This window comes from Triticum urartu, chromosome 6 (genome assembly GCF_003073215.2).
Source record: "Triticum urartu cultivar G1812 chromosome 6, Tu2.1, whole genome shotgun sequence".
NCBI lineage: Eukaryota > Viridiplantae > Streptophyta > Magnoliopsida > Poales > Poaceae > Triticum > Triticum urartu.
Window position 1 is genome coordinate 223,111,914 of NC_053027.1, and position 72,089 is coordinate 223,184,002.

Consider the following 72,089-nt stretch of genomic DNA (forward strand, 5'->3'; position numbering starts at 1 on the left):
CGGAAACTAGGGCGGCAAGAGTGGAACAAAACACCAGGCATAAGGCCGAGCCTTCCACCCTTTACCAAGTATATAGATGCATTAAGTAAATAATATATATTGTGATATCCCAACAAATATCCATGTTCCAACATGGAACAAACTCCAATCTTCACCTGCAACTAAAAACGCTATAAGAAGGACTGAGCAAAGCGGTAACATAGCCAAAACAAGGGTTTGCTAGGACAAGGTGGGTTAGAGGCTTGGCTTAGCAATATGGGAGGCATGATATAGCAAGTGGTAGGTATCGCATCATAGGCATAGCAAAAGAGCGAGCAACTAGCAAGCAAAGATAGAAGTGATTTCGAGGGTATGGTCATCTTGCCTGCATAGTTCTCCGAGAAGTTGAAAGCTTGATCCTTGAAAACTAACTCAACGGGTCCTCAAACACGAACTCGTCTCCCAGCTCTACCCAAGACAAGAACACAAGCAAAAGGACCAACAATCAATCACGGTGCAATGCACACGCAACATGATGCAAAACATGGCATGATATGCGGGATGTGATATGCAATGCATATGCATGCTTTGGAAGGGAAAGATTGAACCAGGCCTCAACTTGGAAAACCAAGAGTGCCGCTGGGAAGATGAGTTGATTTCGGTCGAAATCGATATAAAGATCACCGGAATCGGATGCACGGTTTGCAAATGGCAAGCAAATCAAATATGGCACAAGGTTGCGATTAATAGCACGAGGCCATCTAAATGCATCAAGAATAACAAGCTACTGCACTCTAACATAACAACAAATCCCATGGCAGGGATCCACTCAAGATGCTTGACAAAAGATGAACACTGAGCTACGGCTAATTCACACAATAGCAGGTTCAAACAAGCATGGCAAAAGTGCAAAAGATAACATGTTACAGACTTAGTGAAAATAACAACATGGCAGGAATTTAACATCAGGAAGCAATGTTTAGAGCAAGATAACAACATGCTACAGGCACGTATCATGGCAAGGCAAAGCATGGCATGGAGCTACACAAAACATACAACAAAAGTCCCTTACTGGCCATAAGCCAAAAGGGATCAGAAGATACAATGGCAACCATGTGAACATAGCAAGTTACGTTAACAGATTCAGACTTAGCAGAAAAACTGGAACATTGCAAAACAGATTCACGTAGGCATGTTTACGAGCTCGATGCACTCACCACAAGGCATTGCATGACAAACTAAGCATACACCCAGCAAGTAGACATGGCATAAAAGCTAAACATGGCAAGAACAACCTCATAGCATGCACGGAACAACTACAACAACCTTGGCAAAAATGCTTAACACGTAAACATTCTGCCAGGAACATTTTATAGCAAAAGTACAGCTCGATTGAGTCAAGCTAAGGTGCTCCATAATTTCAAACAAAGACATGGATGGAAAGAGCATAACAATATCTCAAAATCACCCTTACTGAACATGCTCAAAAGAGGCATGGATCACTCTGAAGCAACATGAATACATGGCATAAAAATATAATCAGGGAAATGACTTAGAAGAATTCTAAGTCCCTGAAATCAGCAACATTACGAGAGCTACTTTGCATGCTTGTGCTAGTCACCACAAAGATCACAAAAATACATGGCATACACCCATGTAGAGATGGCATGTCATACTTCAAAACACATGTAGGGCTCAAGTTCATAGGAGGCACACATCAATCATGGTAAAAATGACAAATGTCCAATCTCTGCTAAGAAACTGAAACTAATATTGCATAGCACTCTTGCAACAGCATTTAGGGAATCAAGATGAACTCAAATGAACATGGTGCAATGGAATGAAATGAAGTGCTCGTCGAGACGAACAATTTGATATGCTACACGTCCAAAATGGAGCCACGGGTGCAAAGTTATGATGCGATGAAGAAAACTAAAAATACTGGGGACTTAGAAGAAAAATAGACCTATCAGGAAAGTCAACGGGACGGAGGGATTCGGGACGACGAGATCTGGGACGCGGAGGCACGTTTGGTTCGTGGAGCGGGTGGATCTGATCCACTCTCTCCGGATCCGAGGCGGGGCGGCGCCGACGAGGGATGACGGCGGCGGGGCAACTCCGGCGACGGCGCAGGCAACGGCGGCGGAGGGCGCTGCAGGTGGCGAGGTGGCACGCCGGTGAGGGAGGAGGACGCGGTGCGACGGCGAGCTCCTCCACGGGCGGCGCGCGCGCGAGGATCCGGCGGCCGACTCGGGCGCGCGAGTCCGGGCGGCGGGCGCGCTCGCCGGCGGCGGAGTCGGGCGGCGTAGGCGGCGGGGAGCTCGGGCGCCACGACGGCGAACGGGCGCGGGGCGCGGTCGGGCCCGGCGCGGGCCGACCTTGGGATCCGCGGGCCGGCGGCGGCTGCGGAGGTGGGAGGAGGCGTGGGGGACACGTGTCACTTCCCGGTTGGACGCGGATGGCAGCGCGGACATGTCCGGGCGGTGGAGAAGTGTCCGGCGGCGCGAGGAGGACAAAGTTAGGGTTTCATCCGCGAATTTTTGGAGGGGATCACATATTTATAGGTAGAGGGAGCTAGGAGAGTCCAAATGAGGTGCGGTTTTCGGACACGCAATCATGATCGAACGACTGAGAGGATGGAGGAGGTTTAGGTGGGTTTTGGGCCACTTTGGAGAGGTGTTGGGCTGCAACACATACGAGGCCTTTACGGTTCCTCGGTTAACCGTTGAAGTATCAAACGAAGTCTAAATGGCACGAAACTTGACAGGCGGTCTACCGGTAGCATACCAAGGCCGCTTGGCAAATCTCGGTCCAATCCGAGAACGTTCAACACCCGCACACGAAAAGAGGCAAAAGGGGACACCGGAGGACATAGGAGCGCCGAAATGCAAAACGGACAACGGGGAAAATGCTCGGATGCATGAGACGAACACGTATGCAAATGCGATGCACATGATGACATGATATGAAATGCATGACACGCAAGCAAATGACAAGGCAACAACATCGAATAACTGGAAGACACCTGGCACATCGGTCTCGGGGCGTTACAGTTTGAGAAGTAATCATCCGTGAACTGCTTTGGAAAGGCCTGAAAACAAGGATGTGCATAAATATCTTATCTATATTGGAAATGGGGCATAGGAATAAAAAAGGCAAGATAGAATAGTTAGTACCATCCTGTAGTGAACTGATGTCTTCTTCATTGTGCAGACAAAGATCTTGTTATTTTTTGTCGCTAATTTCTTTATCCTAACAATCTTTCTGAGTTTCTTGACCTGACTGATATTCATGGACAACTCATTTCCCCATATGCAAAAAGGGTCGATCGGTGGGTGAAAACCTCTGACAGCAGGACCTACATGTGAAGACCAAATTGTTAAAAACCTAAATATTAGAATGATTCCTACAATTGCCCAATAATGTGCTATTAGACAACGGACCATGCACGTACTAACCTCGATTGTAAACCTCAGTGCTTCTCATTGTTTCCCTGCAACACATATAAGGTAATTAGTCATCAGGTTAAGTAAGAGTTCGCATGCTATCAGTAAAATATGTTGATGAAAAATAAGCACATTGCAGATTCATCAGACTAATTCAAGCCACAATTAGTCCCACCTCGCTCCTTTGCAACCAATCCCATCAACTTTTATATGTTAGCAGACTTTCTGCATCAGAAGTCAACGAGCAGATGACGGAAACAAAACAAAGGAATTAATCGTGTAAGTGGGGGAAGAGGGAGTAAATTGGCTCGGCTGCATATTTTTGGTGAAGAAATCATGAAGAAAGCAGAGATGGGATAAATAATGAACGCAAATAGGAGTTCCGGTCGCCGTCATCGTGCCTGCCCGTCGGAGCAACGTCTCGGCCATTGTCGTAGCAGATGCCTCCGGTGAGGGGTGGGTTGTCCACACAGCGGTCCATGCGTGCGTAGTGCGCCCCACGCGAGCGAGGCGAGAGACACCTTGGGACGGTCGATGGTAGCCCGAATCTGATCTGGACCCGAGAGAGAGCTTGCGGGGAGGCCTCTTAATCAATCACAGGGGCAGCCGTTGAGAGGGGCGCATGGTAGTTCCCCCCGCTAGACATCGAGAAGGGGGGAGAAGATAGGAAGGGAATCGAGAGTGTGGGGGAGAGACGGGATGCGGCGGCTGAGAAGATGAGGTTGGAGGGAGGAAAAATCAGCGGTGCCTGTGGGGCCAGTCAGACGACACATCGCCCGTGCGAGATGGCTGTCTACAGCCAGATATTTGTCTTGCAACAAGCGCTCGAGCATGTTGAACACGCGGAACACTCACCAAACAGAATAAGGATTGGATTGATTAGCTAGATAAGTAGGCAGATTAAAGAAAAAAGAATTAACTAAGAGGGGACACACTCACCAATCAAATTGCTTGCGCCGTGCACACAATTGCCGGGTTTGGCATTTTTCCTAATTTGGATTTGCATATGTTTGTGTTTTTTACATACTCATATTGATGACTACATAGACCAGGACACACACGGCGTAAACATATATGTCTGGATAACCAATGAAGTAAGTACATAAATTATCTCCAGATGCCACTCATTCCAGTTCATACGAGTGCATAATAAACTATCGGCACCAAAACATAGGCATACACATGTCATGGCCACAAAGTCTTTAATTGTTCTCAATAAAGATGTTGTTCCAGATCATGAAGAAAATGACATGCTTGATGTCCTTCAAGATGGTCATGTTGAAGGTGGTACGGAGGAACGAGGCAACCACCTTATACATCCTTTTGACCCAAACATTGATGTTATGAAAACAAGAACAATTGCATCCTTATAAAATTACTTTGGAAGTGTTGCATATACGACATTTTTACTCTCTGATGTCAGTCCAATTGTTAATCAGCCGGTGCAGTTTGCTTTGTCATTAGGCATCTACAGACTAATCTACAACGTTGCAGTGAAGTCATATGAAAAAACCACCAAAAAAGGTCACACAAAAAACATGGTGTATATAGCAATGATACTCTAGCATGCAAACAACACATATATTCTGATGCTGATGTCGAGCGTAATTATATTTATTTATAAATTCTGCATATGCCATATTTATTTATGCAAATTTCATATTAGTTTTTTAATCAACAACAGATTCTATAGTATATAAAACTTTCTTGCAGACAAGCAATTTGAATGGCAATCTCGAGTCATGGATGGCAAGGAATAAAGAAGGAAAAGAGATAGAGAGCGGTATGTATGAATGACCAATGATGAAAAAAAAGCTAAAACCGTTGTGAAGCCTATCAACTAAACAAAATAACTAAATATTTGACCCAGCTGCAGAAAAATACACACAAGAAATATAGAAAAATGCAAACATGAAGCAAACACAAAAGATAAAAAAGCACCATAAGAAAGGCATAAAGACGAAAATATGCAACCATAGTAAAAGAAAGCTTGAATAGAGAAAATTACAGCTAACCATGAATTAAGATGCAACACAACAAGAAAAGTTTCAATTGCAATGGAAAATCCTGGATATATCACGACACAACATGAAGTTATACATCTACGTATATGACAAGGACTTCACGGTTAACACACACAACATGCTTAGACGCTAGGCGAAGTATACGATAATTTTATTGTGTGATATCAATAACTCAACAACATAAGTGTTGCATGTATTTTTTTATCATCATTGCGATGGTTAAAATACTGGTGAGATATGTGTTGTCACTATATATTGACAGTCTAATACAACGTCTTATTAAAATGAGACGAAAAACATCATGTATGCTCTAAATTTAAAAATCCTTTGAATTAGCAACTACTCTTGAAGAATGTGCTTCAAAGTTGAGAAAAAATACATTCGGCGAAAGTCCTCCATGCATCACCCTTTCTTCAATCACTCCCTTCACCCCGTAGCAATGCACGGGCATGTTTCTTAGTTGTTTTTTAAGCAATTATGTCCGATTGGACGATCGATGTTAGTTGTCGTGTGCTCAAGTTTGTGAGAACTGGAACCAGAAGATCCAGCAGAGATATACCTGCTGCTGTTCCATAGTATCTACTTCGTGTCATGCGGAAAAGAATTCTATGATACCAGGTCTCACGCGAGACTCATTCTGATGAATGACACGTGGCATTCACAAATCACAAAACATTTACCCCATCCCTCACTTGAAATCAGGAGGGAGAGATTAGATGCTTTAAGATTTGTGAATGACACTTGTCATTCATCAGTGCGGGTCTCACCTGCTAACCGTGAGACCTGCTCTCAAATAATTTTTTTCCGTGTCGTGCTGTTTCAATCAATCCGGAGACTCGGATCAAATTCTATTACCCGCCGCAGATATACCGTGGCATATACGTACTAATATTGCACGCTCCCTTCCTCCGCTCGACGGACCGCCCTCCTTCCCTCTCTCTTCCTCACCCACGCGTTCGCCAATGGCGACGACCCTGGTGAGACGTGTGGAGTCGTGGGTGCGGGACCAGGGGGCGCGGCTGCCACCCTGGGTGCCACCAATCGCCGTGCCGCGGTGGCCCTGGCCCCCGCTGTCGGCGCCCGCGTGGCCGGGCGACCGCCGGCGCCAGAGGGAGCGCATGTTCCGCGAGGAGTTTGAGCGCCGCCGCATCCAGCTTCGCGAGCTCTGCCGCGCCGTTCGCGTCGACACCATCGCCGAGCTGCAGGAGCTGCTCTGCGCCATGGTCCTCGCCGAGTGCGTCTACAAGGTTCCCTAACCTCCCACCTTCCCTAGTCGCCTTGCGTTTGTGTGATAAGGTTCCGGTGTTTAGATAGATCCGGAACGCTGGTACGTACGAATGATGTGGTGCAAGTGGGAAGATGAAACCAATTATTTTTCAACAAACGTTAGAAGTTTGAATGTTTTGGTCCAGTTTTCGCAAAAAGAGAGAACCTTTTGGCCCAGTAATGGGCTATGGAACTAGTAGCCTCTTGTGCTCGGGAAAGGTGAATCAGAGTTGGCAAGTGTCTATAACTCTATGTGTATCAACCAAAGTATAAACTTTCCAACTCGGGAAAATCATGTGCAGTTGATGTAACTCACATCTTGTGCTATCCCGCACGAAAAGACATCTTTCCAGTAGTTGCTTGATATGGTTAAGTCTGCATCAACTCTTTCTTGGCTTAGTATAACCTATCCGTGTACAATTTCTGAATTTTATGATAATTTCATTTGTACCTGTACATAAGTCGATTATCTGTCTGTTCCTCAGAAATTTTATCCTATTCCTGTATATATGGTATAAACACGGAGAAAGAAAAGAGAATGCCTAGACTAAGAGGAACTTCTGTGATGTTCCACAGTTTTGTCTGAGTCAGTCTGGCATCTTTGCTCCAAGGGGTCATTGTTGTCCTAGTTTAGTTGAGTGTGTTTGTGTGTGTGCGTGCGCGCGCGTGTTTTTGCATTGGTCACAAGTGCTGATATGACAATGAGTATTATATATTAATATATGTAAAACAATGCACAAAAGGATCCACAAAATCCCAGTAAGGAGGCCACACGCCTTATGAAAATTATTGCAACCAAGTCGACATTAGCATTTTCCTCTTCTTTTCTTTGAGGCCCTATGATAATTTATTGAATGCGCCCTTTGGAAATATCAATGTCAGTGACCAGAAGCTTCCTGCATCTGTATTTATTTTTGGGAACTCTGTCAAAAAATACATACGTTCATGTTATGTGGGGAACCACATATGGTTCGAGGGCCCCAGCCCTGGCCGCACCACCCCTGATCCAGCCAAAGTGCTGCAGCCCCAAGCTTATTGGTGTGTGCGTGTGGTCCAAATTTTTTGGCGCACAAGTGCTTAAAGAGATCCCAAGATGGACGGCCCTTTGCTTTAGCATACTTGTGATACCACAAGTGAGCATCTCCAGCAGATGGAACGATGCCAACCAAGCCTGATTTGCATCTGGAGTGCACTGGTGTAAGAGGATTAGAGAGTAGGGAGGAGAGAATTGGTGGAACCGCTTGTTGTTTTGCTGAGCCTCGAGGGCTAGTATATATAGATTACAAAGACTTGGAGGGCAAGAAGCCTCTTCTAGAGATAAGGCAGGAAACATATAGGAGAGAAATCAATCTTAACAAATCCTGACCTACCGTAACCTATACTCTAACATCCCACTCTCAGTCACAACGGTAGCACAACGGTAGCAGAGCATACAGTGAGACTGGATAAGAAGCCGAAGGTCAGTCAGAATGATCGATGCGTCGCGGATGTTGTGGCTGGAGTGAAAACCGTTGCTCAAGCAATGTGGTGTAGCCGTTGTCAAGGTAGCTGTTCGAGGGACGTCGTGGTCGATGTCGAGGTCCGGGTTGACGCAGCGCGCGACGCGTGTCCTGTCGTCTCTCCCAACCTTATCCCCTCGCCCTGCGAAAAAAAAACCTTATCCCCTCGCGATGCCCATCCAGATTTCTTCCGAGTCTTCGTCTTCCCTCGCCTCTCTCCATCTCACATCTCGCTGCTGCCCCGCCCACCATCTTCTCCCTGCCCACCATCTTCTCTCATCTCTCGCGGCAAGTGGCTTCCGGCGAACCTCGCGTTGCCTGCTGCCAGGTCGGCGGCAGAGCTGCGTTGCAGCAGGGCGAAGCACGAGGACGCCGCTGCCGTGCCGGCGGCGGAGCTGCGTTGCAGCAGGGCTAAGCACGAGGAAGCTGCTGCCGCGCCGGCGGCGGAGCTGCGTTGCAGCAGGGCGAAGCACGAGGACGCCGCTGCCGCGCCGGTGGCAGAGCTGCGCTGCAGCAGGGCTAAGCACGAGGAAGCTGCTGCCGCGCCGGCGGCGGAGCTGCGTTGCAGCAGGGCGAAGCACGAGGACGCCGGTGCCGCGCCGGCGGCGGAGCTGCGTTGCAGCAGGGATAAGCACGAGGAAGCTGCTGCTGTGCCGGCGGCGGAGCTGCGTTGCAGCAGGGCGAAGCACGAGGACACTGCTGCGTCACTGGCGGCGGAGCTGCATTGCAGCAGGAGAAATGCTGCTGCCATGCCGGTGACGGAGCTGCGTTGCAGCAGAAGAAGCATGGGGCGCTGCTGCCACATATGGCGGTGGAGCTGCGTTCCGGCAGGAGAACCACTGGAACGTTGCTGCCACGCCCACCGGTGGTGCTGTAACGGCCATGGAGGACACCGTTGCCATGTCCGACAGCGGAGCTGCATTGCAGCAGGTCACCAGTTGCAGATGCACTGCCACAATCCAGCAGCGAGGCATTCAGTGCGTCTCGCTGGAGCTCGTCGCCCTACCCAGCACTCCCTGTGTGAGTGGAAGAGGAGAATAGAGCGTGGGGGAATTTTTTTGTTGTTATGCGGGAGCAGGACGAAGCTGTGGCAGCGTTTGCGTGAGAAAGATGCAAGTATAAATCCAATGGGTGCGGGGGCCTAGATCGGACGGCTGGCGAGCCGACTGATTTCCCCCTGAAATCAGCCGGCTTACTGTCACGTCCTTGCCTTGGGGCGAACCCTAGGATTTGGGACTGGTGGGGTAGGCAGCGACTTGAGGAAGAAGAAGGTCAGAAGAGGCAAAGAAAGGCAGAGCACAGAGGAGATTGAGGAGAGTACTATCTCATTTCATATGATTGTCGATGCCGGATGGCTTACAGGCTGGAGAGCATTTATACAGCCTCTCTCTCTCACACACACACGCTACCCTATTACACGGCCCACAGCCCGCACAGAGGGTTTCGGCCCAACACTAGAATTCTATCTTAGCCACTATTGCTTGCCACAGGCCCAGGTGCTTGCTTGCACTGATCTGCATCGCCAGATTGAATAGGGGCGATGACAGTGCCCTCCCCTTGAGATGCAGCTTGTCCCCAAGCTTCCGCCTGAGGAAATCTTTTCTGCAGTGAAGTGTAGTCTTCCCAAGTAGCAAAGTCAGCTGAGAGCTCGCCCCAGCGCACCAGCACTTGTAACAGAGCTGCGTTACCTTTCTTGACCAGCCGTCGATCCAAAATTTCTGACGGCGCCAAATCTTCAGTGTCCAGGGAAGGTAATTTGGGTAGGGACTGAAATACTGGTGTGTGGTCTGGTACCTGTTGTTTGAGTTGGGAAACATGAAACACCGGGTGGATTTGAGCATCGGATGGCAAATCCAATTTATATGCTGCAGGGCCAATCTTTTCCAGAATTTGGAAAGGTCCAAAGTACTTAAATGCTAGTTTGGGGCAGGGTCTGTTGACCAAAGAAAGTTGTCCATAGGGCTGGAGTTTCAAAAATACTGACTCCCCCACTGCAAACTCTCGGGGAGACCTGTTTCTATCTGCATCTGCTTTGAACTTTTGCTGAGCTCGTTGTAGGTGTTATTTCAAGTGCTCGGAATAAGCCTGTCTTTCCTTTAACCATTGTTGCACATCAGGGGAGCATCTTCCGGAGGTCTTAGGAACTGTCCCATGTGTGGTTCCTGCCCATAGAAAGCCAGAAAGGGAGTGCAATCCAGAGAAGAATGATAAAGTGGTATTATACCACAGCTCAGCCAAAGGCAGCCAGTTATGCCACTTAGTAGGAGAATCGTGCACAGCACATCTGAGACACATCTCCAAGCATTGGTTCACTCTCTCTGTCTGCCCATCTGTCTGAGGGTGCCTGGCAGTAGACATTTGCAACTTAGGTCCCCAGATAGCAAGTAGTTCTTTCCAGAAGTTGCTGGTGAATATTGTGTCTCTGTCTGAGGTTATAGTAAGAGGCATGCTGTGCAATTTCACCACATTTTGCATGAACATTTGAGCCACAGTTGCAGCTGTGTAAGGATGTTTGAGGGGCATGAAGTGGCTGTACTTGGAATATCTGTCCACCACCACCAAGATAACACTGAATCCATTTGATTTAGGCAACCCTTCTATGAAATCCATAGTTACATCTTCCCAAGCTCTGTCTGGTATTGGTAAGGGATTGAGCAGGCCTGGATATTTACAATGTTCATGCTTTGCTTGTTGACACACCTGGCACTGTTGCACAAAGTTCTGCACATCCTGTTTAATGCCAGTCCAATGAAATAGTTTCTTGACCCGCTGATATGTAGCTTGCATCCCACTGTGTCCACCAATAGGAGATGCATGAAAAGCTTCAATGAGTCTGGTATGTAGTCCTGCATTGGAACCCACCCAGATTTTCCCATGGAACCTCAACAGTCCTTGTGTCAGAGAAAATCCAGGTTCTGCATCCGGTACCAATGCTAATTTGGTGAGTAATTCTTGGGCCGTAGTGTCCACTGCATATGAATTCACCACTTCTTGGACCCAGACTGGTTGTGCAGTAGAGATTGCTTGTACTGCAAATGCATGCCCCACTCTGGAGAGAGCATCAGCTGCTCGGTTCTCACTCCCTTTCTTATACTGAAATTTGAATTGTAGTCCTGCTAATTTGGCCATTGCCTTCTTTTGCAAGTCAGTGTGTAGCACTTGTTCCTCCAAGTTGCAGAGACTTGTGGTCTGTTCTTATGACAAATGGTCCTCTGCTGAGATAAGCTCTCCATTTGTCCACAGCCATCATTACTGCCATAAATTCTTTTTCATAAGCGGGTAGTTGCTGATTTTGCACTCCCAGGGCTTTACTGAAATAAGCTACTGGGTGACCTTGCTGGCATAACACAGCACCAATACCAGTGTCGCATGCATCAGTTTCTATTGTGAAGGGCTTGGAGAAATCAGGTAGTGCTAACACAGGAGTTGATGACATAGCAATTTTCATTTTCTGAAAAGCTAGCTGAGCTGTATCTGTCCATTGGAAGGTTTTAAGCTGGAGCAGTGAAGTAAGTGGTTTTGCCAAAGTGCCATAGTGAGGAACAAACTTTCTATAATACCCAGTCAGCCCTAGGAATCCTCTCAACTCAGTGAAGGAAGTTGGTTGAGGCCACTGTTCCATTGCTTTTGTTTTCTCAGGATCTGTTGATACCCCTTTGTCAGAAATGACATGGCCCAGATAGTTCAGTTGTTGTGTAACAAAGCAGCATTTGCTCATCTTTGCATACAGCTCATTTTCTCTTAAGGTCTGCAACACCTGTTTCAGATGTTCTTCTAAGGTTCCACTAAACACTAGAATATCATCCATAAAGACCAGGACAAATTTTCTAGCATACTTTTTGAAAATAATGTTCATTAAGCACTGGAAGGTGGCAGGTGCATTGGTCAGCCCAAAGGGCATAACCCTGAACTGATATTGCCCATTATGTGTCTCGAAAGCAGTTTTCTCCTCATCAGCCTCAACCATTCTGATTTGATGATATCCAGACCTTAAGTCTAACTTAGAGAACCACTTAGCTCCAGCAATCTCATCCAACAACTCTTCCACTACAGGCATGGGAAATTTATTCTTGACTGTCAAGTGTTCAATCTTCTGTAATCTATACAGAACCTCCAAGTGCCATCTTTTTTTCTGACTAGAAGCACTGGTGATGCAAATGGAGACATGCTGGGTTTAATTAATCCTGAAGCGAGCATTTCATTAACCTGTCTCTCAATTTCATCCTTCTGTTGAGGATTATATCTGTAAGGCCTCACATTCACCGGTGCACTATTAGGCTGCAAAGATATGGCATGATCGGACACCCTATGTGGAGGCAAGTGCTTTGGATCTGCAAAAACATCAGCAAAATCTGCAAGTGTTTTGGATATGCACTCTGGCACTGCATGGTTTTCAGTTTCTAGAGAAGGAGACAACACAGCAGTGGCCCAGATGTCATTCCCTTTCTGCCACTTAAGCATCTGGTCCATTGTGATGGCTTGAATTTCTGTCTGTTGCTTCTCCACAATCCCTTGCAATTTCACTTGCTGTCCTTGTTTTACAAACTGTAGCCATTTTTCCTCCCAGTGACAAGTCATAGCTCCCCATTGAGATAACCAGTCCATACCAAGGATTGCATCATAGCCCCCTAGATCAATCACCTTCATATCTGAAGTAAAAGTGTGCCCACTAATCCACCACTTCAAGCCTGATAACTCAGTATTACATTGCAGTTGCTCTCCATTGGCTACTTTCACCTTCATAGTTTGCTTTAACGCTGTAGCTTTATGAGTGAGTTTGTCAGCTAACTGTTTGTCAATGAAAGTATGGGAGCTGCCCGAGTCCACCAGGAGCAGCATGACCTTGTTTTCCACTAGAGCTCTGAGTCTGATGGTCTTGCTGTCAGCCGATCCTGCTATGGCATTGACAGATAAGTAGGCTGCTACTTCCTCTACTGCTTCCTCAGCCGCAATAGCATTTAGTATCTCATCAGAAAGTTTCCCTTCAATTTCTTGTGCTTCCAGTGCTTTCAGCTGCATTGGTGGTTTGTTAGCACACACATGGCCCTGGCTATACTTTTCTCCACAACTATAACAAAGACCATTGGCTCTTCGAAACTCCTTGAGCTGTTTGGCACGCCAGAGATCACCAGCAGCAAACTGTGGCTGAGAGGAGCTTTCTTGTCGAGGTGCTATAAACTTGGTCTGATTGGTCTGTTTCTGAAATTTTGGAGCCTGCACTTTCTGACGCTCTAACATAGCCTCCTGTACCAAGGCGTATTCAGCTGCCAGCACCACCGACGAGGGCAACTGAATTTCAACAGCCGACCGGATCTCCTCCTTCAATCCCAGAACAAATTGAGTGACCAACATAGTTTCACTGATTGCTGTATCGTACAATCGCACCTGATAGACCAATTGATTAAACATGTTGCGATACTGCTGCACTGACTCGTCCTGTTTCAGCAGCAGTAATTCTCTCAGACAGTTGCGGTGTACATTTACATCAAATTCCTGCAGAATAGCTGTTCTAAACCGAGGCCAATCTGCACATGCATCTGTATGCTTACAAGCTTGATACCAATGGGTAGCATTTCCTTGTAAATGCAGGGACGCAGACATGAGTTTAAATCCTTCAGGGATTTGATACAGCTGAAAGTAAACCTCACAGTTATCCAACCACATGCGCACTCCTTCGCCATCGAATCGGGGAAACTCCATCTTAGGCATCCATGGCCGCTTGGAGCTCTGCTCGTCAGGAGGGCGTGGAGATTGTGGCACTCGTCCAGGATCGAAAGGTCGACGGAGCGGGGGAGGTACCTGGGCAGCGGACGCTGCCTGCGCGGCGGTCGGGGACGCCGCAAAACAGCGGGGCTGCACGAGCCGATCCAGATCCGCGTCCTGGGTACCGTGGGACTCCTTAATCACGCGTGCCACATGAACCTGTTCCTGGTGGATCTCCCCGATGGACGTGACCGAGAGATCAACCTTGGCTTGCACTTGGTCCAGGCGCTGCACCTGCTCAGAGAACTTCGCATCGAGGCCATCGAGCCGCGTGCTGATCCCGTCGATGCGTGCGACTTGTTCACCGATCCCCTTGAGGGCGGCCAACTCCTTCCAACACGCGCTCCTCAAACGTCGCCATAACATCCACCAGATGCCGGGTCTGAGCTCTTGGCTTGAACAGAGCCGTCGTCACCCTCTTTAAACCGGACCAACGCCGATCTCGGATTTACAGGCGACTACCGAAGCAACCACACAACCGATCGGTCGATGTTACAGTCCGATCTCGAGGAAGCGGGGAACAACGGATCGACGAGGCTATCTGATACCAACTGTCACGTCCTTGCCTTGGGGCGAACCCTAGGATTTGGGACTGGTGGGGTGGGCAGCGACTTGAGGAAGAAGAAGGTCAGAAGAGGCAAAGAAAGGCAGAGCACAGAGGAGATTGAGGAGAGTACTATCTCATTTCATATGATTGTCGATGCCGGATGGCTTACAGGCTGGAGAGCATTTATACAGCCTCTCTCTCTCACACACACACGCTACCCTATTATACGGCCCACAGCCCGCACAGAGGGTTTCGGCCCAACACTAGAATTCTATCTTAGCCACTATTGCTTGCCACAGGCCCAGGTGCTCGCTTGCACTGATCTGCATCGCCAGACTGAATAGGGGCGATGACACTTACGCCTAGCAGCGGCCTTTCCATTGATTATATTGCCTCCCTCTAGCTTACAAGAGTCCTTTACACAGGACACGACTAGTACTACTTTGACATACCCTGGACTCTAATTGGAATCTGACTCAAACTAGACTACCTTACCATAACCTGGAGACTACCAAAACAGGGGCATCCTTCCGTACATCAAACTGCTCTTGTCTAGCCACAACCTAACCTGCCCCTGCTGCCTTGCGCCTAAGGAATTCCCCACATAACACCCCCACCACCCGCATGCAATGGGCAAAGCATTATTATGATGGCAAGCACCGTGAGCTGGCATTTGACGTCGGAGATTGGCATGGCTTCGCTTTCACCATCGTGCAGCCGCATCGTTACCAGGCTACAAGCATGGCAAGTTGTCTCCTTGCTTCTATGGCGTGGCAAGCATGCAGTGGGCAAGTTGTCCCCACAGAAGTCATTGGATCCGTTGCATATAGACTCGCGCTGCCTGCTGGTACTCGGCTCCATGATACGTTCAGTGTCAGTCTACTCAAAAAGTTTGATGGTGACCTGCTGCCCACTCCTGCTGTACTGCCCGCCATTGAGAATGTCGTTCGGTGCATGCACCAGCCAAGGTTCTTCAGTCCAGCCTTCGCCATGGAGTGAAGCATATCTTTGTGCAGTGGGTTGGGGCTTCTGAAGATGATGCAACATGGGAGCCTTTGGATGAGTTCATTGCACGTTTTCCCTCATTTCAGCTCAAGGACGAGCTGTTTGTGGAGGGAGGGAGAGATGTTATGTGGGAAACCACATATGGTCGGAGGGTCCCAGCCCTGGCCAAATCACCTCCCTGATCCAGCCCAAAGTGGCCAGGATTCCCTTGCTGCTACAAGTTATTTCTTTAGGTTCAGAGTCGTACTAGAGGATGACGCGCGCTTTGCCGCACCGTCCTTCTATGGTGTGTTAAGCCTCTCGTTTTCTTACACGGGTTATTATTGTCAGTTGGTTCGTTGTGTATTTCATTTAAGCTATGAGGTAGCTGTTTGTGTGAGAGACAGCTGGATGTGCGAAGCTCAATACAATGCCAGGACAAAAAAAAATTCATACAACGCATGTGCTATTCCGTTTGCTACTTAACATTTTGGTAAGTATATGGGAACACACATGGGATATGGGAACATACATAGGCAATACGTTAGCATTAGCTAGTCCCAAAATGGTAATTATCCATCATCTTTCCACTGGCCTGCTCTTAGCTAGTCCCAAAATTTAAATCAAAACAATTAAAGTTTGGGCCAATCTTGTTGGCACCACATTGTATGATGTGTTGCACATGTACAACAGCATCGATTTCACAGGAGTCTGGCATGGTATTGATGTCAAGAAACCCACATCGTATGACTCAATTTTGTTCATCCGGAGGATACTTGAATACATCATAGTTGTTGCCTACTCAAACATTTGCATTTTTGTCTCTGAATGTCCCTTTTCAAGTCCACACATCCAAGTATCCCTCCAGTAACTGAGTAAATTATAAACTTGGATAACTGTCTAAAACATGGCTACATTCTATATAGTGATTGAGGCGGGGACAGAGACAGGGGCAATGAAACATACCTTTCGCTTAATGTAAGAGAAACAAACTATAGTAACTGCGAAAATGGCTAATTATAACGCCATGCCCATAGTAGAACAAATTGGTAGCTTGTATATTTGCACATACCACTCACATCTAGCAACGCATCTTAAATACATGTAAAAGAATGGTTGGTTGCAAAAACATTCAGAAAGTTAAAAGGAAAATGAAGCAGCAACCTTTCTTAATGGTAGCATCATCTCGTCATTAGCAATAGAAATAAGGACCTACCAATTCTTTGTCCTTAGGGATGCAGAGCGGCACCTGGTCCGTCCTGCTCTATAGGCAAAACAGGTCAGGTTAGTTATAGCAGTTTTTTAGTGATGTAGTTCAGTTTGAATTAACACCGTGCTTTTGGAGGCTTATGCGGAATGATGCCCTACACCCCTATCTGTACTTAACCAAAGAGCTAAAAAGATTGTTGGAGAGCAGTTGGAGACTACTTGTTATGCTCAATAAGGAGAGCTAAAACAGTTGTTTGTAGGAACCATTCATTGTGCTTAACCTGAAAAATAAAAGAAAGTACTGGTAGCCTGAAATCACTGAATCCCCAATAATACATGGCTGAAATAGGAACACTAAGTTAGCAATGACGACAGGTTAATCTTTAGAAACAAAAGTAAGAGTTCATGCCATTACAGAAAAGTAGTCACAGAACAAAAAGATAAGAAAACCAAAAGATATTAGCAGCCCATAATGCAAAGTGTAAATAGACTTAGCATTGACGATGGCGACAATGACACTATAATTCAGCGTCCATAAATATTTCCATGTGTCTTGAACTACTTCTCTCAACTGAACATAGTACTATTTGCCCATGGATTTTCAGGAGTACACCAAAATCCTACTGAAAGAAAACAATTGATTGTGGACAGCCTTAGATTAAGTGGGTGACATGTAGAAACAATTTAAAGCACAAAACAGAAAAAAGAGCAAGATAAGAAAGAAAAATACCTAAATGACACAGTGGGGACTACAATAATCTCATAGCCTCCTAACTGAAAATGATAAGAAACAGATTGGATCCTAAATATCCCTGCTGCACCAACTGCTAGCGAATAAATATGAATCAGAAGGGAGCAGTTAATCGGACGCCCTACTTGTTTGTGCATAAACAGTATAAAGCTTTGTCGTCACCCATATTCTTTGTGCATCATTATGAAGTATTGGAAGTAAATGAAAAAATATTACATTATCAAAGTATATATTTAATGAGAAATTGAGAATAGTCAAAGCTCTTAAGTTGTATCACTTTAATCAAACATTTACTTCACCTTAAAGTAGTAAAGTCACTATCAGAAACAATGTAAAGTCCTCTCCACACAAAATTAATCAAGTGTGTGCTCTTATACATGCATTACTGAAATTCTAAAAGTATAAAGAATTTCAGTTTTCAGAAGCATTTGAGCATAACCCAAACAAGTTTTCCACCTCCCAACAGAAGCACTTGAGTATAAGCCAAATAAGCCCCCCCTACCAATAGTTTTTTCTGTACAAAAAAACTGTCGAACCATGTATGCTCACCTTCAGCTGCTTATACCATAGAAATACACCTAGTATGCTTTGTCCTACAACTCTACCAATTCAGTTAGACTACCCAATAGTTCAATCTAAGTTATGCTTATACATCGTATTTACTTCAAAATTTCCATGACAGTATATACGTACAAAGGGAAATGCAGAATGAAAATTTCAGACCAAAACATGAAGGAAAAAAATCATGATTGAAGTAAAGCTTCAGCTGCCCTTTGTGCCACTCGTGAAGCTTCTGTTTTCAAGTGCAGCTTCCCATCATTGTTAGCACTTATCATGGATAAACACTTTGTGCAAGTAAAAAACTTCGGTGTTATTTACGAATATCAAAGAAAAACATAGGCTACATACTTCAAAACATATTTCTTACATGAATGCCCCAGGCATAAAAAAGAGTCTTCAGAATGTCCGATTTCCCATCTCTAGCAGATAAACATGGTTCAGCCTTTGTGGAGGTCGGTAAAGCTGAAGATCATTTGCCTCGCAGCTTGTCATATCTAGATCCCTGATATTCACATCTTCAGAAACATGCTTGTCATTGTCTTGCAAATAGGAGATGCTCGTAACCATTGGAAACAGTAACTTGCATGTGCCCTTGCTAAGGCTCCAAGATTCAAGGTTGCCTACATCATGTATGTGAAAAATAATTTTAAACCACAAAGTTGAAGAAATAATGCATTCGAACATCCTGATAAAATCAATCTGCACATCCATGTGAATTTCAACTAATTGGTAAGATTTACATATCTGCAGTTAGCGAAGGAAGCAAATCTGGATTGGACAATCTTCTCTTTGATATGCATCTGCTCCATCTCATAAGATTGGAACTCTGCTACTTGCCCCTTTTGGACCAGAGACAAAAAAAATACTCCTAAGCAAAACAGAGTTGCAATGAAGAGCAGCAATATGAAAAAGGAAAAGACAGTGGTACCTCTAGATGATCTCCTAGTCAGGATCTGCAAAATAATAATTATCGGACCATCAAGGACAGAGAAACCTTGGAACCTGACGGAAGGAGCAGGCGAATGGAAGACAGAGACGCCACCGTAACACGGGTCGGTGTTCTAGGTTAATAAAGCGTCATATAACATCATTGTTCTTCCACCTCGACTCAAACACATATGAGCACCGGGCTAGAAGATTGAACCTAGTTCGCCTGCACAGGTTCTCCTCCCCCCATCCCTGAAGCGAGCTGATGTTCCACAGAGGGAGGGAGGGAGGGAGGGAGGGAGGGAGGGAGTGGGTCGGGGAAGGGAACATGCGCGGTTAAGCAAGGTGTTGGATTGGGGGAGGCGATGGATGCGTCGATAGCTTCTCTACCCTTGGAACCGCCTCCCCTCTCTAGGCGCAAAAAAAAAAGGAACCGCCTCCCCTTCTTTTTTTTTTTCAGGAAAACGCAGAGGACTTGCGTTTCATTGCATTGGTAAGATAGAGAGTTATTTACAATCCTCCTAAGAGGCAAAGTTCATGCCGGAGCAGAAGAAACTAGTGTACATCCCAGGTGGTGGGTAAGATGACCCGTAAGCCACGAGCACCAGCTCGTGCCCATTGCTCGGCCTCGTCCTTGATCCTAGAGGCCAGGACTGGGACAAGAGGTTGGGCATTGTCGAAGATGCATTCGTTGCGCTGCTTCCAAATCATCCACGGCGTCAGGAGGGCAATGGAGGCGAGACCCTTGCGCATCGGTGTAGGCGTGTTTTGCTTGGCGTGGAGCCACCAGTCCATGAGTCTCCTCCTGATTTGGCCCTGCGATTGTCATCCTTAGCCAAGCTAGGATCTCATGCCCCTGGCGAGCAGGCGAAGCGAGCCACGGAAGGCCACGAAGACCGCAATGCCCCCACACAATTGACACGCGGAACACCAAGTTTGAAACCGGCACGCCTTCCCCTGCGTCCTCCCAATGACCAGCGGGGTCCACCGCGCTATCAAAGCCTGGAGCGCCCACAGCTTCCTATTTCTCGGGAGCTTAGAGTTTGTAGTGATTAGGTGCAGAGTCCAGATTAGAATTCGTTTCAGAGTCAGATTGTTTTTCCTTTGAGTCGGCTTGTCAGCCAAGCTATCCCTCGTATATATTGTGCTTCTAATAAAGCATCAGAATTCAGAGTAGTACTTTCTATTAGGCCTAGGGTAATTAGAGTTTGTTCCAGTTCCATTGAATCAAACATGATAGCAGCTCAAAGTTAACGATCCTTGAAAGATTATGTGTATTACACTATTATGTAGCCTAGCTTTTAGCAAATTCCAACGTGTGATTTTTTTTCCAGTAACATGCCCCATATGAGACCAAGAAAGCTCCAAGCCTGTATCAACTTTGACTAAAGAGCTGCCAAATAACAAGTGCTGTTAATCATCTAAATGACCTGAGTGACAAAGGGCTCATAGTTAAGATTCCGCGAAGTGCTTCCTCATTATAAGTTTCACGTTGAGTTATCATGCAACGTAATTCATGGAAATGAAATGCTTAAGTGTGCAGTTCATCCATATCCATATGCATGAGGACATTCTCCCTTTCCAAAAAGGAAATGCCAATTCTCCTCAGAATCTGATAAAATATTATACACTTGGTCCGTTGGAATTCAGGCGATTACCAAATTTATGTGAAGTTATCTTTACTCTAAATACTTTATTCCAGACACCTTACCATCTAATTCTTGAAACTGATCCAAGCCAATCTAGACAAAGGAAGCAAGAATGCACTTTCCATTTCCAGCAAGTTTAAATATCTGTATACTTTGATGTGTTTTGGAGTTGCCCATTGGAGTTCCCTTCCAAAGGTCTGACTAAACAATAATAGAAGAGTCATCGCCAAAGTTTGGACCTGCAATACCTCTAAAAAGATCTAATTGCCTAAGTACATCTATGATCTGTCCACCAATACATACCTTTACTACTCTAGCAGCATGAGGAACATACATTTATAATATTTCTTCATAGAAAATCTACCGCAGGAATATCTTGTTTGTTGTAGAACTTGTGAGGTTAAGCATAAGTACCTGATTTGGCCTTCTTAAATTGGTTATTGCTTGACGAGCTGCTAAGAACTGAAGACTCCACTTCCGGAGGAAAGCTCTTCTAGTTAGTCTCACCCATAAAGTACACAACTTGCTATTCTCTATGGCCTTAATGCCTTATGTAATTCTGTAGAGCATGTGCTCTGGATATTCTCAGTGTCTCTGCAGAAATAGTTAGGTGAGGTGAAAAAAGACCTGCATTGGATGACAGAGCATTAGTCCTGGGCCGCCTGGCACATTTGCCCATCATGATTATGTTAATCCCCTCACCTCTTTTTTCTTAGAAAATGGAAGCTTTATTACCCCCGGCCTCTGCATCCTTAGATGCATATAGCCTACCTTATTACATTGTTTATTACAAAGAAAAGAAACTTGATCTCACCAAAAGAGGGCAAAGTCAAAAACATGAACCAACTATGACGATTCATGCCAAAGTCAAAAAATCTTCTCCCATTTGACATCTTCAATTCTTCTACTTGTAAAAGCTGACGAAGGGGTCGATGTTGCCCAGCTCAGCAGTAGCATCAATAACTGTTCCTTTTTTTTTATAAAGTTCAGTTCATTTTCTTATGTTACTCTGTCACCTTTTTGTGCATGGCAGAGGCCTGTTTCTGAGATGATGAGATATATCAATAAGTTCAAATCTGATTTTGGTGGAAACATTATTTCACTTGAGCGTGTTCAGCCATCCTTGGACCATGTACCACATCGGTAAGCTGTAAGCTAAACTTCACACTTTTTTTTGCCAACATTATGGGCGTTCCTTCTCGATAAACCTTTCTAATCAAGCATTAAGCTAAAATACGATGCAACTATGCTTGAGTAAGTCTCTAGTTGTTCAAGTAATCATGTGCTGTTCTTGCTTTGCGTAACCTCTTTTCACGCCATATCATGGAGAATGAGCCTTCCCTGGAATGATGTGGATTGTGGTACAGTCTTGACAATGCTATAGTAAGGTTCTCAGAATTCCATTTTTAGTGCCGATTCCCCCTTTGCTCTGAATATGGAGTGGACCAGCCATGTGAAATAGGATTAATTCCAACATTACCAGGCTGGAATTCGTTCTTGATTAACACAGTTTTGGTGCCGATCTTTACGACTTCTCTGCGTTGTTAAAGAGTATTTGCATGGCACCCTATATATTGCTATGGTGACATGGCCTAAGATAAATTCACTTAATGAGAGAACCATATGAGGTAGAATTTCACTCATCTTTAATCAGCAAATTATCCAGATACATTGCATATGACCCCCGATATATCTGAAACCAGAAACAAACGCTTTCAAGATTTTTTTTCTGTCTGGCGCCACTGAGCAGAATCTTTAGGACAGTTGATGTAGGGTGGAACCCTAATTGGTGATCTTTTCACACTTGGAGGGGGAAAGAGAGCAAATCAAAGAGGAACACATGAAGAACTCTCAAATAGACAAGATCCAATCACACATATGCTAAATCTTCTCATGCTATTGCTGCTTTTTTTTATCTATTTGTTGGTGAAATCATGTAGATATCTTTTAGCGGAGGCTGGTGACACTCTATTTGCTACATTTATCGGCACAAACCAATACAAGTAAGCTTATTTTTTGGGAACTTAAAAGTACGAAAAGTTTGCTGCGTTTACAATTGCATCAAGTTCTCCCATATTTTTGTTTCTAGAGATATTATTGCTGATGTGAATATACTCCAAGGAACCATATTTCACGAGGATACAGCTCAGGATTTAGCTGATGCTATTGACTCTGAGCAGAACAGCGACCAATTTGGTGAAGAAAACATTGAGGTATCCTGTCGAGAAAAACCAAAACAGTTCGGGAAATCAAAACCTGCTGCACACCGAGTATGCGTTAGCTGCAATTTTTGTTCGAAAAAAATTCTTGTCTTTTCTAGGAACTGATTCAGCGCTATTATGACTTTTAACGCAATAATTCATGTAGGGTTTTTTAGCTCGTGCTAAGGGAATCCCAGCACTGGAGCTATACAAACTTGCACAGAAAAAGAACAGAAAACTTGTTCTTTGTGGTCATTCGCTTGGCGGAGCGGTAGGCAATGCCTAACTTGCATTATCTTACCCTTTTTTTATTACTCATGTGTCACAAACTGTATTACAGGTAGCTGCTTTGGCTACTCTTGCTATATTAAGAGTACTATCCTTGTCGTCTCCAACTAAAGAGGCTAACAGGCTTCAGGTGAAGTGTATCACGTTTTCTCAGCCACCTGTTGGGAATGCTGCATTAAGAGAGTAAGTTTGGTTAGAATGGGCATAATGTGCTACTTGACAGGGTGGTGTAATATCGTAAATATACTTTACTTTATTTTATTTTAATTATTGTGAACCAATTCTTAATTGCTCCTCTTTTCATGCATTAGTTATGTTCATCGAAGAGGATGGCAATACTACTTCAAATCGTACTGTATTCCAGAGGATGTGGTGCCCCGTATTCTGTCACCTGCGTACTTTCATCACTACAATGCCCAAACACCCGAAGCATCTTTTGCAAATAGAGTGGATGCAAGATCAGAAGAAAATAAGAAAACAAGCACCGAAGGTGCCATGGATAACAATAGGGAACAACTTGTTCTTGGTGTTGGCCCTGTTCAAAAGTCACTCTGGAGACTTTCAAAGCTTGTTCCCGTTGAAGGAGTGCGGAAGAGTTTAAGTGTACTTAAAAAACAAGCAAATATTTTTGAAAAGGCATCCACACAGTTGGATAGTTATTTGCAATCGAAGGTTGATGAATCGGAAGAAGAGCCGTGGTCTCTTGAAATTCAGGAAGGTTCAGAAGGGATTGCTCTTACCCCTTTATCTGACAATCATGGAGGGACCACTGAAGAAAACAATAGGACTGAAAAAATTAATTCATCTAAAGTTGGATGTTCCAAGCGGTGGAGTAGAGTGCCTTCTTTGCCTTCATATATACCATTTGGTGAGGTCAGTATTATCCTTCTGATTTATTACTCCCGTGTCTGGCTCTTATTTGTAGCTACTATTGGCAGCATATCCAGTGTCCCTTTATGTCACATGGTATGGTTACCGCGACACTCTTTTATGCATATCACACCTGTACATGGCAAATCTTTTGTTACACTGTAATCTTTACCAGCATGATTTTCTCAAACTGTTCTTAACCTATCAGGCCATTGCTAAACAGCTGCAACTTGTTTAGAAGAATATTCCTACTTCTTGTGTATGTTAGCTCTGTCTCTAGTTCTAAACTTTGCCACAATACATATTCTCTGATTATTATTTGCTTTTCTTCCACATTTGAAATATTTGCATTTGTTATTTGTTATTATTTACCTCGCAAAACATGTGTAGTCTTAGACTTGCCCAATGCTTAAAATTGAATGAATGATGATGCCTGTTTTGATCGGAACATTCTTGTTTATTGACTAACCTGGTATATCAATTCATTGTAAGCTTGCATGCATGTGGTTCCATGAGCATTGAATAATTATGGAAGGACCTAGTACTGACATAACCTTATTTTCCTATTTACTGTGAAGTACTCCTCTGTCCCAAAATAAGTGTCTTGAGTTTGGTACAAATTTGTACTAGAGCTAGTACAAAGTTGAGACACTTATTTTGGGACGGAGGGAGTAGTACATAAAAAGTGAACAATAATATTCTTCTTTGCTTTGTTGAGAGGGATCCGCCTCTTTATATAGTAGACAAGACTTGAGTGACAATCCAGTAAGTCTATACCAACTCTTATATGAGCTCTAACCTGACTAGACTATTTCCTAATAAAGTTGCTTAATCTACTACGACTCTAATTAAGGGATAACACTCCATGTTTGATGGGCTGGCCAACATAACATCTCGCCGTATTTCGTAGCTCTTTGAGCTTCGCAAGTCGGATGGGGACAACGTGCCTTGCGGTTGCTTGTTCCTCCCTTATCAGGTTATCATGAGCTTCCACTTCTATTAATGACAATGATTATTGTTTTACGTTTTCCAGCTTTACCTGTTGGGAGATTCATCAGTTACTACACTTTCAGATTCAGAATACTCGAAGATGACGTCGGTATGAACTTTTAGTTTCAGTCTCGTCACCTTCTGAAATAAAATGTACAGCTAATAAATATATGTTTTTTTATCACAAGAAACATGTATAATTTTTTAAGATAATGGAAGCTTTTATTACCCCTGGCCTCTGCATCATAGATGCATGCAATCACACTTATTAGAGAGTTTATTACATCATCAAGAAAAAATGATCTCGACTACTACCTCCATCCGCTTTTATTGAGCCGGAGAGCCACGATACCAAGTTCGGATTTACTAGGCCGTTGCCTCAATGTTCTTTTGCTTCGTTTAATTTTCTGATAGAATTAACTGGGAGACGTACGCTTCGCTTCGAATAACGAAAAGGCTGGCGCCTTCATTGGCCACACATGGGCTTTGCATGCGCACACGAAGCCTCATGAGCGGGCGAACGCAGCCGTTGGCGAAACTCCTGATTCTGCCGGCCGGGATTAATTAGCGCCAATTAGTGATGGGGTAATTAATAACGCCTAAATCCTTTCAATTTTGCTTGCTGGCTCTTTAAACCTAGACGCAGGGACTAAAAAGATGAGACCAAAACATCCAGACCAATCACCACCAAAAGATTTAGACCACCAAGCAAGACTACATCCAAATCAAGACATAAATTCCCTGGTAATCCATTCGAGCTACTTGGCGCCAAGCTCCATCAGCTCCTTGCACTACTCCTTTTGTAAGAATGCCCATGACCGCAACCAACTGGTACACGAGAATAGGACCTTCATACATAGTGAACTTTTGCTTGGAAGATCTATCACATAAGCATTATCGTTCATCTTTCTCTGAGTAGAGTAGGGCCCATACCTTCACTGCCTAATCTTCTCTTTAACACCTAAAGGCAGTCTTTCTTTTGAGAGGTAGACCATCACCTTGTCACATGTTGTCAACACGTGAATAGACTCAGAGGGGCAGCAACAATTTTTAGATAAATTGCGAAAGCCAGGATTTGAACTCAAGACCTCAGACTCTGATGCCATGTTAAGCTTCATGCACTAGCAAACACAACCAAAAGTACGAACTGATGGAAAGGGCTAGGCAGTCCACATATACACTTCAACATCACCGACATGGAATGATTTCCGCCTCCTTTTGCACTCAGTGAGTGGTTTATATTTCTGATTTTGTGCTTCCAAAACACTGCGAAATTCTTCATAATTTAGTGTAGTTATCTGCAAAGGACAATGTTGATTTTCTGTTTCCCCTTGATGGTAGCATCACCAAGTCCACCACATGTGTTTCCCTCAAAAAAAAAAGTCCACCACATGTGTTTGAACTTTAGTGTAAACAATAGGAAAAGGACTCCTTCCTGTGGACCTATGCTTAGAGTTGTTGTAGGAGAACTCCGTGAAAGATGAAGCCAAATCCCATTGGCCCTTCCTTTCTCCACAAATGCAACAATCAGATTACCCAAAATTTTCTTCACCACTTCTGTTTGCCCATTTGTTTGTGGATTGACAGTGCTAGAAAATTTTAATTTAGTGTTGAATTGCTTCCACAAAGTGAGGCAAATTGCAGCAAGAAACTTGCTACAACGGTCTGAGACAATGGACCTTGGAACTCCATGAAGTCTGACCACTTCACGAAAGAAAAGATTTGCCACATGATGAACATCCGTTGTCTTGCAGCATGTAATGAAATGAGCCATTTTAGAGAATTTGTCAACGACCACAAACAGAACATCACTCCCTTGTCTGGTACTTGGCAAACCCAAGGCGAAGTCCATAGAAATATCCTCCCATGGAGCAACAGGAACATGCAAAGGCATGTATAACTTTGTGTTTAGGATTTGGCCTTTGCAGGTTTGACATATGGGGCACCATTGAACAAATTTTCCAGCATCTCTCTTTAGTTCTGTCCAATAATAACGAGCCTCTAGGTTAGCAATAGTCTTGTCACGTCCAACATGGCCATTAAGATCACTTGAATGGAGCTAACTTCTTGGGATGTACAAACGATCATTTTTTAAGAGATAGCCAACTTGCACCAGGTAGTCATCACCTAATGGCTGGCCACTGTTGTGCTGTACCCGAACATGGCCAAAGTTTTCGTCATCCTCATACAACTCCTTTATTTGGTCCATACCTGGAAGTTCAACCCTAATTCGTCCAAGGGGTATGGTATATATAGTCTAGGGGGTAGATGGGGATACATGGGCTGAAACCCTAGTCTCTGCACTTGGGCAGGTACCGGATGTCCGGCCCTCAAAAGAAGTCAAGAGACATGCACGACAACTCAAAGCTTCGTTTCTCGCTTGGTTGCTCCAGATTTATGCACAATGAGATAGTGTCACACCTGATGCGAATACATCAGTGGACTAGATAGGGGATGAGATTATATGGGCCAGAGCCCAGTGGGTGTAGTGGGCCGCTTGTGGCCAGCGTGTGTGTGTGTGAGGACTTGTACTTGGTGACCACAAACAAGACAGGAGGAAATGAAATACGATCTGAACTCTCTCATCCCCTTCCTTCCCCTGCTCACCTACCTGCTTCCTTCCTCACCCCGATCCCCTTTCCTGTAAACAATGCTGCCCATCTTGCAAGCATGCGATCGGCATGCTTTTGATTTCTAAAATGCTTTAAGGATTGATGGTCAGTGTAAACAATGAACTTTTTAGGCAGTAAATTGACTTCCCAAGGTTTTAAAGCTCTGAAACAACATACAATTCTTGCTGACAAGTGCTCCATTTCAGCCATGATTGGCTTAACTTTTCACTGAAGAAAGCAATGGGCTTCCTTTCTTGAGATAAAACAGCTCAAATGCCTACTTCACTTGCATCACACTCCAACTGAAAAGTCTACTTGAAATCAGGTAGCACCAAAACAGGAGCTTGTGAGAGTTTTTGCTTGATCTCTAGCTTCAGCTGCTTCTGTCCATTGAAACTTTCCTTTCTTCAAGCACTCGGTAATTGGTGCCTTGATATTGCTGAAATTCTTCACAAATCGCCTATAAAAGGTTGTAGGGCCATGAAAACTTATTACCTCAGAAATGGTCTTCAGAGTTGGGCCATTCTCAAATTGCCTCAACCTTAGAATTGTGAAGGAGGCTATGTTTCCTTTCCTTGTACCCAAGTCTTATGTAATATATATACGCCCCATGGGCTATGCAACAGAGATAAGTTGCATCCATAACATGGTATCATGACCTCGATTCAGGGCGGGCCTAGCCTAAAGGTCAAACGCCCCGATCCGGTGACTCCCGCCCTCGATCCAGATCAGACCGGGCCTCCAGGTCAACGCCCCATCCATCCTGATCTGCTTCATTGCCGCCATTGTCCAACGTCCGCCAGCGTGGCCTGCGTGTTCCGCCAAAACATGAGCCATCCCCTGGCCAGCGTCTCCACCACCCCTGGTCAGCGCTCCCGTCACCTCCTGGATGGCGCGGCCCCAGCCACCTTCTGTTGCGTCGCACAGCTTACCCTGGTTGCTGCTGCTAGCATACGGTTCTGCCTGCTTGCCTTCTGCAGTCACACACCTCTCTCTTCTGCTGCTGGTTGCCTGCCGTGTGCTTGTTCCTGCTCGTCGTGGCCAAGTGCTGGCGCTGGCTGCTTAGCACTTGGGCTGCTCCTGGTTGATTCCTGCTGCTACAAGGTCAAAGACTATTACGTGTGGCTGCTGGATTTTGGTTTGGTTGCTTTGTTTCATCACCACACTCCATTGAAAAAAAAGAGTGAAAGAAAAAAAAAGAGCAAAGAAAAGAGACAGAAAAAAAATGTTCTCGTTGAGTACGCATGTCCCTTGATGCCCGCTGCCTCTTGATGGTGTTTCTTACATTGACCCAATCTCACACATGCATCATCTCTCGGTGCTTACTGCTCGTCCGCATTCGATGTTGTTCCCTTCGGCGTCTTTCGCAGGCTGTGCTGGTCTCATGGTTTTCGTCAGTGGTGATGATCGCTCTACACCTACTTCTATAGGCCACACTTCAGCGACTCCTCTTGCGACCTCTGCACATGGTGATCATTGCTCTACATCGTCTCTCGTGCTTTTCATGGACTACGCCTCGTACACATGCCTTCCCTTAGCGCTTGGTGCTTGTCTGCATGTTACCTCGTCTCCTCCGTCTGCCTCTGCAGATGATACTTGTTATGCTACACCGCCTTATCTATCGGCTTCCACTCTTGCATCCATGATGGCTTGCACTTTCTCAGTGTGTGCTCCCTAGCTTCTACGTCTCTATATTTTTCGCTGCGACCATCAAGTCCGTTGCTCTTCTGTTTTTCTCATGCCATGCAAGTCCACCATACCTTTGTCCGTCAGCCTTTTTTTGGTCCTTGTCCTTTATATTGGATTTTTGTGGCCGCTTTTTGCATTGTTGATCTACAACCATTCTCTTGCCGCCGAGCTTCTTTTGCGGCCGGTTTTCTTGGGCTATGATTTTGTGCACAATGCTTCATTCTCTTGATGTACCATCTTCTTTTGACAACCCTTCTTCTTTTTGATACTTATCTTGTATCTTCTACTGATGTGGTGTCTTCCTCTGATGCACCATCTTCTTTGTTATCTCCTTTAGCTTGACTCGACAGGTTTTGAAGACTTTTCATGCTACCACGACATTCTCAAGACGCCGATTTTGGATTATCATTTTTTTCCCGTGTTACACCTTTCCAAATGCAATGCTATTGCATACGCTTTGCATTTGAGGGTCTAACATGTATAGTTTGTCTTATCGTCTGACATATTGTCATATTGGATCTACTCATTTCTGTTGCTCTGTTATGGCAAAGGCATTTGCAGGTGCAGTCTGTTATAATGGAGTTAAGAGAGCGTCTTCAGTCACACTCGATGAAATCCTACAGAGCCCGCTTCCAAAAGTAAGATTTTTGATTGTGTTCAACAAGTACAAATTATCACCCAAAACTTTCATCACTCATTAGCCAACTCGAAGCCATACATGGTTTTTAGAAGAAAAAGGAAAAAGGAGGACAATTCTTTTTTGTGAAGGGATTAATATTTTGGAAGACAACAAAGGAAATGTGCATCATTTCATATCTTCTTTCTGCTGGAAAGCCTTTGTTTCTCATAAAGGGCTGTATAAAGTATTCTTTATTCCACACAGTTTGTAGGCAAAATAATGATAAGTAGGTCTGCCAAGACTAGTGGCAAAATAATGATAATTAGGATTGATGGTCAGTGTAAACAATGAACGTTCCTTGTATCAACTAAGTCTGAAACTACGTTTAGCTTAACACATGCGGTCAAAAATTCATTCATTGCATTAATTTAGTCGGATAAAATTTCAAAGCTGATATTATTATGTTCGCAACAATGGCTTCACCTTTTCAAATTTAGCTTTCCTTGCTTAGGATTTCTGGTGTAGCATGGGAAGCATTTGTTTATCTGCATTTTTACTTTTTTTAGTCAGTTATTGCTCTCAAAAGACCACTCAGCACTAAAAGTTGTCATCTGTATGACTTTATGCAGAATGTATCATGTGTGCATGTGTGCAAATGCCCCCCTTTTTACGGGCATCGAGCAACTACAACAATTTTCGCATCTGCAACAGCTACTTGGTCTGACAGCTACTGATTCTGTTGAACTTGGTCACATTGTGGAGCCTCCTGCCATTAGAACTGCGACTTCTATTCTTCCTCTTGGATGGACTGGCCTTCCTGGTGGCAAAAGTGCTGAACCGCTGAAAGTAGATATAATTGGACATGGTCTGCATATGTGCACTCTTTTCCAGGCTCAGATAAATGGAAGCTGGTATGTTTTGGCCTGGGCCAGATCTGTACAAGTTTATGAGCTCAGCAAAATCGATTTTACTTGATCAAGCATTGTAGACTTGCAGTTGGTTTTTTCCTATATGCTTTTTTCACATGTTCGTCTAGAACTGTGTTGCCTTTCATCTTATGATACACCATTTTTTTAGCTAAAAAGAATGTTAACGTCATAATACTCTGAATGCAAGTTGTTGGAAACTAGCAATCAACTAACTCGGTATCGAATGGGGCAAAACCAGCATGTTTTGTATAAGAAAGAATGAAAGGTAAGGAATCAGTCAAACATTAAAGTGATAATCACCAAATTATACCAGTTTGGTCCCTGAAGTTTAAAATGGGCATGCTAGTCCTTTGAGGCTTAACAACCGATGAAGGACATCCATCTGATGGCATGTCTCACAGCGTGTTCATGCCATGTCGGGCTCTCCTTAAGGTTGTTGATTCATTGCTTGATCTGCATCTTTTTTTGATGTTTTCTTGAGCTGTTTCGTGCTTGATCCTTAGTTGATACATGGAACATTCAAATTCCCTGATAAAAAATTAATGATGCGTTTCAAGAATGTCGCAATGTAGAGCCTAGAGAAAGGGGCAAATTGGCCTTTTCCTGTGTGACTGTTGACAGGGGAGGGATCTGAGAGAGAAACGGTGCTGACAGAGCATTGACATGTCACCCCAGTGGTGTCTTTGACTCACAGACCAAAATGTCCGTTTTTAAACTTCAAGAGCAAAAATGAGGGACCAATCCAGTCATTAACCAAACATTAAATGCATCCTTATTGTTTTATATACCTTTTTAAGAAGTTGGAACATCACATGTAACATTTAGCACCCAAAAGTAACTGTAACTTTGATAGTAGTTCACATAGCCAATATGTTGCTTCATCTCTTAGCTGAAAAACAACTATGGAGTATCAAATATCTTCAACATTTTAATTGGGTATGGTTTGCAGCATAAGAATGCCTCTTGGTAAAACTATACATGCTATCTGCAAATACATCTTCTATATGGAAGCAAATCATATAATTATGGTTGCATAATAATAATGTTTTGTTGAAGAAACATTTTCTATGTCTGCATGCTGTACTTGATCAATAAGTTCCCCTGTGAAAAAAGTTTTGTTCTTTCAGATTGTGCTTTTAGGGCGTGCCAATTTCTTAGTAGTTTGCATGTATTCCCTTGTTTAATCAAAAGTATCCATATGCAGGTATTCAACGGCCGTTGAAACCCTACCATCAACGACATCATATTCATTGGATCAGGAGGTGCAACCTACATTGCAAAAAATGCGGATTTTAGTTGGACGTCCACTAAAGCAGCCTCCAAATTACACTAGTGAGGACTTTATGGTTCCTGTGGTCACAGGTGCTATGAATCCAGATTATGGAGTTGAGCCCTTTGAAGATAAAGGTTGTTGCAAGGGTTTGAATGAAGTTATTATATATGGTACAAGTGATTTTGTAACAATATGTAAAGAGGTCTATGTTAGGACCCGGAGAGTGCGATTGCTTGGACTAGAGGTACTTCCATATCTTTGGGTGTGTGATTATTTTCTTATGTTCCATGGAAATACTAAACTTGGACGTATATTTATGCATGTAGGGCGCGGGTAAAACTTCCTTAATAAAAGCAATGTTAGGGCAACTTAAAGAAAGAAACAATGCAGTCCTTGAGTGCATACATGTAGACTTGCATGGCAAGGCAGTATCAAATGGATTGTGCTACTTAGATTCGGCAACAGTGAAGTTGCAGGTAATGCTGTTATTTTTTGCTCTTTGCTCACCAGTTTTAGAATGCAATTCTATACCTTTTCTTTTTTGCGGGGAGAATGCAATTCTATACAGTATTATGAAAGCCATATATTTGATAATAACTACCTCTGGTTTTGTTTACTTGACATTCTTGATCTTTCATGGTGTCCAAAGTTAAATTGACTGTTGGTCCTGTTGTTTTGGAGATAAGTAGTTTGAGTACTATAAGTTATGTTTAAACATATAGATTTAGTACTTGGATAATCATATGTGCAAACCTATCTCCCTTCTTAATCTTCTCTCCTACTTAAAAAGAAAATAATGTTCCCTGTTGCGCTCTTTCGTCGCCACCCCTATCCCCATGAGCGATTTTTATCGCACACCCATGCTTTATTTTGTCAGTCAACTAACCCACCTGGTTTTATGGCAAAATAAAAACCTTAAAACCTCCCGGTAAGGCGCGGGGGGGGGGGGGGGGGGTCCCCTCCCGATCGGCTTCGATTTAGTACTTAGACTCATAATCCATGGACCCACATCATCTTGATGGCGATCTTTGGTAGGACCACTTAGAAACCCATTTAGGCTTCTCTTTGGTAGGACCACCTCATCTTGACTTGTTGTCACCTTCTCCTTCCGCTTGAAGCTTTGTGGATCATGATTGTAAAGCCCCAGGAGCGGCACTTTCCAGATCTAGAACCTTCACTAGCATCCGCATAGTATCGACCCAGGACGCCCACGAAACACAACGTGCATGTTACAACATACACACCATGTGGGTTGAACGGTAGGTATCACAACACATTTGCATAACAGATCCACAACAACATATATACACAACAACTCCGAAGATTCAAATTTAACAACGAACACAATATGAAGGTCTCATGACCAAGATACATCTCACGATGGAAGCAGCGGAATATACTTCAGGCAGGTAAAGCATAGCAAATGCCTTAAGAAGGCTTAAAGAAAAGCAAATGTCCTCCATATCCCTGCCTAGGCCACTGTCTGGGGGATAACCATAGCTAACGTCGTCCTTCACCAAGAGATTTACCTGCTCCCAAATGCTACTATCTAATTTGCAACATCTGGGTCAAAAGAGTAAATAAAGCAAGGTGAGTACTCAATTGTGCTCGCAAGACTTACATCAGATGTATGTACACATGCAACACTCATGGGAAAAGGGGTATATGGTTTCAAGCGGCAACAGGCATTAGCATCCTATGGAGACACGCTATAGCTTTCGTCTATCCAAGATGAGGTAAGAGAGCGTATACAAGGGAAAGGAGCGTTAGATCAACTACTCTACTCACCTATCTAACTGCGAACATAACACTGCCTTGCAATATTACAAGCAGGCATAGTCATGCTGAGAATGGAAGTAAAGGCAATATAAGGGTGATAATTATCAGGCCATGCAATGGATAGGTAAAGAAGGCTCACTACATCATCGTTATACTAATGCAAAAACAAGGGAGAAACCAATAGAATGTGTTGGGAATGGACAAGGAGGTTTTGCTTCCCTGGAAGCCATGCTTGGTACATTCTCAGACCTTGCATCGTTCCTCACAACATCTTCGGATCCTAACCGAGAAGAAGCAGAAACTCTAGGAAAGCGCAAAGGATGCATTTTACTACCACGTGGAAGATCGAGCATGCTCATGATATGCAATGCATGACATGGCAAGTGTTGATGCTTGAAAGATCCAATTCAATTATTAAACAAGTGAAGTGAAGTATGATTTGTAACTAAGATGCAATTGAACTAAACTCCACATTTAACTTAGGTGTTAACTTGTATCAGCTAAACAATTTTAAATGTGGTTAGCATGGCATATGATTGTGTTTCTGTTAAACTAAGGCTAGACTAGTCAAATTAAATGGAGTAGAACCACAAATATAGCACTTCCTAACAAACTCCATATTAAAAGAAAGGCTTTAATTATGGTTGAACCCTAAATGTAATTTTGGAAATGATTAACATGCCTCATAATGCTATATTAAAAATCTACACTTTTTTCTGGTCAAGTTGGATATATTCTACCTAATTTTGTAAGCTAGGGATAATTAGTTTGGAATTTATGAATATAAAAAAATCATTAATGTTATTTAAATGAATATATGAATTTAAAATGCTCAAACGTGAATGCAGATGACATATCTGAATTCTACACAGTTATTTATCAAAATAGACATATTATTTGCCTTATTCTGATTTAAAGAGAATTAAATATGAATTATAGAGAAGTTTATATGAGTTTCTGGAATTTATAATTCAAATCTATTTGAATTATAATTCCCAGAACAATTTACAGACCCAGAGACTAGCCGCAGAGACTGCCAGGTGGGGCCAAGGGTGTTATACTGTGCAGTGACACGGCAGGGGGGGCACGTGATTTTGTCATGCAAGTGTGGGCTAGCCCATGAGGCTGACCGGTGGAATAGGGGGGCCCACGTGCCAGGGCTATGGGTTTGATGATTTTTATCACCGAAGGGGTGCCGGCTAGAGTCACTAATGGGTGGGACCCATCCATGCCACGTAGGCAAGTCAGATGTGGCCCTAGGGCCCATGTGTCAGTGACTGCAAATAAATCAAAAGGGGGGGGGGGAACACCTCGGCTAGGATACGAACCAGCGGCGTCTCGCTCGACGTGGTTAGGTTCTTCTGTAAGGAGGGACTCGAATCCATTTTATCTAATCGGCTCGGGCGGGACTTCACCGAGGCGAGCTAGCCCGCGGCTAACTCAATTGACCATAGGAGCAACGGTAAGGGCCTAGGTGATCTACGTGCTAGGTGGCATCGAATGGTGCAAACTACGCTACCAATCGTCGATGGATCGACGCCGCGGGAGACTGCTTGAGTGCTCGTGCGTGCATGGTGATAGAGCTCGAGTCTGAGCTTCGATCTGATGCCAGGAGGAAGCTACGTGTGCGTGCGGTATTCTCATCTTATGCTTCCAACTAGCAAAGTTAGAGTCATCAATGATAATTTCCCTCGCTAGATGCCATACTCTCCTTAGGCGGTAAAGCCAAAGCAATGAGTCAGCTTACCAAGGATTCATTAATGGAGGACTTTGATACGACTTGTAGGGCTGTTTAGTATAGTCTAGAGGAAGGGGGGGGGGGTTGAATAAGACTAGAAGCAATGTGTGTATTGCCTAGCCCTTTCCATAAGTTCGGACTTTTGGTGGCGTTGGCTACTGCATGAAGCTTAACACATCGCTAATTGTTTTGAAGTCAGAACTATTTTGCTTTACGTGTAATACTTGGTTCTGAAATAGTGAAACATGCAACTGGTTGGGATTATTATCATAAAAATAAATTTTGGTTGTACTGTGCAAGGGAAAAGTACATTATTCTATCCTGTGTAAAACAATTGTTCCATCTTGTACTAACTTGTACCACTTGACAGATTTGGCAGTTGTAGTCGTTCTATCTTGTAGAAATTTCTGTCTTGGTGGCCTCTGGTTTATGTTTTTGTAAGAGCAATCACCAAATCAACTTTCATGTAATTAACTCTAGCTCTTATCCAGTGAGTTCTATCATGATTGATATATGGAGAGTTGTAGTAGGTATGTGATGTAGGGTAGAACCCTATGGCCCGATCTTTCACGATAGGAGCGGAATCCCGCGAAGAACACGAAGAACACGAGGAGGAAACACGAGGAGAAATCACAAAGGGGCACAAAGAGGAACACTCAAACCAACAAGATAGTCACACATGTGCTAGACCCTCGAATACATAGAACGATACACGAATCCACGGTCAACTAAGGACGATACAAAAGGGTAGCCGGTTCTTCTCCGAGAGGAGGTCTTGTATCCACAAGGGGATCTTCCCGTAGAGGGGTCTTGACTCCAAAGGGGATCTTCTCCGTAGAGGGGCCGCGGTCTCTCTCGTGGAGTAGATCCGATATGGATGAGCAATGCTCTATCTCTCAAATGAGCTAAAGCAATGCTAACCCTAGTACGGAGCTAAGGGACAAGTATATATAGTCCAAGGGGTAAGTTGGGGGATACATGGGGTGAAACCCCTTTCACTGTGCACAGGCAGGGCGGTAGTACCGGTCATGGGGCGGTTGTACCGCTGGATGCTCAGGTACGGGTTCCTGGAGGTGCTTCCGGATGTGCTCAGCGGTTGTACCGGTGCTTGGGGCGGTTGTACCGGTCAGGTGGCTGTTACGGGGATAAAGCGGTGCTGCACCGGCCTTGCACCGCTCGATACAGAAGCTTGGCCGGTTGTTGGGCGGTGGTCGAGCGGTTGCACCGCTTGTGGGCCTTCAGCGGTAGTACCGCTTGGTGTGGGCGGTAGTACCGCTCGGGCTGTAGCAGCTGGCTCTCTTTCCCTTGCTCCCGCGCACACTTGGCCCTGGTCCTTAGGCTCTCCATGGTCTCCTCGGATGGACCTGAGTATGGCATAAGGTCCGCGCTTGAGGTAGCATCCATGTCTTACATGTGGAAAGGGAAGATTCGGAAAGGAGCGAGTTCACCTTGTGTCCAATGGTGTATACTTGAGGTCTCAACATGTGGGCACTAGGGGCTTGGGGAGAAGTCATAGTGTACATGGGGATGATCATAGGATGCTCCGCATCATCCCCTCTCCCTTGGGAAAGATCCGACCTCGGATCGAAAAGCAAATCACCATGGGAAAGAGATGGCTTCGCCGTGTAGAAGCGGATGTTCACCAAGTAGTCATCATCGTCAAGCTTGGAGTGGGCACTCTCCAATGTCACACCGTCTAGTGATTCCTTCAAAATGAGCAAGGACAACAAACACTTGGAAAAATAAATGTGGTTAGCGTTAGTGCAAAACCAAGCATTCAAGAGGTGATTCACCAGACAAGTGTAGTCATCATGCAAAGCATATGGTGTGACAAAGGATTGTGACGTGGTATGTAAGCATATCAATCTAGAACAAGCAAAGAAATCATGGGGACAAGCATGTGAATGTGAGGTAGTGATGCAAATATGTGTGACAAGAGAAGAAGCATCTACCTCAAATTCATAGTAAGCATTCACAAAGTGCTCAATAAAAGGTCTATGGTAGGCATAGGAATCATTCATAACACCAAATAAAATGAAGTGTCTAAACACATGGGTCAAGTGCAAGACAATCCAAGCATAATGTGCATGGGGTGTAGTGAATATAGTGTGGCACTCAACACAATAGAAAGAGCAATTGTTCATCATGTGTGAGGCAATCAATTCAAGCATAGTAATCAAGTCGTGCAAGCTAGTAGTGCGAAGATGCAACATACTAGAGTAAATCATGGCAATCATGTCATGAGAGCAAATAATAGGCATAGGCAATGCACATGACATATCGCAAGCACGAACACAAAGCAAGATGAAATTATCATCATAGGCATGGGGTACAAAGCAAACATAGCAATAGCAAGCAATATCTCCACCAAGCTTGCAAATACACATACAAGTATGAGAATCAATCATCATGTGTAATGCAAAGCATGGGTCACGAATGTATGGCAAAAGCATAGTAATGAGCATATCATGCAAAGTGAACATGGCAAGATGGGCATAGAGTATGTAGTGGACAATAACCTATAGCCAAGTGAGGGTCATGTAGAAGAATTGCGCGAAGTCTTTGCGCGAAGAGAGCGATGGGAAAGACAATCCATGGGATCCCAAGTCATCGTTGCTCTCTAGAGCTCGTTTTGTCAACTCGTGGGATTGCGAGGTTGACAAGTATTCATGGGTACCTACATAAAAGAAACACAAACCAAAGAAATTGTGTGTGTGGTAAATGTACACATCATCCATCATGATGTGTATGTGCACGTGAGAGTTAGCACAAGATAAGCATCGCTCAAAGAAATTTGATGCATGATATAAGAACATGTCATCCATCATGAAAGAATAGTTATTGTGTATAACACGATGGGGATGCAAATTGAGCATACAAGTATAAGGATCATGCAATGGATGGGAGTTATCAAAATCTCTTAAAATGTATGAGGAAACTATGGGGGTCTCATGAGCAATATCGGAAACATCATATGGAGAAAATGGACAACATCCAAAACAATGCATATCCGAAGCTAGGTGATCATGGTATGGCATATGAGATAAAGGATGCAAAGGGAGCATATCAATATCATCACAAGAAAAACAAATGCCGATAACCATGGGCTTGTCATCTATGCCATATGTGCAAATTGGGTTTATGTTAATGGCATATGCATAGTCACTATGAAGAGATTGCAAATATGACATGTGATTGATCTCATGCATAGCATATGAAAAATCAAGCGGATTGGCAAACATGATATGACCGAGAGAATTAGCACAAAAAATCCTATGTAACATGGCATCACAACTAAGAGACTCCACATGGCAATCATCATACTCATCATAAATGGGTAAATCATCGCATGGGGAAATCATACTAGCATGAAGCATGTCAATAGGGGGATCAACATCATGAAAGCAATCAATGTCAAGAATGTCCACTAGTGGGACTAGAGCATCACCGTCACCTATGTTACCGTTTTCATTCCACTCAAGTGGTGTAGGTGAGGTGGAAAAGACCAAATGGTGGTCATCTTCATCTTGATGGAACCATGTGGGGGGTGCATCATATTCCACCATGGCCATCGTCTTGTCCAAAGGTAGGACGTAGTCGTCGTGAATCGGCGCGTCATCATAGATGGGACCTAGCACCAAATGAGAAGACACAATAGAGGTAGAGGTCAAGTCGTTAGTGTTGAAAGTGGCCTCGCATGACCTATCAACTAACTCACTCTCTCTATGTGGTGGTTCACTCACTCCCTCCGAATAGGTGCACTCAAACTCACATATGGTGGAGTCACTCATCTCACTCAAGTGGTGGGGGTTGTGGCTCTCCTCACATGGGAATTGTGGCAACACATATATGGGGTTAGTGGTGAAGTCACTCTCACTCTCAATATGGTGGCACAAGTCATTCAAGTCATCATACGTCGCCGTGGTCGAAGGGAAAATTCCATGTTCAACCATCTCGTTGTCGTCACCGTGTATGAAGGCCGAAGATGGCACATCATCACTCTCGCCTCCTAAGATGGAAGCATCATCCTTGCTCGCCACCTTGTCGCTCGCCTTCAAAGCTTGGTCCTTGAGGGTCTCCGTAGTCGTACTCGTCGCCGCACCGTCTTGAAAAAGAGTCATGGAGGACTCGGCATCGTCAATGCCACAAAGAGGGATGGCGTCGAACTTGGGAGTATCATCTTGGAGCTCGTCGGGCTTTTGGACATCGTGGTGGTACTAGCCTCATGCTCGTTCTCATGGAGCTTGGTCGTCGCGAAGTGAGCTTGGGGTAGAGAAACTTTGGCTCTCATGAGTTCTTGTTCCGCCTTGAGAGCACCAATGTAGTTGTCGTCGAGGGACTTGTAGTTCTCGAGGAAAATCGTCTTGGAGATGTCGTTGTGCAATCCCATCATGAAGTGAAACTTCATCGAAATGGGGTCGTCCACGCCGGCTCGTCGCAAGGCAATCTTTATCTCCTTGAAGTACTCGTCGATGGACTTGTATCCTTGGATGGTGTTCTCCAATTGGCGTTGAAGTTGTTCCGTGTAGGTTGGAGGCACAAACTCTCGTCGCAAAGCTCTCTTCGTCTTGGGCCAACTCATGTCGTAGCTCTCCAAAGGTGTGTGAAGCCACCATGTGGACGCGTAGTCGTGGAAGTTCCTTGTGGCGCACTTCACTTGATCTTCGGGAGGGACTTGATGTAGCTTGAGGTAGTCGTCCATCAAACGCTCCCACTCGAGATACTCCTCGGGTTCTTGAGTCCCATAGAAAGGAATCGTGTGGTCGATGTCGAGGTCGTAGTAGCTCGTGGAAGTCGCGGACTTGAGCTTGGGGAGCTTCTCTTGAGCGTAGTCTTGAGGTGCTTGTTGGCGAAGATGCCATATATCCGAAGGCGAAGAGGCCTTGAAGTCGCTTGGCGAAGATGCCAAAGTGGTTGGTGTAGCCGTAGCTCCGTCTTGGTGGTGCTTGTCTTGCGGTCTTCTCTTGTGGTCATGAAGTTTGGACTTGGCGTGAAGTAGGGCTTGTTGCGACTTGTAGGTAGGCGCATCTCGAGCATCTTCATGATGATGTTGTCGTTGTCGTGCTTGAGCTCGATGTAGATGTCGTTCATCGTCGTCGTGCACATGTTGCTTGGAGGTGACTTGTCCTTCATGACTGTGGATCACGAACATGATGGTGGTCGCCATGGAGATGTGGACGTGGAAGACTTGCGCTTCTATTGCTTGGGCGCTCCGAAGAGGATCGATGTGATTGCCGCCGCCGTGAAGATGATGAAGGGGAAGTAGACTTGATCAAGGCCCGAATCTCCTCCATTCTTGCATCTTGCTCCTTCTTTTGTGCGGAAAGCTTGTTGTCGATGTAGTCTCTTTTCCTCGCTTCGGAGTGGCGAATGTCGATGGAGAGGTTCTCGATGCGCTCTCGCAATCTTGATTGTGCGCCTTGCATTTGTCGTTGTAGACCGAAGATTGACGCTTTGGTGATGTAGTTGTTCACGCTGTCGTTGTTGTCGAAGACCGAAGATGAAATGCCTTGCCTATCCATCACTCCAAGAGAAAAATGTGAGTGGTAGAAAGAGAAGAACGAATACCAAATGTACCTTGACCGAAGTTGAAGGTGGATCAATGATCACTCCAATGTGGAACAAGGAAATAGCACAATTGGTACCAATTCTTGTCGGTTTCTCACACCTACACAAATAAGGCTTATGGTGGAGCTCGGTGAGGACAGTGGCACAAAAATTTGATGTAAAATGTTAGCAAGAGTCAATAATGTTGAAAGAGATTCACAAATTCGCAAGTGTAACAAGTAGACCAATAGCAATATGGGTGGCACACGGAAACACACACACGGATAGATAAATGGGGTCGTGCAACCAAGGATGAGCACAAAATGTGGAATCCACGGAAAACGCTCGTGTTGCACAACTCAAGAGAGACGCTAGCACGATTGCTCAATAGGCGGATACGACACTTGTGCACAACCTATAAGATGCAAAATGTATGAACTTCTATCCCAAGTATGCTATATATGTATGGCTCCCGGTGTTATGATCCAAGATGATCTTATATGACAATGTGGTATGATGCTATGGCACTTGCTTACAAGCTCTTTGTTCACTCTTTTACTTAAAAGCTTATTCTCTTCTTTTTTTGATATGTATGGCCACTTTGCGAAATGCACAAACCAAGATAGCTATTGTGTATATATGCGGGAACAAACTTGTGGCACAAAGGATGATATGATACCCAGATGATACCGATATGGTATGGTATGTATGTAATGGAAGGTGTAGACCACTAATGTGCACAAGTAACGTTGCCGGCAATACTCAAAGGCTAGTCTCGATAGGCAAGTAACGCAAAATGGGCTAGGGGTTATCAATGCAATGGCAAGGGAATATACAATGGAGGGGTACCACGATACCAAGATGATATGGAGGTTACCGTCCGCGGTGATGATGAGTGGCGGTGATCTTGATGACGATACCAAGATGATGGAGACTCGTCCCTAAGTAGCCGAAACACCTTAGGAAACGGGAAAATCGTGAACTCAAAATATCAAATGTCAAATGGTGGTAGCGGGAATGCGGTGGTGATTTTGTGGAAGCTCAATGGAATTGCGGAATGGCAATGATGGGTTGTGGAGTACGCAATGCGGAAGTCGAGGGTAAGGTGGTGGACTATACACGGTGTCGGAGTTGGGAGCACGGTCCCTAAGTAGCCGAAACACCTTAGGAGACACAACTCACAACACAAGCAAAATTGGGTTAAGTTGGGTGGTCGGAGTGTATAGTGGTCAAGCCTATGCGGAAGTGGTGGTGGTGGTTGATGAAGAAGCGACCGTCCCTAAGTAGCCTAGACACCTTAGGAGACTCAAATCATTCCTCAAGCAACCACTAATGTGATGGGGAACAAAATTGGTTAGGTTGCGGAAGGCTATGGTGGTGTAGCGGATGATGTGGTGGAAGCCCTAGGCAAAGATGCCAAAGTTCCAAAAATTTGATGGAGTCAAATGGTGTTGAAACCTATGTATAAGGATGGAGGATGTCAATAGCTACTCAACGAGCTAAAGAACGCGAAAATCGGACTCCGGATGTGAAAGTTATGGTCAAAACTGTCAATCAGCCGAGGCTGAAACTGGGAGGGGCGGTTGTACCGCTCCTGAAGCGTCCTGGGGTTCCAGTTTTAGCTGGCAGAAGTATCAGGTTATGGGGGAGCGGTTGTACCGCCTCGGGGGCCGGTTGTATCGCTGGTGTCGGGAAAAATTCTCAGATCTGGATCGGGGATGAACTTGGGGCGGAAATGGATGATCTCGGGGGCAAAATTTGATGGATTTCGTGGATGGAAGGTGGAGAAACTTGGGGAGATGCTAGATCCACTTGAAACCAAGCAAATCCATGGATCAAAATCAACAAAACATCATCAAACCAACAAATCACAAAAAAATTTGGGGCTATTTTTGGTGGGGATTTTCGAAATTGGGAAAGAACACAACAAAATTAGGCTAGAAAACAACGAGGGGAGGCTCCGAAATCGTGATCAACCTTGCTCATGATACCAAGATGATGGTATCAAGAGACAAGCTGGCTCTAATCCAAGATGATGTAGGGTAGAACCCTATGGCCCGATCTTTCACGATAGGAGCGGAATCCCGCGAAGAACACGAAGAACACGAGGAGGAAACACGAGGAGAAATCACAAAGGGGCACAAAGAGGAACACTCAAACCAACAAGATAGTCACACATGTGCTAGACCCTCGAATACATAGAACGATACACGAATCCACGGTCAACTAAGGACGATACAAAAGGGTAGCCGGTTCTTCTCCGAGAGGAGGTCTTGTATCCACAAGGGGATCTTCCCGTAGAGGGGTCTTGAATCCAAAGGGGATCTTCTCCGTAGAGGGGCCGCGGTCTCTCTCGTGGAGTAGATCCGATATGGATGAGCAATGCTCTATCTCTCAAATGAGCTAAAGCAATGCTAACCCTAGTACGGAGCTAAGGGACAAGTATATATAGTCCAAGGGGTAAGTTGGGGGATACATGGGGTGAAACCCCTTTCACTGCGCACAGGCAGGGCGGTAGTACCGGTCATGGGGGCGGTTGTACCGCTGGATGCTCAGGTACTGGTTCCTGGAGGTGCTTCCGGATGTGCTCAGCGGTTGTACCGGTGCTTGGGGCGGTTGTACCGGTCAGGTGGCTGTTACGGGGATAAAGCGGTGCTGCACCGGCCTTGCACCGCTCGATACAGAAGCTTGGCCGGTTGTTGGGCGGTGGTCGAGCGGTTGCACCGCTTGTGGGCCTTCAGCGGTAGTACCGCTTGGTGTGGGCGGTAGTACCGCTCGGGCTGTAGCAGCTGGCTCTCCTTCCCTTGCTCCCGCGTACACTTGGCCTTGGTCCTTAGGCTCTCCATGGTCTCCTCGGATGGACCTGAGTATGCATAAGGTCCGCGCTTGAGGTAGCATCCATGTCTTACATGCGGAAAGGGAAGATTCGGAAAGGAGCGAGTTCACCTTGTGTCCAATGGTGTATACTTGAGGTCTCAACATGTGGGCACTAGGGGCTTGGGGAGAAGTCGTAGTGTACATGGGGATGATCATAGGATGCTCCGCATCAGTATGATAGTGGTTTCATGTCTTCTACGCCATGATTATTGAACCCCAGAGTGTACATAATTAAACCATTACGAACTTTTGTTCTAACAGGACCTACCTTTAGAAGTTAGGCGCTTCAAAGAAGAACTGCAGTTAGGAATGCATGATCTCAGCAGGAAGACTGACCTAATTATTGTTGTGCATAACCTAGCACATCATATTCCGCAGTATTACCAGTCCAACTCTTCTGAACCTCAGCCAGCTCTTTCACTTCTTTTGGATGAAGCCAAGGTTCTTTGTGTTCCCTGGATTCTTGCAATAACCAACAAATTTGCTGTCAGCGCGCATGAACAGAACACATTAATCAGTTCAGCTATGGAAGCATATAAAGCTTCTCCTGATAACACCAAGGTTGTCAACTCTTCTCCATTTGTAATGCCAAGTGCTAAAAATAGTCTGCATCCCATCAGTTCTACCAGTGGCGATTTGGAGGAGGATTCTTTCGGCAGAGCCGCTTTTCACCCAGTAAACTTTGCGTTGTCACCATTTCATAGGAAGGACATTGTTATGCATGTGGAGGGTGTTTCTGCCCTTCAACAGCATCTACATCAAGTGATTGTGAGTAATGAAGAACCAGCTTTTGAGGTACGTCTCTTTTGTTGCATGTTTATGTTTAGGCGAAATGGGGAAACAAACATAATTCCACATGAACAAGGCAGAAATTACCAGGCTTGATAGTGAGGTGAGTGCAATACTATACTCCCTCCAATCCGTATTACTTGTCTTAGATTTGTCTAGATACACCGTATCTAGATAAATATAAGACAAGTATGGATCGGAGGGAGTACCAAATGCATCTTATCTGTCTCAAGGGTTGAGCTTTTTAAATTTATCTGGCAGCAAACAAGTTCTTCCTTTAAAATCCAATAGCACATTGGCCTGATTTGACCACATGAAAAATTTCCGAGTGAATTGCAGAAAACCACCACATTGAAGTGTAGTGTTGCAGAAAAGACTCTTCTACGAATTTGTGCCAGAAAACACTGATTTTTGTCCTAATCATTTGCAGAAACCACCTAACCTTCTGTTCGGGCATTTTAACCTCTATTATGACATGTGGGTCCTGCATTTGATGACGTGGCATAATGTTTCGTGGTAGACGCCGTTAGACTGTCATTTTTCCAAAAAGAACCTTCCTCCCAATCCCTCCCCTACCCGATCCAGATCGCCACCGGGCTTCCCTCCTCGCGCCAGCTGATGTCATCGCCGGCGGCGTGCGTGCAGGGACATGGCGAAGTGTGCCAGAGAGCGACGCCGGGGACGTGGAGCAGCTGCTCCGGCTGGGCCACTGGACCTCGTGCTACTCCGCCGCGAGCAGGTCATCCGGGAGCGGCGGCGGGGCTTGTCTACGCAGCCGCCCGGTGTGGCGACCTGCCGGAGCTGCAGCATGCCTGCGCCCTCCTCGCCGTGCCGGAGCTGCAGGACGCCCGCGCCCTCCTCGCCGCCAAGTTCGGTAGGGGCTTCACGTCCACCGCGGCAGAGCTGCAGCGCCGTGCCTCGGGACCAGCCTCTAGCACCCTTCCTCGGCGTCCATGGCAGCAGGCTCGCCTGCGCCTTGAGGATGCCCTTGCGCCGCGGCGGTGCCCTCTGCTCCCGTTCCTGGCGACGAGACCCATCACCCATGGCCGTTGTACTGCTGTTTTGCTGCTCTGCTCGGCTGCTGGGTCAGCCCAAATCCATGGAGGGAGTTGATTGCTTTTTGGTTTTTGATTGAAGGGTGTCCCTGTAAAACTACAGGGACTGATTTGTAAATCCAGAAAATCCCTCATCTAACATCGTCTACCATGAAACGTTGTGCCACGTCATCAAATGTGGGACCCACATGTCATAATAGAGGTTAAAATGCACAAACAGAAGGTTAGGTGGTTTCGGCAAATGGTTAGGACAGAAATCAGTGTTTTCTGGCACAAATTCGTAGAAGAGTCTTTTTTGCAACACTACACTTCAATGTGGTGGTTTTCTGCAATTCACTCAAAATTTTCCAGTATGCCATAGGATGAAAATCTAATACGAGGATCACCTCATTTTGGAGTGCATTATGTATATTTCTTACTGGCTGTAACTCTGAACACCGCATGCTTGAACAGGAGCTTGCTCGTGAGAAATTGTCCCTGGAGCTTGCAAGAGAGAAGGCGGTGTCTCGTCAAGCAAAGCAGAACACACGAAAAAGAGATGGATCTGTCACAGCTGCTGCAGTAGGTGCATCACTTGGTGCAGGCCTGGGGATTGTAATGGCTGTAATAATGGGAGCTGCATCAGCCCTGCGGAAGCCGTGATGCATTTAATTCGGTTGTTTTATTAACGTATAGTTGTATTTCATGCACTTGTTATTGAAGAACGCCTAGTAGACGGCACTAGTGTAAGAGCATCTACAACCAGGATTGCCTAATTTTGATCCCCAAACATCCGCAGATGAACCCGGTCACTCGTTTGGGCCTACATTTATGTATACATGCAACCATGTCCGTTACATCCTTTCTAAATTATCTGGTTAAATGCATGTGAATGGTGGAGATGAAGAGGGAAAGATAAAAGAAAAAAAGAAAAAGAAAAAGTGATTCAGGATGGGTCGCATCCTACTTGAAAGGCTGCCCGGGCATGCCTGAACATCCCTGTATTTGGTGTGGATATGGGGATTTGCGGACAACCTGATCATATAGGGATAAAATGGGGGTTCGGTTGGGTGGCTTTTTTCCCCTCTCTCCCGTCTGGACAGTGACGGGATGGCGATTGGGCTCTTTGATAGGACATTTGAGGAGTCCGGTTGTAGATGCTCTAAACAAGGGAGATAATCGCTCCAATTTAGAATAATTGAAGTTTTAGATTTGTTCTATCGGCATCTCCAACACTAGCCCTTAAAATGGACATTGTTTGTCCATACACTGGATATGGCCATCTAACCCCGTCCTTTAAATGTTTGCTTTGTTAATTTTTCTTTCCGCAACACTCAAAATGATACTCCATTTGTTTCAAAATAAATGTCGTGGTTCTAGCATATCAAATCTTTGATGAGCGAAAATATTTAAATGTGGGAAACTTTATTTTTGCCACTCTAGCTTTTGCCCATTTTTGCTTATGCCACTCTAGAATTAGATATATCATTTTTGCCACTTTTAGCTTCTGACAATACATTACAAATGCCATTTCGTGGCAAAAGCAATAATTTTTCATTTCACTTTTGCCACTTCAGATTTTGACAATGTATCATAATTGCCACTCTAAAATTATTGTTTTTGCCATGGAATGACAATTGTGATGTATTGTCAAAAACTAAGAGTGGCAAAAGTGAAATGTCAAATTCTAGAGTGGCAAAAGCAAAGTGGTCAAAAGCTAGAGTGGCAAAAACTGTTTTCCCGCTAAGTTTTAAAATAAAATAGTTGAAACATAAATTCAACTCGTATATATGTTCTAGTTGTCCCCTAATCGACCACAAATGCTTAATCAAATCTTCATTGAACTGCCCATGTTCTTAAATTCGAGATCTTCGACATCATCTTCAACCTTCATGATCATGTTGTGCATGATCACATAATATGTCATCACTTGTTGGGTTTTCGGATCCCATAATTTAGTAGGTTCACGAACAACTGCAAAACAGGTTTGGAGCACTTCAAATGTTCTCTCCACATCCTTTCTAGTTCCTTTTGGGCAAAGTGAGCTCTTTTTTGATCAACTGGATTAGAAATGGTCTTTAGGAAGGTCACTCATGGAGGATAGATATATAATGCACTCATGTGAATTGACAGTATAGTTGCACGAAGGAGCTTATCCTTCAGTCAACCTAACAACCAATGGAGACTGCTGCAACACATTGATGTCATTGTGAGACCCGAGCATGCTAAAGAAATCATGTCAAATCCAGAGGTTTTATGATGCAATTGTTTCAAGCATGATGGTGGGCTTCTTAACATGGCCCTGATACCTTGTAGAGCTTTTGGGCTATTTTTCCATCCTCATGCTTAGAGTGTCATGAGCCTTCAATGTCCGCGACAGTTGGTTCTCTCAAGTATTGAGGTCCAAACATCTCGACCACCCCAACAGCAAATCTAACCATGGCGTCTCATATCCTCTCAGACATTCAAAGGTACTCGTTGATACGTCTCCAACGTATCCATAATTTTTGATTGTTGCTCCGTTTGGTTTGGCTAATTAGATTGATTTATCTTTAGTGGGAGAGGTGCTTTGTAATGGGTTCAGTCTTGCGGTGTCCTCACCTCGTGACAGAAGGGGTAGCGAGGCACATATTTGTATTGTTACCATTAAGGGTAAAATGACGGGCTTTATTCATATTGCTTTAGTTTATACTGTCTACATTATGTCATCTTGTTTAAAGCATTACTCTGTTTGTCATGAACTTAACACCAAAGATGCATGCTAGATAGCGATCGATTGGTGGAGTAATAGTAGTAGGTGCAGAATCGTTTTGGCCTACTTGTCACAGTCGTAATGCCTATATGCCATGAATAACATCATAACTATGAGCTTTTCTATCAATTTCCCAACATTAATTTGTCCACCCACCACATGCTATGTTTCAAGAGAGAATCTAGTGCGGAGCATCCTATGATCATCCCCATGGACCTACCTTCGTGTCCCCAAGTGCAAAGTGGATCGATGACACGAGCACGTGCAAGAGCTATCGAGACAGAGGTGGCATCTCTCCTTAATGAGCTTCCGTATGATCCACGTGAGACATGGCTACTACCTCAATCCGGAATGCTATGTGTGCTTAGGTACCAAGAAGACCCTCTCGGAGATGCTCGAAATGAAGACGAAGTCATCAAGTACACGAACGAAGGAGAATGACGGAAGGAACCGCTGCAAGACTAGAATGGCCGGACATCCGGCGCCTGGAGGCCACAACCACAGTAGCAGCCCAGCAACCGAAGAGCTACATGGCCCGGACATCCGGCCCCCGCCAGAAAATCTGGCCCGATGCCAATAGGAGCACTCGAGCCTGGACCATCTCCAGGGTGGACATCCGGCCCCATCCCCGTACAACCGGCCCGACGGGAGCCGCTGGACATCCGGCCCCCAGCCCGAACATTTGGTACCTGCGCGTGCTTAAACTAGCCAAGAGGCCATGTATCCCCTCTTCCCCCCTTCTATCTCGTGGACTACTATATAAGGACCACCACCTCCTCCTAGCTAGGGTTAGCAAAGGTTAGAGCTCATTGAGATAGAGCTTTTGCTCATGCACTTACCACTCCCATGGAGTTCAGGACCTCCATGTGAGAAGATCCCCTAAGTGGATTCAAGACCCCTTCATGAAAAGACCCTTCTAGGATTCAAGACCTCTCTCCTTCAAGGATTGGGTTGAACTAGTTACCTTTTGTATCCTCTTGTGGTGATTTTGGATCCTCGTATCTCCTATATGTGTATGTGGATTTAGCATATGTGTGATTGGATCTTGCCTATTTGAGAGTTCTTCTTGTGTTCCTCTATGATTTGTTCTCCCCCTCCAAGTGTGAAAAGATCGACCATTAGGGTTCCACCTTACATCAGAAGCCTCTAGTAAAAACTATGGCCCCCGGGTATACTTTTATCATATTACAAAAACCAAAAATACCTTGCTGCAATTTATTTACTTTTATTTTGTTTTACAATTTATATATCTACCACTACCAGATTTAATCCTTGAAAGTAACGAGTTCAAGGGGATTGATGTAACGCCCTCGATGCGGCTATATCTCCCACGTGTCGAAGCACAACTTAGAGGCATAACCGCATTGAAAGCAATGTCGCAAGTGAGGTAATCTTCGCAAACAACCCATGTAATACAATAAGGGAAAAGATACATAGTTGGCTTACACTCGCCACATCACACAATGCATAAATAAGTCATTACATGCATCCAAATACACTCAAGGTCCGACTACAGAACCAAAATGAAGATAAACCCCAAATGCAACATAGTCCCCGATCGCCCCAACTGGGCACCACTACTGATCATCTGGGAAAGACACGTAGTAACGACGAGAGTCTTCATCGAACTCCCACTTGAGCTCGGTCATATCATCTGGAGCGGTATCATCGGTCCCTGCATCTAGTTTTGGAAGGAATCTGTGAGTCACGGGGACTCAGCAATCTCACACCCTCACGATCAAGACTATTTAAGCTTATAGGAAGGGTAAAGGTATGATGTGGAGCTGCAGCAAGCGACTAGCATATATGGTGGCTAACATACGCAAAAGAGAGCGAGAAGAGAAGGCAAAAGCACTGTCGAACAACTATGATCAAGAAGTGATCCTAGAACAACCTACGTCAAGCATTACTCCAACACCGTGTTCACTTCCCGGACTCCGCCGAGAAGAGACCATCACGTTTACACACGCGGTTGGTGCATTTTAATTAAGTTAAGTTTCAGGTTTTCTACAACCGGACATTAACAAATTCCCATCTGCCCATAACCGCGGGCACGGCTTTCGAAAGTTCAAATCCCTACAGGGGAGTCCCAACTTAGCCTATCACAAGCTCTCATGGTCAACGAAGGATATTCCTTCTCCCAAGACATTCCGATCAGACTCGGCATCCCGGTTATAAGACACCTCGACAATGGTAAAACAAATTCAGCAACACCGCCCGAATGTGCCGACAAATCCCGATAGGAGCTGCACATATCTCGTTCTCAAGGCACACTCGGATGAGACATCCTACGAGTAAAACCAACCCTCAAGTTGCCCCGAGGTGGCCCCGCAGTCTACTCGGTCGGACCAACACTCAGAGGAGCACTGGCCCAGGGGGTTTAATAAAATGACCCTTGGGCTTCGGAAACCCAAGGGAAAAAGAGGCTAGGTGGCAAATGGTAAAACCAAGGTTGGGCATTGCTGGAGGAGTTTTATTCAAGGCGAACTGTCAAGGAGTTCCCATTATAACCCAACCGTGTAAGGAACGCAAAAATCCGAGAACATAACACCGATATGACGGAAATTAGGGTGGCAAGAGTGGAACAAAACACTAGGCATAAGGCAGAGCCTTCCACCCTTTTCCAAGTATATAGGTGCATTAAGCTAAACAAGATAATATGGTGATATCCCAACAATAAACATGTTCCAACAAGGAACGATCTCCAATCTTCACCTGCAACTAGCAACGCTATAAGAGGGGTTGAGCAACGCGGTAACATAGCCAAACAACGGTTTGCTAGGACAAGGTGGGTTAGAGGTTTGACATGGCAATATGGGAGGCATGATAAGCAAGTGGTAGGTATCGTAGCATAGGCATAGCAAAAGAGCGAGCATCTAGCAAGCAAAGATAGAAGTGATTTCGAGGGTATGGTCATCTTGCCTGCGAAGTTCTCAGAGTTGCCTTGATCCTCATAAGCGTACTCAACGGGCTCCTCGTTCACGTACTCGTCTCCCGGCTATACCCAAGCAAGAACAACAAGCAAAAAGGAACACAATCAACCACGTGCAATGCTCAAACAATATGATGCAAACATGGTATGATATGCAGGATGATGTATGAGATGCATATGCGTGATTTGGAAAGGAATAATTAAACCTGGCCTCAAGTTGGAAAACCAAGAGCTCCACGAGAAAGGTGAGTTGATTTCGGTTGAAATCGATATAAAGATCACCGGAATCGGATGCACGGTTTGGAAATGACAAGCAAAACAAATATGGCACCGGTCTGCGATAAACAACAAGTAGCCTTCTAAATGCAACAAGATAAATAAGCTACTGCACTCAAACATGGCAAAAACATACATGGCAGGGATCCACTCATGATACTTGACAAAAGATGAACTCTGAGCTACGGCTAATTCACTCATTAACATGTTCAAACAAGCATGGCAAAAGTGCAAAAGTTAACATGTTTCAGACTTGGTGAAAATAACAACAAGTCAGGAATTTAACATCAGGAAGCAATGTTTAGAGCATGATAACTACATGCTACAGGAACATATTATGGAAAAGAAAGGCATGGCATGAGGCTACTAAAAGCATATAACAAAAGTCCCTTACTGACCATGAGCCAAAAGGGATCAGAAAATACAATTGCAACGACGTGAACAAAGCAAAAACATAAACAGATTCAGACTTAGTGAAAAACTGGAGTATGGCAAAACAGATAACGAGTAAGCATGTATACGAGCTCGATGCACTCACTACGAGGCATTGCATGACAAAGTAAGCATACACCCAGCAAATAGACATGGCATAGAAGCTAGACATGGCAAGAACAACATCATAACATGCACGGATCAACTACAACAAGCCCGGCAAAATTGCTAAACATGTTAACAATCTGCCAGGAACATTTTATAGCAAAAGTAGAGCTCGATTGACTCAAGCTAGGGTGCTCCATAAATGCAAACAAAGAGATGGATGGATAGAGCACCACAATATCTACAAAACATCCTTACTGATCATGCTTAAAAGAGGCACGAATCACTAGGAAACAACATGAACATATGGCATAAAAATAATGACAGGGCAAGGACTTAGTGAAATTCTAAGTCCCTGAAATCAGCATCATTGAGTAAGCTACTTTGCATGCTTGTGCTAGTCACCACAAAGATCACAAAAATACATGGCATACACCCCTGTAAAGATGGCATGGCATTCTTCAAAACATATGTAGAGCTCAGGATCATAGCATGGACACATTAATCATGACAAAAATGACAAAAGTGCATTTGCTGAAACAGATCTGAAACTATCATCACATAGCCCTCTTCCAACAGCATTTCGGGCATCAAGATGAGCTCAAATGAAAATGATGCATTGAGATGAAATGATGTACTCGTCGAGAAGAACATTTTGATATGCGACACGCACGAATCGGAGCCACGATGAGGAAGTTATGATGCGTCAAAGTATGCAAATAAACTAGGGTTTCGGGGGGAAAAGTCAACCGAGTTTTGGATCTGGATCTGGAGTTACTGTAGCTTCACGTGAACCGAGGTTCGCCGGCATCCACTGTTCACTGGAGAGGAGAGAGAGGCGACCGGAGATGGCGACATCGACGGTCGGCGGGGTCGGCGAGGTCGCCGGCCGGTGCGGTTCCGGCGAGACGGCGGGGAGAGGATGGCGGCGGGGCTCGGTCGGAGTCGGAGGAGGCCGTCCGGAGCGAGGTGTGGGCCGGTGGTGGCGTGGCTTGCCGGCGGCGTGTCGGCGAGGGGCGGCGCGGTGACTGGAGCAGGTCGGGGCGGTGGCGCGCTGCGGCCAGGCCGGGGAGGGCGGCGCGCGGGCGATGGGCCGCGGGGGCCCGGAGTGGGCTCGCCGGCCGCGCGGTGGGAGGTGGCCGGCGCTGCCACATGGCGGCTGCTCACTGGCTCGGGGCGGTGTCCGGCGCGGAGGCGGACTTGTGCGGCGGCGGCGCGAGCGGAAATTTAGGGTTAGGGGGAGAGGAGACCCGAGATTTTCGTGGAGGGATCTATTTGTAGAGGTAGAGGGAGCTAGGAAGCTCCAAATGAGGTGCGGTTTTCAGCCACGCGATCGTGATCGAACGCTCTAGATGATGGAGGAGGTTTAGGTGGGTTTTGGGCCACTTTGGAGGGATGTTGGGCTGCAACACACACGAGGCCTTCTCGGTCCCTCGGTTAACCGTTGGAGTATCAAACGAAGTCCAAATGGCACGAATCTTGACAGGCGGTCTACCGGTAGTAAACCAAGGCCGCATGGCAAGTCTCGGTCCAATCCGAAAAAGTTTAACACCCGCACACGAAAAGAGGTAGAAAGGGGCACCGGAGGACATAGGAGCGCCGGAATGCAAAACGGACAACGGAGAAAATGCTCGGATGCATGAGAAAAACACGTATGAAAATGCAATGCACATGATGACATGATATGAGATGCATGACAAAGACAAAACACACGGAGACAAAAACCCGACAATGATGAAATAGAATAACTTAGTGCCGGAAACGGCAAGAGTTGGAATACAAATAAGGTAGGTTACATCCGGGGTGTTACAATTGAAAACCCTCTTGCCCGCGTTGGGTGCAAGTATTTGCTCTTGTGTGTGCAAGTGTTGTTCACTATGCTTGGTGTAATTCTCCTATTTGTTCGATAACCTTGGTTCTCACTAAGGGAAATACTTATCAACTACTATATTGCTCCACCCTTCCGTTGGAGATGTGCCCTAGAGGCAACCATGTGATGATGATATTTCCCTATGTATTCATGAGCCTTTTATATTATACTTGAACGTCATCAATGATATGTATCAACAAGTGTGTGACTTGTTTGTGGAACTATGTATTGTATGATGAACGTTCTAATGGTCCCTAGTTGATAAGGCTATGCAGACACATATCCTTGACTAGTATACGACTCGGTTGATGACAATGTGTCACAAGTCATGTGCATGGAGATGCTAAACCAATAGTGTGGACTCAGGGATGGAGATCACCGAGTCTGACAGACCCACTTTGAGATGTAGCGATATATTGTCATGTGTTAGCCTTAAGTATAATGTCTATGCCATGTCCTAGACCTGAGGTCCTCGCATGTTCTCGAGATGAGGATCGACTCACTTAGGGTCTATCAAACGCGACTCTGTAACTGGTAGTTATAAAGGTAGCTTTCAGGTGAGTCATGAGACATGCCGCGAGACATGGTTGACCAAGATGGGATTTCCCCCTCCTATACGAAGAGATATTCTCTGGGCCCTCTTGAGTGATCAGATTCGGAAAGCATGGCCATGTGACTTGGGTTAAGTGTCAACCTAGTTCGGGAATCTGTACCATGGTTTCGAGAAGAGAGGTCGAGCTATCACAAGGGTGACAAGTACTCACCTTGAGCTCGACAACAAATATCACGAGTCAAAAGGAATGTTGCATATGACACATTGTCGAGGTTCCTCAAACAACTTTACGCACACATGGGAGTTGGCACGTTCTGCTAGGAGCCGCTACCAACTATCGACTCTGGTCGTGTCCATGTGTACGTGAGCCTATAGGGTCGCACACTTAAGGGGCTGCAACCAATTCAGATTGGATCCGAGTGGAAAATGGAAGTAGACTCCTAGTGGGCTCAAGTGTTGAGCCCACCTCGGAGGTCTATATAAAGCAGAGTGGGCACACCACTTAGGGTTGATCCTTTTTCCACCCCGTAAGAGACGCCACCGCCACTCCCCACGCACATACCGTGCGGCCGGACCTAATAGTCCGCCTCTCAATGTTGCTCCCCGTACATGTGGATACCTTGGAGGCATCACATCTGTGGTGCTTGGACGAACCGTTCGAGGGAACCGTGAGGCACTGTTCGCATGAGATCACCGTTCGTGAGTCTTCGCTATTCGCGGGAGATCGGCAATGCGAGGAGAAGACGGGTCGGGAGAACGACTACACGCATCACCAACTCTACTTCTGCTGCGGTGACTGCGCGTCTAGTGGTAAACCCGATCCCATGATCTATTTCCAGCAGCATGATCTTGAGTGTGTGGTAGAAAATTTTAATTTGGCACTAGCATAGCGTACCGCGTGTGCCAACAGTGGCATCAAAGCCTCCACTGTGTGGTGATAAATTCAATGATATGCATATGAGATATGTAGATCGGTTCAGGTGCGGGTCAATGAGATCAACCGCGGGCGTCAGTGTTGAAGGTTGGTTTCATGATCTTATTTCCGTGATCGTGACGCAGAGGTTGTGACACGAGTTACCCCTACCGATCGGTTTCCGCCATCGGGGTAGATAGTGGAACATAAATCCGGATGCAACATGCGAAGATCAATGAGATTGATCGAATCGGAACATAGATCAACACCATGGAAATGTGATTTCTGTAGTGTTGAAATCTGTTGGAGCGGTCTTGGTAAAATGGTTGTAACTTCTGCATACGAAATCCGATTTTGCTCCACGACCTGTCAAACTGAAGCTAACAAAATGTTGGATTAGTGATGAAATTTCGGACCGAGATTTCGATGCTTCTGGCTAGGCCAAAATCCTCTTGGAAAATAGAGCTTCAGAAGGTTTTATCTTCGGTGGTAGAACAACTGACTTGTTTTTGCAGGGAATGCTTGTGATTTGGTAACCCATGAATGTTGCTTGTACATTTTTATTTCGTGACCTACGTGTCATGAGTGCGGCGACCGACAGAAGCCATATGGTTGTCCCATTATTGTATTAATGACTTGCATGTCAACATGAGAAGCCATGTAATGCAATTTACTCTCAGTAGCTATTAGTTTGTGATAGCGTAGTACCTTATGTAACACTTGGCAGCTGACACCGTGGTGTGGATATAGAGATCACGACGAGGACAACCATGCATGGAGATGGAGATCACCATGGGCAGGCTGCGCACGTGGAGATGGAGATCACCATGCGCAGTCAGTAGGGGCTATACCATATCACACATATATAAACTGCCTGTGAAAGTTTATCCTTTTTATGCACCCTTCTTTTGCATGGTAGATGTTTTAAGTAGGGTGATCCCTCAAAGAATGTCAAGTATAAATGCCTCCCCAATTGCTGCACCTTCACATGTCAAGTATATTTAGTGGTGGGCCTATAAAATTAGGGTGCCACTAGATCTCCTTGAAGTCATGGGTTTGTGTCGGACACTTACATGTGAAGCATTGGTTGACTTGTCATGGCTATCAAACCAGTTTTGGGCTATGAGGCATAGGAGTTGGCGCGGCATGAGATGCCCCCAACAACAAGAGTCATATGGAGATACGATTAGCAAGAGTTGCTTACCGAGTGATCTTCTCTTCTAGCAGTGACGCAAAAGCTTACTAGTTGACATGTTGATCTTGGATCTTGAATCACTAAGTATCAACTGAGGGATGTTGATTTTAGTGGGAGTAATGATATTACTAAAATGTTTAATATGAATTACCTTTCATGAATACATGTCTTACTGTTTTGCATATTCCTGTTGTAGATCAATGGCACCACCTGCTCAAGTTACTCCTTTTGCATTGAAATCAATCATGGAAAAATATAAATTGAACAGAACAAACTTTACCACCTGGTATAGAAACCTGAGAATTGTTCTTAGGCATGAGAAAAAGGAACAAGTTCTTGAGAATCCGCTTCTAGAGGAACCTGCCGATAATGCTAATGCCACAACCAAGAATGCCTACCAGAAACTCGATGAATCAAACGAGATCAACTGTCTCATGTTGGCTTCTATGGAGCTCGATCTGTAGTAGCAGTTCAAAAATATTGACGCTTTCAATATGATCGAGAACCTCAAGAGCATGTTTCAAATGCAGGCTAGGACCTAAAGGTTCAATGTCGGGCGATCCTTGATGGATTGTAAGCTGAAAGAGGGTGATCTAGTGAGCCCGCATGTGATCAAGATGATCGGGTACATGCAAGCTTTGGATCGGTTGGGCTTCCCACTTGGGGACGAGTTGTCCACAGATACAAATTTGGGTTCTCTTCTAGATAGCTATGGGACATTCATCTCGAGCTACCATATGCATGGGATGGAAAAGAAGCTCACTGAATTGCATGGGATGCTCAAGGTGGCAGAGCAGGATATCAAGAAAGGTACACATTGTCAAGTGTTGATGGTACATAATCGGCTAAGTTCAAGAAGAGCTAGTCCAAGAAAAAGGCTAAGGCAAAGGGCAAGGAGAAGGAGGCAACTCCAACTACCGCCGCTGCGCCTAAGTCAGGGAGTGCCTCGGAGACTGTTTGCTTTCATTGCAAGGAACCCAGACACTAGAAAAGTGTAACATCCCAAAATTCTAAATTTTGGAATGTTATATTAATTAAGTAATAATGATTGCTTGTGTGATTCGTGTGTGAAATTGAGTGGAATTTGAAACTTTTAGAAAGTTAAATGAGAGGGAATAAAAGGACTTTCCCAAACATTCATTCTTGCTTTTGGTTCCATGGAATTCAAAATTTAAATTCAAAACAAACCCTAGAGTGAAGATCACATGACTTCTTCCATTTGAAATAAAAAGGGGTTTTGGAAGATTTGATTTCATTTGAAACTATTTCAGACTCATAAGCTTTATGCCACTCAAGGATTTTCATGATAGAAGATATGACTTCTTAAAATTTTATGAAATAGAGTGGGGAGTAATGAGTACCAATTTCAAAACTTATTTGGAGCACTCTGTGGAATTTTCTCTTTTCGGTTGGAATTTCAAATCATCTCAAAATTCTCTGAATATAAATACCCAGTGAAGGAAACATGACGCTTCAAAATTCAGAGAAGCTTTGAGAAGTATTTTAATAAAGAAAATAGAAAACTATTTGCCAAAGATTTGAAAATCAAATTCAAATCCAATTTGAAGTTATTAAAAAAATATTTTTATTTATTTGCTTATGAAAAATAGTTCATATTTTTCTTTGTTTTATTCTAAGAATTTTGATATATTTCTTGTCTAGAAAAATTTTATCTTGATTTTTATTTTCCGACTTTTACTCTCTGACTTATAAGAAAAAAGGGCCAGCCGCGCTAGGCCAGCGCCAACCAACTGGCCCAGCAGCAGTTTCGGCATGCGGCCTGCCTTCCCCGACCGAAGTGGTACGCCCGTACGCCTCCACCTCTCGCTCGCCTTTGCAGTAGCTAACAGGCAGGGCCCACCTGTCAGTTTCTTCTTCCCCACGTCGAGGCAGGACTCCTGCCCGAGCACGACGCCGAGCACCGCCGTTCAAATCCTCCCGGGGTGCTGTCTCCATGACCCCTCACGCAAGCCAGGACCCCTATATAAATCCCTGGACACCCCTCGTCCGATTGCCAACAAAATCCCTCTCTTTTCCCTCGGGATCGCGTACACCAAGCTCACAAAGTTCGCCGGCGCCGCCGCAACTCTGCCGTCTCGCCCCACGCCTTTCCGACGCTGCAGCCAAGCACGCACACCACCATCGCCTTCCCCTCTTCGTGCCGCTTCTCCCCTACCTTGCAACCATGCCAGAGGACCACCGGAGTAGGCACCACGACCATGCCCGAGATGCCGCGACCTCCTTCTTCGGCGACGTCGACGCCCACCACCGCGGTAAGCCGTCTCTCCCTCTCGTCCGGCCGATCTAGAATAGACCACTGAGATTAGATCTAATTGTTTTTTATTTTTTCGAACCGGTATGCACTAAGTAGTGAATGTTCCCTGTTTTAGATATGCAGCGAACGGTTTTCATCCAGTAGAGATTTGACACGTGGCCAGGGACTTATTTGTAGATTGTTTTTTATATTAGTCCCTGATTTTCAAACCCTCACAACTTTTCAACCGTTTGTCCAAATTCAGTGAATCCAACACCAAATTCTTCATCATGCTCCCATCTATCCAGAGCACTTATAAAAAAAACTTTTTGAATTTTAAAATTTGAATTAGATCAGATTCAAATTTAAACTTGTTATGGCTATAACTTGAGTTTGATAACTCCGATTTAATTGATTCTTTTTGCAAATCAACTCTTGACATGTACTTTCTGTTAAGATCAAAATCACATAATTTTGCTACTATTAAAAATATGTTTTTGTCTAGAAGCTTTATTTGATGGTTTTGAAGTTTTTTTGAAGTATTTTCTCGTTCGTTTGGATCTTTGAGTGATTGCTTATGTGTGCAAATAATTGCTTGCTTACGATAGATTGATCGGAGTATGACGAGTAGAACTACTAGAAATTATGAGTGCGAAGAATCTTCATCAATCGTATAAGGAAAGTTCACACCTTGATCATACTTTTCTATACCCAGTTTTTACTATGCATTAGTTCACCCTTACAAATTTGCATGAGTAGGATCGGGAATTGGGCTTTGCTATGTAGTTCATGAGGTAGGAACCTATGATCCTTGAAACACCCTGGGATTATTCGTTATGTCATATATTTCTTAGTCATGCTAGTAGATGGGGATTGGCATGTGTGATTCATGAAAGAAGAGAGAGATAATAATTAAGGGTAACTTTAAGGTGGCAACATTAACACACATCTGGGTGGAGTGGTTGGGGCACCCTGGAGAAACCAGTGGCTTGCCCAAGCACCTGGAGAAACCAGTGCTTGCCCAAGGGGATCCCGGAGGACCCGTGAGATCACCCTATGGAATGCCACCCATGCTCAAAGGGATCATACGATATTTCATGCCTAGAAACTTTCATGTGCAGCCACAAGGCATTATGGGCTCTGGCATAGTTGAGTAAGTTATGGGAAACCTTTCCATGATAGGCTAGCAGATGTAGGGGAATTGTAGATGTACCGACCTATCTATCGGTTAAGGGGACCTCTTCAGCAAGACTATGTCTCGATCATCCGATTCTCAAACCAGGCAGTGCGAGGAATTTAACGGAGGAGATCGAGTCTTGTGGGGAAAAGTGCGCAAACCTCTGTAGGGTGTACAAACTAATCATGATTAGTCGTGTCCCCAGTTATGGACAACTTTGAGTATCTAGAAGTGGATTATTGGTTGATCTCATCATGTTACTTAATTAATGAACTGGGTTATTAATGTTTGGGGAATTTTGGGTTTGAGTTGGAGGAACCTTCTCAACATTGGCATAAACTTGGTAGTAAAATAAAATTTATTCCTTTGTTGTAGGAAAAAATTAGCTTTATGCAAAATTAAACTTAGAGCCTCCACCAGCCAAATATGCATATAGAGATAGACATTTTCATCATTATTCTATGGTGTGAAATTGCGAGTACATTCAGTGTACTGACCTACATGGCTGCAATGTCTCATGTTGCAGGAATCATACGGCGAGTAAGTGATACGTTAGGGTTACGATGTCTACACTCCACATTTTGATGTTACTTCCGCTATATGGATTGAGGTAATAGTATTTATGTTACTTTTTACATGTGATTGCACTCTTTTATAAATCCTCGAGTACTGTGTGTGTCAGCATACCGATCCAGGGATGGCACTTAAGCATAGAGACTCGATCCATTTGGGTCGGGTCGCTACAAAAAGGAACTGTAGGAGTGGCTTGCCGAGAAGGGCAAGAAGACTGGAAGTATGACTTCTTCAGGTACACTTGTTGTATATGTTATAGACATTTATCTTTGTTAAGGCATATCTCTCTCGATGTAGTTTTGGTGATTGATGACAATATGTTGTCACATCCCTAGCTTCTGGTGCTGCCTAGTGTTTGCATCTTGCTTGCATCATGTTTAAATTTATGAAAGTTGAATTGGGGAAAGCTGAAAGCCTCAGAAATCATTTTAATAAAGGGGCAAGCACCCTAAAATTGTAATCAGTGAATCCAAAATACCCTAGAAATAGTTCTAAGAATTTTGGAAAGAGTTATAAATCAAACCAAAATTTTGGAACATTTCTAAGGAATTATTTGGGCTCTGATTTTAAATCAATATTTTATTTGGATTTGGATTTATATTCTTAACATATGGAATATAATTTCAAATAAATCTGAATGAGTTTATGTGCTTTTGGATAACTCCACTGTGCAACATATAAATATTCAGGGGATTTTTGTCATTGGTTTTGGATTTGTTTTATTTGAAAATAGTGGCAAAAGAGATTAAATAAAACAAAAAACAGAAGGAAAATAAAACAAAACACAACTTACCTGGCGCTCTAGCCCACCTAGCGGCCCATCTGAGCTGGCCGGCCCAACCCACCTCCTCCACTCTGTCGTCTTCCTCCCCCTCGCCCCGAAGCAGCTCGGTGGCGAGCGCCGACACCGCCCAGGCCACCTCCTGCTTGCCACCGAGGCGCCCTCGACGCGTCTGGAGACGCCCCGCAGCCCCCTCTGTCTCTCCCCTCGCTCTCTGCTCTCTGTCAACCTCTTTCCCCTCCTCTGCTTCCTCTTCTGAGCGCGCCCGAGAGCACCGCCATGGACCACCGCAGCCACCGCCTCTCCCTCCTCCCCTTGAGCAGTCCAGGAGCTCCGAATCATCGCCATAGCCCTCTCCGTCGACTCAGGCGACCGAAAGAGCCCCGACGCGTCGTCCTCGACCTCATCTTCTTCCTCGGCCATGGGAGATCGCAGCCGGGATTCCGGCGCCGTCAAGCCTTCCTCGAGCACGCTGACCCTCTCCCCGTCCTCCCTGTGAGCTACTGCGTCCTCCCCCCTCTCTCCTCTCTCTGCTTTTGCGCCCCAGCTAGCTTCACCGCCGTGCCCGAACCTCGCCGCCACCGTGCCATGTCACTGCCGCGGCCAGAGCTACATCCGCCCGCTTTTGAGCATGTCACCGTTCTCACCATGCTCTCAGGAGCCGAACGCACACACCAGCTCCTTCTCCTGTGCACTGCAGCGTCGTCCTCACCGACGCCGAACTCCGGCCGCCGCCTTGCTCGCTGCCGGCGCTGCTCCCGGCCACCCTGCAGCCTCTCGTACGGTCCTTTGGATGCGGACGAGCAAGAGCTACTCCGCGGTGCCCTTAGCTCGCCAAACCACCACCCGTAGCTCAAATCCGAGCCGAGCCGCCATCGTTTTGGTCGCCGCCGGCAAGGCTCCGGCGACTGCCGACGTGGCCGTCATTAGAGGCTAATCGCACCTCTAGTTAACCTCTAGTGAAACAGACATCCGGGCCCCACCGCCTAACTAACCGGCTAACTAAATAAGATTAAGTTTAATCTAATTCTAGTGGGCCCACATATCAGTTTTGACTATGCTAATGTGGCCGTTGACCCGACCCCACATGTCTGTGACTCTAGCCAGCGTTGTGTCACTGACCTACGGGTCCCACCGGTCAGGTTTGACCCGGGCAGCCCTGTTGACCCTGCTGACATCATCCTGATGCATTGCTGATGCAATAAGTCATTTCTGGGTTAAAAATAATTCAGAAAATTCCAGAAAATAGTATAAACTTCAGAAAATCATAGAAAATAATCTATAACTCCAAATGAAATAATTTATATATGAAAAATGATCAGAAAAATCCAAAGAATTTGAATATGGAATTTTCATGCATGTTTGAACAAGTTAACCTCACTGAATAGGACAATTCATGATTATGGAATAAATGGTAATTAGTTTTGGAGTTGGAATTTGCTATAGGTTTGAATTCCACTTCAATGAACATGACTAACTGTTTCATTAGGTCAATTCAGTACTTTAATATGACATATCATTCATATGATTGTGCATTGCATTGATTGTGGTTCCTTTTGTGTTTGCCGGTGGTTGCTCCCCCCTCAGTAGACGTATGTTTCGGCGATATGATCGATGACACCGATGAAGAGTTATACTATCTTCAGAAGTGCCAGGCAAGCAAAACCCCCTTGTTCATTCCGATACAATCCCACTCTCTCGCTCCTGCTCTCTTTTACTGCATTCGGACAACACCGATTCAACTGTTACATGTTGCGGTAGTTGAACCCTTTCCTCTGCATGACCTGTCATTGCCACAGTAAATAGATGAAACCCACTAGCATGAGTAGGAGTTGTTTGAGCCCTGTTGTGTTTACTCATTCATGCTTGTTTGTCATGCCTGCTACTGCTTAGAGTTGAGTCAGGTCTGTTTCATCGGGGATGAATTGGAATGTGGTGAACATGTCCTACCGTTGAGAGCTAAGTGTGTGAACACGATTTGGTAAAGGTAGCGGTGAGAGGCCATGTAGGAGTACATGGTGGGTTGTCTCATCACAGCCGTCCTTTGGAACTGAGCTCTGTGTTTGTGATCCATGAACAGCTACTACCATGCATTGGAATGCTTAAGTGCCCCTCTTGACTTATTAATCAACCTGATCTCTGTCCAGGAGTTGCAACTAGTTTCTGGTGTTTGTAGGTAGTGTTAGTAGTCTACCAAGTGGCACCCGGTACAGGTGGGCTTGGGACAGACTAGGCACAGTGGCACGGTGTACCAAGTGGCACCCGGATGGTGGGCTTGGGAACCCTGCTCACATCGTTTGGGGCCGTGAGCGATACCCCGGCCGGATCTCCTTGCGGATGGAACCCGAATAGGTGATAAACCTGGACTAGAGACTTGTTGGTTAGTCAGGTCGTGGCCGACTCCCTCGCCAGGCTTCCGCTTGAAGGTTGCCGAGATACATGATGTGTACATGGTGGTAAGTGGCGAGAGCGTGTGTGAAGAAGTACACCCCTGCAGGGTTATCATTATCTATTCGAATAGCCGGATTCCTCGGATATGGAAACTTGGACCCCTTGCATAGTTCATAGACAAGTGAAAGTGGATACTCTAAAATGCGCAAGATAAGCGTGAGTGCTATGGATGGCGTTCTTGTAGGGAGACGGGAGCGGATCCATAGTGGTGTATTGATATGGTGAATATCTGGACTCGTGTGCGCCACCTCAAAAGAGTTACTTGCAGTCATAGTTTAGGTTAGCCACTGAGTCAAAGCTGGCTTGCTGCAGTCAAACTCCACCACCCCCTTTGTTGATACTGATGCATATGTAGCTAGTTCTGATGTAAGTCTTGCTGAGTACATTTGTACTCACGTTTGCTTAATTCATGTTTTGCAGAGAGACTTCAGTCTCGCTAGTAGTTCCACGTGGACTTCGACGTTTAGCTTGTTACCTCAGCTACGATCTTGTGCCCTCGGCAGGATCTGGTAGATAGTCAGGCTTCTCAGCCTTTTTCATTTGTAGATGTCTGTACTCAGACATGTTAAGCTTCCGCATGTGCTTTGACTTGTATGCTCTGAATGTTGGGTCATAAGACACATGTTTGTATATCTGGCTCTTCGGGGCCTAATGAATAAATATTCCGAGTCGTAGAGTCTTGTTGTGATGCCATGTTGTATTGCACATATTGAGCATATTGTGTGTATGATTGAAATGCTTGGTATGTGTGGGATCCGACAACCTAGTTGTTTAGCCTTGGTAGCCTCTCTTATGGGGAAATATAGTCTTGTGCTTCCATGAGCCATAGTAGTCCGCTACAGCCCGGTTCACCGGAGTCCTGCTAGCCCAGCACTACTGCTCCGGAACACTTGACCGGCCGGCATGTGATTCACTTCGTTCCTGTGTCTGTCCCTTCGGGGAAATGTCACGCGGTGACATCCGGAGTCCTGCCTAGCCTGCTACAGCTTGGGTTCCCGGAGTCCTATTAGCCCAGTGCTACAGCCCGGATTCACACGCTGCTGACCGACATGCTCGATGTTGATTCATGTATGTCTGTTCCCGTAAGTTAGTTCCACTTTGGGTTCACGACTAGTCATGTCGGCCCGGGTTCTCTGTCATATGGATGCTAGCGACACTATCATATACGTGAGCCAAAAGACGCAAACGGTCCTGGGCCATGGTAAGGCGACACCCGTGGGAATATCGTGCGTGAGGCCGCAAAGTGATATGAGGTGTTACAGGCTAGATCGGTGTGACTTAGAATCGGGGTCCTGACAGCTTTGGTATCAGAGCCTGACTGCCTGTAGGATTACCAAGCCAAACTGGTCGAAGTTGAGTCTAGAAATGCTTTAGTTATATAAGGGAATTGATTGTGGGAAGGAACGTAAGGCTCTTTTTACTCCTTATCCTCATGACCTTCTGATCTGAGTCATCTTATCTTTTCTACAGGGTTAAGAACTAGGCTTCTCTTCTATCTCTCAGGATGACGTGTTACTAAACCGTAGTTGCCTAGGATTGTTGAGTTCAAGCCTCAGTTCAGTTCCTACTACTTCCATATGTTCATGCTGGCCTCAGAACCTTCATATTGCGATGTTGAGTGGTTATGCCACCATTTTTGCAGGATGTCTCATATATTTTCGAGCATTTACAGCCGTTATGCTGTCCGAGTCATTCCAAGTTTCTAAATAATCTGATGCATTTGAAAATCCTTCCTTCATTCCTGATGTCCTTTTGGTCAGAATAAGCACACTAGCCAGTGAGTTGAGGTACTCTGTTGCCTCGACATATATGTTGGAGCTATTATTATGACCCTAGGTGTCTTAGAGAGTCACCTAGTAATCTAGCAATGCTTTGTATTCCCGGTGTGATGATTCTGGCCATTATTCTCGAAAGCATCCCATGATGCCATTTAGTAGTAGATATTCTACTCCTGGGTTTCTGAGCCCAAAACGCACCCTACTTACTTCATGTTGATAGTGTATGTTAGCTCCTTTAGGATATTAGTAACCTTGCGATAGTCCTCGAGGTCCGTGGTATTTCCTTCTTCCAAATACCATGAACCATTAAGGAAGAAGTTCTTTGAACCAAAAGATCACCATTAGAGTACTCCTGAGGAGTTCTCCATTAATAATTGTGATTCTGCCAGTTCTACCTTTCTGCATGGGTTATCCGGAAGAAATATGTTGAACTCGTTCGACATACTAATCTATGCATCCACAACTCAGAAAGTTTGCGGACTAATCGTGTGCTTTGTGCATTTTAGAGTTTCATCCTTCGGCACGAGATGATTTCTTTCCCCTCGGAGTGTTATTCAAGACGGTGTAGCTCTTTCGTTTCTCTTTTGGTGGACTAGTTTCGTAGGAGGCACCATACTATCAAGACGAGGTCTGCTTTTGTAAGGCTAGGGTGGAATCAACACGTACAGATCCTTTTCACACCCTCTGAGCCTTTCCGCTTCAATGGAGAGCTCATTTCCCTTCCTTTGTGCTTGTTTTGGGTCCCAGCGGTAGTACCGCTCAAGAGCCATAGGCTGCAGTACCGCTCGGTAGCGGTAGTACCGCCTGTGGGTCCTCACCGTAGTACCGCTGCGGCACCGGGCTCCTACCGCGTCGATTCGAGGGGGTCGCCTCTCGTGTCGGATTGTGCGGCACTAAGCAACAGCAGTAGATGCGGTAGTGCCGCTCAAGAGTGGTAGTACCGCCGTACCACCGCCGTAGTACCGCGCAGTGGTCCGAACGGCAGTACCGCATGGGGGAGCGGTAGTACCGCAGTCCCAGTGGTAGTACCGCTGCCCTCAGCGGTAGTACCGCCCTCTGTGGGGCTGTTCAGGGGGTTAACGGTTGGATTGTTCCCCCCACTATATAAGGGGGTCTTCTTCCCCAAAGTTGACTCACCTCTTCCCCCAAAGCTCCATTAATGCTCCAAGCTCCATTTTCGCCCGATCTCTCTCCCTAGCCAATCAAACTTGTTGATTTGCTCGGGATTGGTTGAGAAGGCCCCGATCTACACTTCCACCAAGAGAAATTTGATTCCCCCACTAATCCCTAGGGGATCTTGTTACTGTTGGGTGTTTGAGCACCCTAGACGATTTAGGTCACCACGGAGCCATAGTCCATTGTGGTGAAGCTTCGTGGTGTTGTTGGGAGCCTCCGATTAAGTTGTGGAGATTGCCCCAACCTTGTTTGTAAAGGTTCGGTCGCCGCCTCCAAGGGCACCAATAGTGGAATCACGGCATCTCGCATTGTGTGAGGGCGTGAGGAGAATACGGTGGCCCTAGTGGCTTCTTGGGGAGCATTGTGCCTCCACACTGCTCCAATGGAGACGCACTTCCCCTCAAAAAGAAGGAACTTCGGCAACACATCCTTGTCTTCACCAGCTCCACTCTTGGTTATCTCTTACCCTTCCTTGTGCAAGCTTATTTGTGTTACTTCCCTTGCTTGCTTGTGTGCTTGTTGTTGTTGCATCATATAGGTTGCTCACCTAGTTGCACATCTAGACAACCTACTTTGATGTAAAGTTTAATTTGGCAAAGAAAAGCTAAAAATTGTTAGTTGCCTATTCACCCCCCTCTAGTCAACTATATCGATCCTTTCAATTGGTATTAGAGCCTCGTCTCTTTACTAAGGACTTCACCGTCTGAAGAGTATGGTTGACACCATAGACGGTGTGGAGGAGCACTCCGGTGTGAATCCTATCTCGTCTACGGGCGATGGGGAAACCGCGGTCTCTCGTGAGGAATTCAATGTGGCCTTGGAAACATTGAAAACCTCCATGACGACCGAGGTTGAATGCATGTTTAATAAATTCATAGAAGGGCTTAAACTATCCACCGCACCTTTGAAAGTGGGTGATCCCATTAACAAGGTGACGGATGCTAACTCCGACAAGGGGGATGCTATTAGTGAAAAAGCTCCTTCACCTAGTGGTAAGAATGGCACCGGCACCTTTGCCCATGTGGAACCTCCACGTGTGTATGGTGGACCGATTCCCTCTACTCATTTGAATCATGCCGGTCCTTCCCCTAAGATTGTGAAAAATGAGGACTTTGATTCTTGGGTCTATCGGTTTAAGCATCATTTAAATCATGTGAATACTAATCTTTGGAGAATCATTGAAGAAGGTTTCTATCCACATGACCGAAGCAACTTCACTCCAAGAGAAGCCGCGGATAATCAATTCAATGAGAATGCTCTCTTCATCATCCAAGATGCAATTACACCCGAAGATCTTCACCTCCGGCCCTACGCCATAGCCAAAGATGCATGGCACCAAGTTGTTTCTCTCTACCGGGGAAGTACAAGCATTCAACGCTCCAACTATGAAGTGGTGCAAGATGAAGCCGATGAGTTTGCAATGAAGGAAGATGAAGAACCTCGTGAGCTTTATTGAAGAGTAACCAAACTCGCGGTTTCACTCCGACATCATGGGAGCAAGGACACGGATGACAATTGGATCAAGCACAAATTCCTCAAGGCAATGATGCCTTACCATAAGGCTATGTCCTCCATCATTCGTCAAAGGCCGGACTTGCACACTTTGTCCTCAAGTGAAGTCTTGGATGAGTTTGTGGCTATGAGCATCTTGGACAAGACCGCCGACAATGCGATGCTTCGCTCTCAAAGGGCAAAGAAGCCCAACCTTGCATTGAAGGCCAAGGTTTGTGATGAAGAAGAAGAAGAAGAGGAAGAAGAGGAAAGCAACCACGGAGATACAAAGTATGCCTATCATGAACACATGGCTCTTGCTTCAAGGCAATTTTGGAGCAAGAAAAACTCAAGGACAAACTTCAACAAGAACAACTCAAGTGGCACGAAGAGCAAGCAACGTGTGAGGACTTTCTATAATTGTGGCAATGTGAGCCACTTTGTTACGGAGTGCCCGTATGAGAAGAGGGAAGACAATGGTGGCAAGCTCATCCGAAAGGACAAAGCCAAGTCTTTCCCAAACAAGAGCAACTTCACCAAGAAGACCCCTCACAAGGTGTTGGTGGTTCAAGAAGAGTACCATGATGATGATGATGAAGATGGTGAGTCGGTTGCCATGGCCTCCGTTGCCATTGCAACAACTCCACGAGTGTCTCTCTTCGACTCACCCAATGAGAACATCACCGCCAAGTGCCTCATGGCTAAAGCCACCAACAAGGTAACCCCCAACATCAAAACTACCATCATTAATAATCCTTCCTTGACGGATTGCATTGATGAATATGAGGGATCTAATGTGGAGGAAAATGAGTTTGAGTCCTTTATGGGTAAACTCAAGGGTAAATCCAAGAAGCATTTCGTTGCTCTCTTGGAGCAGCTTGGTGAAGCCAATGACATGATCGAGGCTCATGAAGATACTATCTCCAAGATGGAGGGGCATAGTCGTGACTATGTCGATGAGATTTCGGATCTTTCCAATGCTCTTGAGGGAGAGCGTGGTATTCGTTTGGCTCTTGAGGAGTCACACAACATTGATCACGCTAAGTTAAAGAAAGATTTTGATCATGCTCTTGTTGTTTCTCGTGTGCTAAACTCCGAGAAGGCCAAGCTTGGGGTTGATCTTGCTAGACTCAAAGAGGGGTTTGACCTACTTGACAAGGCTCACAAGGTCTTGAAGGGTGCTCATGCTAGCCTCAAAGAGTCTCATGATCAACTTCAAGTAAAGCTAACCAAGGAGAAAGCCACTTTTCCTCGTATGATGTTAATTGATAATGCAAATGCTACTAACCCATGTTGTGAGCACGTGCATCTTTTTCAGGAGAACGCTAAGTTAAAGGTGCAACTTGAGAAAGGTCTTGTGTCTTGCATACAAGGCGAGAAGAACCTCAACGACCTTTTGACCAACCAAAAGGGAGTTGTGGCCAAGGAAGGGATTGGGTACGTGCCCAAGTCCAAGAACAAGAAGAAGAATGACAATGCCAAACGACCTCCTCCTCTCAAGCAAACCTTTGTGAAGGAGGGAGAGGGTGCTACTAAGGAGAAGGAGAAGAACACCGTGAGGGGTAGTGATGCCAAGAAGGGCAACGCTTCCCTTCCCAACAAAGTTGGCGACTTTAACCCTTCTTATGTGTTGTGCCGTGCTAGAGATGGGCATGTTTATGCCAAATTTGTTGGTTCTCCTTATGAGTACATTGAATGGTCTATTTGAGTTCCTAAGACCCTTGTTACTAACATCAAAGGACCCATTACAAAATGGGTACTTAAAACCAAGCATTGATCTCTTGTAGGTGTTTGCTTCCGGTGGGGGTTCATGGTTGCTCGATAGTGGAGCTACTAATCATATGACTGGAAGCAAGGACTTTGTGGTGGACGTGCAGAAGATTCCATCCATGCCCACCAACATCGAGTGGGGTGACGCCTCGTCCTCTAAGGTATTGGGACTCGGCAAGGTTGTCATTTCTCATGATCTTACGATCGAGAAGGTCATGCTTGTTGAGTCCCTTGCATACAATTTACTTTCCGTTCATCAACTAGCACTCATGGGTTTTGCCACCTTCTTTGATGTTTATACCGTGGCTCTCTTGTGGAGCAAGACTCTTAAAGTAGCCTTTGTTGGGCATGTCGAAAACGGTCTCTATGTGATCAACTTTTCGGAGCGACTCACTAAGACCGCGACATGCCTAATGGCTAAAGTTGACGTGGGATGGCTTTGGCACCGCCATCTTGCCCATATCAATATGAGATCTTTGAAAAGTCTTCTCAAGGGGGAACATGTCCGTGGACTAACAAATGTTTGTTTTGCCAAAGATCGTGCTTGCAGTGCTTGTATCGAAGGAAAGCTACATGAAAAGGCTCACCCTCCCACGACTATCATTTTCTCGAAGAGGCCTTTGGAGCTCCTTCACATGGATCTCTTTGGCCCCCCATCTTTTGATAGTCTTGAGGGTAGGAAGTATTGCTTGGTGATTGTGGATGATTATTCAAGATACACTTGGTTATATTTCTTCAAAAGGAAGAGTGAGACCCAACAAACCGTCATCGACTTTGCAAATGAGGCTCAACATTAACACAATGCAAAGATCTTGACGATAAGAAGTGACAACGGCACCGAGTTCAAGAAATACACATTGGATGAGTTTCTTAGTGATGAGGGGATCAAGCATCAATATTCCTCACCATACACCCCTCAACAAAATGGTGTAGCGGAGAGGAAGAACCAGACGTTGATGGATGCGGCAAGGACCATGATGACGGAGTTCAAGTCTCCATACAACTTTTCGGCCGAAGCCATCAACACCGCGTGTCATGCATCAAATCGGCTCTACCTCCACAAAGGCTTGAATAAGACTCCATATGAGATACGCACCGGGAACAAGCCCAACCTCAAGTACTTCCGGGTGTTCGGGTGTAGGTGTTTCATTCTCAAGAAAGGTGTTCGTTTGTCTAAATTTGAGGCTAGAGCTCATTCGGGCATATTTGTTGGTTATGCTACAAACTCCCATGCTTACCGTGTCCTCAATAAGTCCACGGGACTTATTGAGGAGACATGTAACGTGGAGTTTGATGAGAATAATGGCTCCCAAGTGGAGAAAAGTGGCTCTTGTGATGTAGGTGATGAAATTCCTCCCCAAGCCATAATAAGAATGGGTGTTGGTTTTATCCTACCCATTGAGGAACCCCTTTTGGCTGAAGGAGAAGGACAATGCTTAACTCTTGTGGAGCCATCACCAACCCAAGGCGCACATGCTTCCGAAGAACAAAGTGAAGGCCCTCAACCTCAAGAACAAGACCAAGGGCAAGGTCAATCCCAAGATGGTGTTGTAACATCAAGTGATGCCCAAGGTCAAGTTCTCTCCTCCGAGAAAGTTCAAGATCAAGAGCTCCTTCGAGATCAAGAACAAGCTCAAGACGGCGCTCAAGATGATCAAGTGACCTGTAACGCCCCAAGACCATTGCGCCAGGTGTCTTCCAGTTATTCGATGTTGTTGCCTTGTCATTCTCTTGCGTGTTGCATCTTGTCATGTCATCATGTGCATTGCA

At 45.2% G+C, this 72,089-nt stretch overlaps 2 protein-coding genes across 6 annotated transcripts in view; both read left to right on the forward strand.

The window, feature by feature from the left end:
• Window positions 1-6,308: 6,308 nt before the first annotated feature.
• Window positions 6,309-46,697, forward strand: LOC125512585. 5 transcript variants are annotated; one of them, XM_048677677.1, is made up of 15 exons: window positions 6,311-6,696; window positions 21,639-21,748; window positions 22,546-22,608; window positions 22,695-22,875; window positions 22,973-23,077; window positions 23,147-23,277; window positions 23,406-23,967; window positions 24,998-25,063; window positions 29,817-29,893; window positions 30,504-30,785; window positions 32,008-32,320; window positions 32,403-32,552; window positions 44,279-44,578; window positions 44,722-44,812; window positions 46,315-46,697. In XM_048677677.1, the coding sequence occupies exons 1-14, from the start codon at window positions 6,412-6,414 to the stop codon at window positions 44,791-44,793; spliced, it is 2,697 nt and encodes an 898-aa protein (XP_048533634.1). In that variant the 5' UTR covers window positions 6,311-6,411; the 3' UTR covers window positions 44,794-44,812; window positions 46,315-46,697. The 5 variants fall into 5 exon arrangements, with proteins under 5 accessions (XP_048533633.1, XP_048533634.1, XP_048533636.1 ...); XM_048677675.1 differs by having other exon boundaries at window positions 6,312-6,696; window positions 44,279-44,812; XM_048677676.1 differs by lacking the exon at window positions 24,998-25,063 and having other exon boundaries at window positions 6,309-6,696; window positions 44,279-44,812.
• A 10,737-nt stretch (window positions 46,698-57,434) lies between these two features.
• LOC125516715 overlaps window positions 57,435-72,089 on the forward strand; it is a 16,687-nt gene continuing 2,032 nt past the window's right edge. Inside the window, exon 1 of the mRNA XM_048682052.1 lies at window positions 57,435-57,678. Within this exon, the coding sequence (XP_048538009.1) occupies window positions 57,435-57,678 (244 nt within the window). The remainder of the gene's footprint in view (window positions 57,679-72,089) is intronic.

Excerpts from the sequence above, each read along its gene's own strand:
- LOC125512585 (XM_048677675.1), top strand. The coding sequence starts at position 6,412 with ATGGCGACGACCCTGGTGAGACGTGTGGAGTCGTGGGTGCGGGACCAG. Across the intron at positions 22,609-22,694 it reads ATCGGCACAAACCAATACAA|AGATATTATTGCTGATGTGA; the intron begins GTAAGCTTATTT and ends TTTTGTTTCTAG. Across the intron at positions 44,813-46,314 it reads ATGAAGAACCAGCTTTTGAG|GAGCTTGCTCGTGAGAAATT; the intron begins GTACGTCTCTTT and ends ATGCTTGAACAG.